Source organism: Zootoca vivipara, chromosome 3 (assembly GCF_963506605.1).
Source record: "Zootoca vivipara chromosome 3, rZooViv1.1, whole genome shotgun sequence".
Taxonomy (NCBI): domain Eukaryota; kingdom Metazoa; phylum Chordata; class Lepidosauria; order Squamata; family Lacertidae; genus Zootoca; species Zootoca vivipara.
This window is the reverse complement of record NC_083278.1, coordinates 96686104-96756400: the sequence shown is the minus strand read 5'-3', so window position 1 is coordinate 96756400 and position 70297 is coordinate 96686104. Positions and strand designations below refer to the sequence as shown.

Here is a 70297-nt window from a genome sequence, read left to right as displayed (position 1 = left end):
AGGTTGTCTATGCCTGCCCTAGTGGAAGGAATGAACCATGAGCCTTGGTTTCTGGTTTGGATTTAACGCTTAACATTGTGCTGTGTTTGGGAGTGAAACTAACCACGACCCTTGTCTCTGGTGTAACACTAAGCCAGGTATTGGGGTTTGTTGCCGGGCGAGGTGGAAAACAGAAGCCATCTACCTGTTCTTGGTAAAAACCGCTAAGCATGGCTTAGTGTGATATGTGAACGCTGTGAACTCTTTGTCTTGACATTTATTTTTTTAAACCAACAACAACTGCAGCTTCTCATGCTGCTTCAGAAACTACTTCTGGAAGGACCCCTGAGTTTCAAGAACAATTATATCTAGCGTGGTGCCCTGATCATGCACAAAGGGTGATCTCTGAAGTGGTACTTTTTGTGTAAAAGAACCCCCATGCAATGTTTTGGATACTTCAACCAATATACAGTGGTATCTTGGGTTACGGACTTAATTCATTCTGGAGGTCCATTCTTAACCCGAAACCTTTCTTAAACTGAGAGCTTTCGCTAATGGGGCCTCCTGCTGCCGCCGCCATGTGATTTCCGTTCTCATCCTGGGGCAAAGTTTGTGACCCGAGGTACTACTTCCGGGTTAGCGAAGTTTGTAACCCGAGGTGTTTGTAACCTGAGGTACCACAGTAAATAGCTCAATCAGAGGTGACGGGGAGGAGGTATCTTTAAGCACAAAATGAAGCATATGGAATTGACAATTTAAATACCCCAGAGGAATGTATTCTTTCCTATGTTCAGTGACCCTTGCACTTCCCATCCCTCCATGCAGCAAACTGATGTAGTCAAGGGCCCAGATTTCTCCTTGGTGGCTCCTAAAACCTTGCACTCATTGGGCACCATGTTTAAACTTTTCAAACCGTTAATAAAATTCCTGCCTCACTCAGCTTAACTATTAATGGAATGACATTCAGCTAAACTAAGCATACACAACCATTTTCAACTGGTTGCTTGGCAGATAGTAGCCAAGATGGGAATTCCTTTCCGCCTGATGTCACAATTGCAATTTTATTCATATTGTTTTTCATTACAATTACAGTCATACCTCGGGTTATGGCCGCTTCAGGTTGCATGCTTTTGGGTTGCGCACTGCGCCGAACCCAGAAGTCCTGGAACGGGTTACTTCTGGGTTTCGGCGCAGGCGCAGAAGCACTAAATCGCACTTTGTGCATGCGCAGAAGCACCGGATTGCGACCCGCGTGTGCGCAGATGCAGCGCTGCGGGTTGCGAACATGCCTCCCGCACGGATCACGTTCGCAACACGAGCGTCCACCGTATATCTGTTAAAAAAGTCCATATGGGGGCTGGAGAGTGAAGAACTGGAACAGCTCAGTTTTTAAAGCTTCCTTGTTTGCTAGCATTCGAATTGTCATACCTCACTCTTCTCTCAAGACAGAGTTGTGCCATTGACTTCCATGGCTTTTTAATCACCCAGTTCTACTGGGGAAAGGGCACCGTTTTAAATACTTAGGTTAATATGAATTTTTTTCATTTTGAGAGGTCCCTTGCTTTTCCTGACAGATTGTCCATTTTGCGCTATGTCTGGGCCTGTTATGTTTGTTTGTTTGTTTATTACTGTATTGGCCTGAATGTAAGCCGCCCCCAAATTTAGGCCACATTGCTAAAAACAGATTTCTTAAATCATGGTACTTTTAAGAGTGCAACAATAGACCCCACTCGGGTTTTATACAAGTCAGGTTGAGCAGGGCGGAGTGTATCCTGTTTTCAGACCAGTATGACATGGGCATATTCCATCTTTCCTCCAAGGAGCTCACAGTGACATACATGGATCTCCCTCCTCTTTATCCTCACAACAACCCTGTGAGGTAGGTTAGGTTGAGAGTTAGTGACCGGCCCAAGGTCACCCAGTGAGTTTCCTGGCTGAGTGAGGATTCGAACCCTGGTCTTCCAGGCCCTAGTCCAAAGCTTTAACCACAGTAGTTTGTCCACCAAACCTGAACACCAAATTTTGGTGAGTGGGTGAAATGGGGAGGAGATGAAATTTCTTTATATGCTTTCAGGCATATTAATATTGGATCGAGATTCCAAGCCAATATTCCTGAACTTGAAGACAGAGGATTGGTGGGGGAAGAGGATCACAAGGCAACTTTAGTTTGGAAACCAGGGCCAGAACTGGAAGATAAAGATATCCAGCAAAGAGGTACTGTGTTTTCTAACCCCCTTTGCAACTGATCTAAGCATCTCTGCCAAGTGTCTTGTCCCGGTTTATCGTTTCACCTCTGTGTCTTACGGCGTAAAAGTCATCGCTTCATTAAATGGGGTATTGACCTTCACATGACTTGCCATGAATCTCTGCAGAATAACATCTCTTGCTATCCTTTAGCCTGATCACCACTTTGACACTCTTATAATGTCAGCTCAAAACATGCCTTTTTCCTCAAGCCTTGGGAGTTTTTCACCTGGCTGCTGGACTGTTCATAATTTTTGTTGGGTATTATTTTAATGCTTCTGTTTTCCTTATGCCTGGTTTATATAGTTTTCATATTAATTTTAAAAATTAATTTTGTCGCGTATGACCCTGAGAACCTTGCAGGTTGAAGGGCAATATATAAATCTGATAAAAATTATTACTATTGCAGGCAGCGAGACCATTTTACATGTGTCCAAGCAACACGTGACCGCCATCATGGGGGGGGGGGCTCGGAACGGAACCCCCATGCGAAACGGTTGCCACCTGTTTTGTTTTTTATTTTATTTTATTAGCTGTTCTAAATAGCTTAATTAATATTTAAGAGTATCTAATGCAGGTGGCGCTGTGGTCTAAACCACAGAGCCTAGGGCTTGCCAATTGGAAGGTCGGCGGTTCGAATCCCCGCAACAGGGTGAGCTCCCGTTGCTCGGTCCCTGCTCCTGCCAACCTAGCAGTTTGAAAGCACATCAAGTGCAAGTAGATAAATAGGTACCGCTCCGGCAGGAAGGTAAACGGCGTTTCTGTACGCTGCTCTGGTTCGCCAGAAGTGGTTTGGTCATGCTGGCCACATGACCTAGAAGCTGTCTACGGACAAATGCCTGCTCCCTCGGCCTATAGAGTGAGATGAGTGCCGCAACCCCAGGAGTCGTCCGCGACTGGACCTAATGGTCAGGGGTACCTTTACCTTTACCTTTAAGTGGTGAACAAAATACAATGTAAAACCCGTAAAATAGGTAAAAGCAATATTATTCCCCCCCCAGTGTTTAAAATAATGCCGGTAGGTGCATTTCAACCTATATATGCATTTGGCCACCCCCTCTTAAAGACTTGTGTGGTACAGTCGTATCTTGGTGCTCAGACGCCTTGGTACTTGCTCGTTTCGTCTCCCAAACTCCGCAAATCCAGAAGTAAGTGTTCCTGTTTGTGAACATTTTTCGAAAGCCAAACATCCGACGTGGCTTCCGCTTGAGTACAGGAAGCCCCTGCAGCCAATTGGAAGCCGCGCCTTGGTTTTCGAACTGTTTTGGGAGTTGAACAGACTCCCGGAACGGATTAAGTTCGAGAATCAAGGTACCACTGGTTTTCTCTTCCAACCTTCTCAAAATGAGAATCAGAGCTTGTAAGAATTAGAAGATTTGTGCTGACTTTATGACCCTTTCCGATTTATGTGTTCGCTTACAGGCTGAATATTGGACAGGTTTGACAATACTGATTTGAATTGTTTTCTTACAGTGACCAGCCTTTTAAATCTGTGTTGTTCAAGTGTATTGACTGGTGGGGGAACCAACCTTGAATATGGCTTGCATTCTCTCTTTGAGGCTAAAGGAGACGTTATGGTAAGAGCAACTTGTTTATCCTCTCCCAAATATGTGTTAAAATATGTGTAAAAGGCTTCATGAGGAAATGGGGCACAAAGCAAGCTTTTTCCAGTGACTAATTGGGAGAATTTAGCCTCACTTTGGCACCCGCCACTTTTCTTTCTCAAAAGAAACCTTTTATTTTATTATTTCTAGTTTTTATTTGTTCATTAAAAAACACATACCTTGCCTTTCTTTAGAAAAACATTCAAGACCGCCAGTTTGCTTGTTTATTTCATAATGTTTATATACTGTTTGATAGTTAAAAAAAAACAAAAATAACCCTGAAGCATTGGGTGAAGCTTGTTTAAAATACAGTTAATTAAAATGGCAGAATTACAATAATACCCCAAATCAGAATAGAAAACATCAACAGTAGTTAAAATCATTCTTGTAGAATACAAAATGCAAAGCCAGCATAAACTAAAATCACACAGAACATCCTGGGTCTAAGGCCCATTTAAAAATGGTCAGAGAATGAGACAGGTGTATCTCATGCAAAAGGGCGTTCCATAGGGATCGGGTTGCGCAGCACCTTCCTCATCCTAAAACAGTCCAACAAGTTCATTAGTACCTTGAGAAACGATCCTGTTGCAGATAAGGATGAGCATTAGCAATGTATTACTATGAAGGTGGTTTGAATGCATGGGTATTCCTTGCTGAGTCAGAACTAATATTCCCCCCCCCAGCCGCTCATGTTTTTAAAACTCTCTCTCACGCATTCTTAATGTGGAGCTGCTGTAAAGGTAAAAAAGGTAAAGAACCCCTGGACGGTTAAGTCCCGTCGAAGGCGACTATGGGGTTGTGGCACTCATCTCGCTTTCAGGTTGAGGGAGCTGGCATTTGTCCACAGACAGCTTTCCGGGTCATGTGGCCAGCAGGACTAAACCGCTTCTGGCGCAAGCGAACACTTGCCAGAGCGCACGGAAATGCCGTTTACCTTCCTACAGATGAATTGTAAACGGATAAGAACATTGCCAGGATTATTGCAATAACCAGCAGTTTTAGAAGAGTATATATTTAAAGCAGATGAGTAAATGAGGGAATTAACTTAATTTGGCTATGCAGAAGATATTAAAAATAAATTTAAGGAACCTCAGAAAGAGGGGGAAGGAAGTCAAATTTTGAAATGTTAAAATGATTGTAAAATTAGTGAAATGTATAAATCTGAAAAGCATATATAAATGTTAAGAAAAAGGATTGCTGAGAGAATGTATAAGGAGCTCTTACTGCACATAGAACAAATGGTATGTAAATATTTTATTACATTATTAAAAGAAGCAAAAGAGTCATAATTATTAAGAGTCATGAGTCTTAAAAGAAGATAGAGTCATTATAATTAAGAACAGGTTGTATACAATTGTGCTTGCCTCTCTTTGTCCTGCAGGTCGCTCTGGAGATGCTGCTTTTGTTGAAGCCGGCAAGAGCAAAATCACATCCTCTGGCAAGTTACCACTATGCTGGTAAGTTCCTGAACGGATGAGTTAAAAGGATTACCTAATAAAGGCTAGTTCTGTGTGTGAGTCCTTTGCTTGTGGAAGGAATGCAGTTGCCTAGTGTCATTGATGAAGTTCAGAGAAAATAGTTATTCCATTGACAGTATACATACACACCTACTTACAGAAATCATAGAATCTTCGAACTGTAGAGTTGGAAGTGACTCCCAAGGGTCATCTAGTCCAACCCCCTGCAATGCAGGAGTCTCAACATGGGATTCCCCATCAAATCTGAAGCCATACCTGCTTAGCTTCACTGATAGCAGTTTTGTTTTTGTACCATGGTGCAGGCACCCACCCACCCTCGATTATTATCTGTTTGTTTCTTTCAGGTTCAGACCAGTGGACACCCATTGAAAGAAAGCTGTTCAGCAAAGCATTACACACATACAGCAAAGATTTTATTTTGGTACAGAAAATGGTAAGTGATAAGGCTTGTTTGTCGTTGTTCGTGCTTTGTTCTGACATTCCTGATCCTGTGGTTTTCAGCCGCTAAGTTAGTTTCATCATATGAAAGTAGAGCATTATCAACATCATCATCACCCCCTGTTGGTTTTCTTTGCCTAATAATAATAATAATAATAATAATAATAATAATAATAATATATTTAGTTATTTATACCCCGCTCATCTGGCTGGGTTTCCCCAGCCACTCTGGGCGGCTTCCAACAGAACATAAAAATACAATAATCTATTACACATTAAAACTTCCCTAAACATTTGCCGCAAAAGCCAGGCCCAAAGTGGCTCACGGTGTGGCAAATGAACAATAAATATAACGACTGGAAAATATGAATATCAATGAGTTTCAAAAGAAAAAGATACATCCACGCAACATTGTATGAAACAATACAGAAAAGTGAAACAGATTTAGTATTTCCATTTAAGCAATAACGTCAATGCACAAATAGAATAGTAGGATGCAAAAACATCACCCTGTTCTACGCAGTGCACCTGTATCTAATTGTTTGGTTCCGAAACTCAGTCTCTGTTCCAAGGACCCTAACCCCATCTCCCACGCAGACCCCATCTCCCTGGCTCTCACCCAGAGGGGCTTTATGCTCACCATTATCATGTGCTCTTACCCACATGGTGGACATTAACTTTCCTTCCACACTCTCCCACCAAACATTGCTCATTCATCCAGGTTGGGGGGGAGGGCATTCATATATTTTAGCTTATGAGAGACTCCTCTAAGCATTTGGTTTATTTTACTGTGTGATACCGAGCAAGAATTTGTTGCTGAAATTAGAGTGGGGGAGAGGGAATGTTGAAGGGTGGGTGGTTGGGGCAGAGAACATCTGCGCTGAAGTGGGGAGCCACCCAAGTTCATATTCCCTACTCGGTAAATGAATCTCATTGGGTGACATAGAGCCCAGCCCCTCTCCCAGTCTAAACAGGACAGTCACCCAGTGCTCCATAATGGACTGGCAGGATAAAAATGAGCTTAAAAATGGGTAAAAATGGGTAAAAATTCTTCCCTAAGATCCGTAGCCCAATTCATGCTTTCAAGCCTTCCTCCGCTCTTCATGATCAATACCTGAGTGATTGATGTTCTTGGTGTTGTGCTAAACGCTGCACAACCATAGATCAACGTTGCAACATCTGAATTATTGTTTGACTGTAGGTGAAGTCGAAGACGGTGGCCCAGTGTGTGGAATACTATTATACCTGGAAGAAAATCATGCATTTAGGACGAAAGCACAGAACACGCTTAGCAGAAGTGAAAAATGAGTGCCTGGTAAGAGCCACCCTCCTTTTTATTTTTCTAGTCTGTGCTCTCCAGATATTTATTTCTGACATTGTTCCAAGGTTCAGAAATACCCTGGCACCTCCAGTTTAAAGGATCAGATAGCAAGGAATAGGAAGGACCTCTTACCTGGGGAGCCACTGCTAGCCAGAGTGCTCCAGGTTGGTGAAAGCAGCTTTTACCAGCTGTTCAACTTTATTTTTTATGAGTTGGGACAAGGTCAGCCAGCTTAGTGAAAGACCCCTCCCTCCTTCAGAGCTGAGAGAAGAGCTTTCCAGTCTCCATTTATTTAAGGCATGCTTGCTTTCCACCCCACCTCCCCTAAAATCCCATTTGAATTTCAGACCAGCGGCGAAGACGATGAATTAGAGGAAGAGGAGCAGGCAGAGGCGGACAAGAAGTCAGTCAAAGAGGAAGCCGAAATTCAGAATTCTCCTGAGCCGCCTTCAATTATTGCTGCTGAACCTATTAACCTGCCTTCCTTGCAAAGCCCCACACTCCCAGCGACCTCATTTACATGTGAAATGCCGGACTGTGGAGCGGTAAGTGGACCTGGAAACATTTTAATTCTATGGTACAGCTGTGCTTGGAATCTTACATCCAGTTCGGGTTGCCCCACCTCAGAAAGGGATATTGTAGATCTGGAAAAGGGTCAGAAGAGGGCAACCTAAAACCATCAGGGAGATAGATCAACTCGCCTATGATGAAAGGGTAAAACATTTGGGGAGGGCTTGTTGAATTGGCTGACCACCATCATAGGAAGAAAAAGGTTGGAGATCTCCCAAGTACACGAGGAAAGGTTTATTAAGCCCAACACATTTTGGAGAAAACCCTCCTCCTTGAGCTCTCTAGGTACCAAGCTGCAGCTGTGCTTTACAGACTGGGTCACAAACTGTTAAGAGTGCCCTTCAATAAGGATTTATTCCAAAACACATGAGGCCTGAGCATAGCTGCCAAGTTTTCCCTTTTCTCGCGAGGAAGCCTATTCAGCATAAGGGAAAATCCCTGTAAAAAAGGGATAACTTGGCAGCTATGGGCCTGAGAAGTCTCTTCCTAGGTTCCTAGAGGTCTCTTCCCTTTTTCTTCCTTCTCCTTTCTGTTCAAGACGGTGTTCAAGAAAAACAAAAGTTGGACTAGATGGAAGTTTTTAACTGATCCAGCAGGATTCTCCTCATGTTTTTAAGCAAGCAAGCAGAATGAGAACAAAACAAGTTCCTGTTTAGAACTGCTTTGATATTACATAGGACGAGCCTGATGGATCAAGCCAGAGGACCACCTTAGTGCCTGTGGGAAACTCTTGATTGCACTTCACTTTTGTGACTTAGAACTGTAGAGTTGCAAGGGACCATGAGGGCCATCTTGGCCAAACCCCCCGCAATGCATGATTCTTTTGCCCAACATGGGCCTTGAACCCACGACCCTCCTGAGATTGAGAGTCTCAGGCTCTACCAACTGAGCTATCCTTTTGCCCCCCTAGATGTTCAACTCCAGACCAGCTCTGAATGGCCACGTTCGCATTCATGGCGGTACAAACCCTGTGACGAAAACCCGCGGTGGGAGCCACGGTGCGAAGCAGAAATCCAGCTCCCAGAATGATTACGGCCCCGCCAAAAACTCCCCAGCTCACAGTACGACAAGTGGCGAGACAGACCCAACTACACTTTTCCCTTGTAAAGAATGTGGCAAGTGAGTAGATGTGAAAAACACAGAGAGAACTTAGTTGTTTCATCAGGGGGAAATAAACTGAGATGGGGCTCCCTAGAATAGTATAAACTAGGGGTAAGGAACCTTTGGCCCAGGTTCAAAATGTGCCCCACCAGGCCTCCCTGTCCAGCCCTTGGGATGTGCCTGAGGCCACCACCCCCTTTCCCAGATCGCACCCCTAGCTGGCCCTGCTGTGATCCTTCCTTGGGTTACCTGCAGTGTTTTGACGCCTAAACAGAGGATGGGAAACTTCTTGATGTAGCCAATCCCTGGGTAGTTCGCTGCCAGCACCGATCAGCTGATAGGCACTGACAGCAGGACTCCTTGGCTGCACCAGGGAGTTCCATGTCTTCAGTGCAGCCCAGGGTGGGGAACTAGATCTGGCCACTGGACTGGATCCCCATCTCCCCAACTCGCTGTAGACCAAGTTTGAGAGGTGGATGGAGCCACCTGGGGCTTGAAATGTGCACAGAGCTATGCAAGCTTCATCAGTCGACCCGCTCTTTCAAAGTAATGCGTGGCATGCAGGCCTTCTTGCAGGAACTGACAAGCAGGTGATGGTTGTTGTTTGTGAAGTACTTCGTATGGTGTACCACTGGACTATGGTCTGCATCATAGCGGCAGAAAATTTGCTGTGCTTGCAGGACATCCCAGGTTCAAAGCCCAGCATCTCCAGGGAGGGCTGGAAACATTCCCTGCCTGAAATCCCAGAGAGCTGCTTCCAGTTAGTGTAGACAGTCCTGAGCTAGGTGCACCAGTGGTCTGAATCTGTATAGAGCAGCTGTGTTTTGCAGGTACTGCTGATCAGCTGGTAAGTTATGCCTTTGACCCAGCTGCATCTTTTACCCGTCCCACACCTGGCATCGTATATAATGTCAAGGGTTGGACAGGTGAGTGTGTGGTGTGGCCAAAAGAGCCTCACAGTCCAAAAGGGGAGGCCTGGCAGGTCTGATGAAGGCCAGATGGTTCCCTGCGAGGCTTTGCTGTCAGTGCCCATTGGGGCGTCTTGTAACAGCCACCCCTTTCAGCAGTGAGACCTGCTTGGCCCAAAGGATCCTGGAGAATGAGAGAATTGGTGTCTGAGGATGCATACCGTCCATGGCTCATTTTTTCAACCCAGAGTTCTTTTCCACAAAGGAACTTTTAGCAGCAAAAGGGCCTGGTCTGCCTCCATCCCTTGGTGACTGGAGGGGTGTTGGGAGAGCAGAGGGCACATACCAGAGGCCACCCATCCTTGGAGCCCAGTTCTCCCCTCACCTTCCAGTATTGGAAGGTGAGGGGTTACCATTGGTAACAAGGCAACCTCCCCCCCCCCCTGAAATGATCATTCAAGGGCTTAACTAAGACCTTAAGTTTATTCTGGTTCCCCTCTTGTGAATGCTTGGAAACAGTGCTGGATTTAGGGCAGTGCAGGCAGTTACCCCAAAACAGGCAGCTGAGCTGACAGGGTGCAAAATAATAGTAATAATAATATAATAATAATTTATTATTTATACCCCGCCCATCTGGCTGGGTTTCCCCAGCCACTCTGGGCAGCTTCCAACCGAATATTAAAACAGTACAGCATTAAACATTAAAAACTTCCCTAAACAGGGCCGCCTTCAGTTGTCTTCTAAAAGTAAAATAGTTACTTATTGCCTTGACATCTGCTGGGAGGGCGTTCCACAGGACGGGTGCCAATAGTAGTAATAGTACGGTAGTAATAGTAGTAATAATAATAATAGTAATACTAGCACTACTACTACTACTATTACTACTACTAGCCAGATAGGCAGGATATGAATAAAATATAACAACAACAATAACAACAACAACAACAACAATTTTATTATATTGCCAAAGTTTGCCTGCTTGAAAATGCATTTAACTGTATATTCAACTTACATCTATACTTTTTGGATGTTTGCAGTAGCACACAGGTCTCCATATACTCAAATTAATTGTTTCTGAAATCTGCTCTCTCTCTCTCTCCACATTCCTTTCTCTTCCTCCCCTCCCCCCCCCCCAAACTAGGATGTTTTTCAAAATCAAAAGCCGCAATGCTCACATGAAAACGCACCGGCAACAGGAGGAGCAGCAGCGGCAGAAAGCCCAGAAGGCTGCTGTTGCAGCTGAAATGGCAGCTACGATTGCAAGGACCTCAGGGCCCTCTGGGCATAGCTTGATACCCTTGGATCATTTGGACTTGATAAAGCAGGTTGAGGAAGCCGATGACCTCAGCAGCGATGTTGTTCAGGAATTGGGAGAGGTCATGGATGGTACTGAAGTGATAGACCCTGACCTCTTATTGGATGAAGAAGACACAGATTTGCTTCAGGATGATGTGGAGCTCTAGAGGAAAAAAAAGCCATTTTGTAAAAATTATGGATGCCTGTTGGAATTATTTTCCTTCAGCTGGGAGGGTTAAGTGTTTACTTCCCTTTTATTTTAAACTATCTGAATAGTTTGAATGTTGTTTTCTTTCTTTTTTGTATCTCTTGGGTGGAGGAGGGTGGGATAAACCTGGTTATTGCTGTTGGTCATTTTACTTTTTGCAACTATGATTCATTCCCCCCCCCCTCATTCGAAAGGTATTTTTGTCAAATACCTTGCAAACTAGTTGGTTCTGAGAAGTCTTATTTCCTTTCAGGCATTTACGTGATAAGTCCCCAAATTCATTTGCAACACCTCAGGGTTTTCCTTTTCCCTCCCACCATACTCCCTATATGAGTAGGTTTTGGTTTCTTTTTCTTTTCAAAATGTGTTTCATTTTGTGCCTTCAGCTCAGGCCTCAAAACATCTGCCACAACAAAGACTACTGTCTCTGCAATAAACAGAAGCCGAGACTTGGATTGTTGGCATATGAAAGTTTTGCTCTGACATGTCGCTGGGGCTGTTATAGGGCCTCTCTGCTGATGAGATACCTAAGGCAGACAAGTAGCTGTGGCAAGTTCTTTCCCACAACACAGAATGTTCTGTGGTGGATGGAGGCTTCCAAGGCGCCTTCAGATTTCCTTCTTAACAAGAAGACTGGCTTTGTACTTGGCCCTGTACAAATGGATGGGCTCGGCGGCCTATTCCGCTTTACTTTGACCCAGAAGAAATTTGAGCGGTCCTGAAATGAACAGCTAGATTAGCCGTCTGCGAATCTGCATTCACTTCCTTCTTTCCCTTTTATGAGGCAATCTGTTTCTTTGAGAAGGGCTCTACTCACGTTGTGCACTTCAGTCAGTGAAATCAGAAGTCTGGAGGCTTCGCCATGGGAGACGCTGCTGAGGCACATCTCAAAAGTCCTTTGACTGGAGACTACTGGCTTGGATACTTGGAAGTGCATTTGTGATAGGAATGCACTGAAATGCCTCCATTTGCAAAAGTTTTATCACTTTTTTTGTTTCAAAAAAGTTATCCTTGAGAGTATGCAGGGATTTATTATTATTATTAATTATTATTGTTATTTGCTGCCTAGAGGCAGTGGTACTTATCAAGCCCTTTCCTCACAGAAAGAAGAGGGGGGAGATTTCCGCTTTGAGGTAAATTGGTTCTTTTTTCTAAGCACATTAAGATTTTCATCGTGGCCAGAGGCCATTTATGTATGTATGTAAGAAATAAATAAAAATTACATAGCTTGGCTGATAACGTTAACATAAATATACACATAACAGTGAGGGGTTTTATGCCTGCCAGGACTCTCTTATGGAGCCGTAGGTTTGCTCTTGGAAGCGATAATGCCCAGCAAGCATTCAGCAGTCAGTGGGTGGCGGGTATGGAAATGCAATAAATAAGCACACACACCTCTTCTATATGAAATTTTTATCAGGCCACAGCTGCCTCATTCCTGTTCAAGTAAGTCAGCATGTTCAACTTTGGAATGACTTGGCTAGGCAGCTTGCTCCTTTTTCCTTTCCAGAGCTGGGACTGGGATTATTCCCCAGGCACGATCTTCTTTTGCATCACCTCTATTGCTTATAAAAGTTGCAAAAGTTGCGTCACCTCTATTGCTTATAAAAGTTGCAAAGTATGATGGGTATATAGACATGATGGGAATATAGACAGTTACTGCATATTACGTTTGCACCTAGGAGTCAGACCAGAGCCCTAGAATAAGTTAACAGTCAGAAACGTCTTTATTTCTTTCAATCAAAGCCAAACCATTCATGGCCATGCTCCCACTTGGGTTCAAAAGCATGCTGTCCAGTCATAGGTGACACTGGTGAGACGTGGCTTTTGGATGCCCCCAAATCAGATGGAGATTGACCCTCTTAAGCCAGGGCCACTTTAGACAACTGAAATTGTCTCCACTTGGCACATCCCCCAAGCATTTCAGAAAAAAGTAGCACCTGACCCCAGGGCTTTTCCAGTTTACATCCAATACTTCTCAGTGGTGATTCAGGGTTGAAAAGAAATGTGTTGCTTTGTTCACTTAAATTGCTACCAGAAAACTGTGGTCAGATACGAGTTTTCCAGGCAATTGCACCTCCAGTTGGAATCCCATCCTCTGTGAGCCGTGTCCCTGAGGATCTGCACGGAGACAATCTCAGAGAAGATGAACTGGCTTTCAATATGAGCGGACCAATTTAACAACCATTGAAAGCATTTTGATAAATGCAGAGGAACTATTTGGGTGCTCCTTGCAAGCTACTCCTCTCTTTCCCCCAAGCTTTCCCCCTAAGAATCTGTTCTTATCAGGGAATAGCTAGCGTCACCCAGGTTGTCTTTGGAGAATTGGATATGGTTCTTGAGTGTGTTTGACCATCTCAGTCAAGGGGTGTGATTTGCCTTCACCTGTTGCTGTTGCCCGACATAACTGATGGAGAGAACTGGCAATTTGCATGCTGTGTGAGATGCTGACCACTGACATCCTTGCATGGTTGACCCATTTCCAGGGGTTAGCTAATGTAGGGAGTTACATGACACCTATAAGCATCCTTGCTCTCATATGAAATGTCTGCTGGCAAATGGCATTTGCAGTGTTCTTAGTGAGACGCTGGTACCTGCATGCCTGAGCAGAATATTTTTCTCTCTTGGTATTTTCAAGGGGAATGTCCCTCCCAGTTTTCATTGACTGGCATCTACTGGGACAGACCCTTTGGAATTCTCACCAGTCAGAGATTGTGTATTTTCCATCTGTAATCTGTAATCGGATTCTGTTGTCAGAAGCTTGGCTGGGGAATAGCATAATGGAGTTGTGTAGGTCAGTATCTGATCAGCTCGCTATTTGTTTTAGCCATTGGCCATAACAGTTACATGTGGTTGCAGTTTTTTTTTAAAAAAATGCATCAAGAATTTTTTTATAGAGGAGCATCATAAAAGAAAATATATCCAGCCTATAGGCAACTAATTACTCAAGCATCCAGATTTTTTTGTCAAACGTTTCGTAGCAGCCAAAGCAAACATAGCCATGCATCCAGAGATCCCTATCCTGCTTGCAGTGGAAAAATTATTATTTCTGCTGATTTTACCAGTTGACACACTCCTTCAGTAGGCAATTGTACCTATAGGATAAAACAAGAACAAGCTAAATAGGTGTCACAGACTGTCTTTCACTGCTTCCTCATCGCAAACGCAATAATGCTGTGGTATTGCCTGACTAACACAGCAGAGGGCATCAGCTGAAATCTTACCAATGTACAGTATATGCTTTCCTGTAGTGCAAATCTATACCAATCAGTTTAACTAATTCTTTTGCCATTTGCCATTAAAGTACGATTACATGGACGAAGATTTCTTGCATTTCCAGTTTAGCAGGCTGACACAGAATCTAAGTGTAATACACAGGAAAGACCAGCTGAGCTATTCTTTGAAACCAATTGGACAGTCCTAGGCAATCGGGTTGCAAGTGTTTGGAAGCCTATTATGACATATGCATGATATCTAACCAATAAATAAAGAGAGGAGGCTAATGCGTATATAACAATAGTTCCTTCCAAATAGATTCATTGAGTTTATATTTGACTATATGATGCAGCACTACACCAGCAAGCCCATGTAAAAAACGTATGGTCTAGGTAAGGACCTTCCATGTTTATGGAAGGTTTGGGGTGATGCATGTTCTTGTCGGCGAGCAGTGACAAATGTGAAATTGCAGTGTATAAGGCCTTTCCTTCAGATTTATAACCACAAAGTTGTCCTTTAGTAGTAGTCTTACATCAAACTGGAAGGTGTTACAGGGAAAATTGCCATCTTGTAAAAGTATTGTGGAGCAAATGATGTGGCTTAAAATAACCAAAGAGAATCTCAAAATAATTCCTGGAAGAAATATTGGTCCTTGTTTAACTTCTATACATAGGTTCTGTATTTCTAAAACATTGCAGTGATAAATAACATCTAAATATGGTCAACATTTTGATGGAAAATTTGATCTTTTATTTCCCTTTTTGTTAATGTTTCATGTTTATTGTGGTATAGTTCCAGTAGAGAATTAGAGAAAAATTGTACATAACAAAAGAAAAAGGGGGGAAAAATCTATTTTATTGGGGGGGAATCTTATTTTCAGACATATTTAACTGCTGTTATATTGTTACAGAAAAGCTGTAAATAATTTCAGAGTTACAGTGTAGTGTAAAGAATGTTCTTTGGGGATAAAATAATAAACATTTTAATGTAGTTCTTTTTATTTTTGTAAAGAAAACTTTGCCTGTTACGGCTTAATTGCACCTGAACTGCATGTGGTTTAACTTCAGGGTGTAATTTTATTCAGGTTTGCACTAAAATGTTTAATTTCATATGATGATGTGCAATGGTGTTTTTTCTTTCCTTTTTATTCTTTCCTTTTTGTTTCTTTGGAGGGGGCATGAATCCCAGTTAGTTCATGAGAGCACTATGTACTATATAGAAATATTTCAGCTTTTTCTTAAATCGACAGAATATTGTATTTGTAAAATCAAAGGGATCCAACGTAACGCTGCCACAGAACAGTATTTTATACTTTTGATAAAATGTACTTTGCTGATTCCCCCCCCCCCCGTTCACATGACAAAAGAATTCTTTTAAATAAATTAATCTTCATTTGACATATGTAGCATTTTTTTAAAAGTTGGGATGTTTATCTCAGTTACTTGTACCAAAATGGGCCCCCAAACTTAGAGGTAGTGTCCTGTTCCGTCCCCCCACTACATATGTGAGAAAGAATAGGCGTGTGCACAACTGCCATGGTAGCATTTCAATCATTTCCAGAGGAGTATCCGTGTTTGTCTCATGTACCAAAAACAACAAGAGTCTTGTGACACTGTAAAGATTTCACATATTTATTGTGGCATGAAGTTTTGTGGGCTATAGCCCACTTCATCAGATGCCTGAAGTTCTCATTAAATTTGTTGACGGTTGCATCCAGCTAATGCTTGTCACAGTCCGGTCGGCAGGCGGTTGAAGCCCTGGCTGAGGACGTCAGGACCAGAGGCAAGATGGTGGTGTAGAAGCAGGAACAGGTGCAGGGTTGAGGGTCCAGAAGCAGGCAGTTGCAGGGTCAAGGAGCAAGGCAGAAGCGAAGGTCTGGGAGTCAAGGAGCAAGGCAGAGGCAAGGCAAAGGTCCAAGGGTCGAGGATCAAGGCGTCGGCAAAGGCGAGGGTCCAAGGAGCAAGGCGTCAGCAAGGCAAGGGTCCAAGGAGCAAGGCGTCGGCAAGGCAAGGGTGCAAGGAGCAAGAGGCCAGACACAACCAGGCAGGGATAGTGTTGCTGTGGCAAAGAGCTGAAGGGGAATGCTGAGCTTTTATCCCTCCCAGCTCCTGCCACCAGGTGCAGTGAGATATCAAGTGGTCTCACCTGAGTGGTCACTCCTTGCTTCTCCAGCACAAGCTGAGGCCTCACCTGAGTGGCCACTCCTTGCTTCTCCAGCACAAGCTGAGGCAGGCCCCAGTCCTGCAAAGCACTACAGGCCCCAGAGCCTGACTCCTGCCCATACTCCTGACAATGCTGTGTCCACATTTGGACATTATTTAGTTGTTGTTTGTCTTCCTCCCCCCCCCCCCCCAGCACACATTTGAATTGGAGCAGAATATTCCACACCCATGGTTTGGGTTTAAACCACTGTGCCACTTGGACTTGCCGATCAGAAGTTCAGCGGTACGAATCCCCGCGACGGGGTGAGCTCCCATTGTTCAGTCCCAGCTCCTGCCAACCTAGCAGTTCAAAAGCACGTCAAGTGCAAGTAGATAAATAGGTACCCCTCCAGCGGGAATATAAACGGCGTTTCTGTGCACTGCTCTGGCTTTGCCAGAAGCGGCTTAGTCATGCTGGCCACATGACCCGGAAAAACTGTGCTGCAGCGGACAAATGCCGGCTCCCTCGGCCTGTAAAGCAAGATGAGCAGAGCAACTTCAGTCTTTACTGGTCATACAAGTAGGTGTGGCTTTTTGTCTTTGACCTTGGGGGAAGGATCAAGATCAGTGTTGTTGCTTTAAAAATAATGATAAAATTGTGTTATTTGAGGGTAACACTGTGTTGACAACACAAATGCAAAGAGCTGCAAACCATAGTGTGGTTCTGTGCCAGTGATGGGGAACCTATGACACGTGTGTCAGCACTGACACGCATAGCCATTTTCGGTGACATGCGGCTGCATTCCGAGACCTCACGGCTGGCGGCGGAATGCCACAGGCGACGCATCTCTGGGGGCCTTGTGGACTTCCAGCGAGGCAAGATGGTGGTCGGCATGGAGCTGCGGAGCTCCTGAAAGTGACCAGCGCTTCAGGAGCTGCCGGATGGGCTCCCAAGCCACCGAATATTTTTTAAAAAACTTTAATAATTTTCCCCTCCCCTTTTTCCTTTTTTAAAAAAGGGGAAACAATTATACATTTTTGTTATCATAGAATCATAGAGTTGGAAGAGACCACAAGGGCCATCCAGTCCAACCCCCTGCCAAGCATATATAAATATCGATATATAAATATCGTGAAATTATGGTTTTTTTTCTCGAAGTGACACAACACCCAAGTTATGCTCGGGTTTTTGGCGAATTTTGACACACCAAGCTCAAAAGGTTGCCCATCACTGTTCTATGCAGATTAGACCTGCTGAAAGTAACTGGCCCCTGTCATGTCCATTTCAGTGGGTGTGACTAAAGCATACAACATTAATCTTTGAGGTGCTACAAAACTCCTGTCTTTAGCAGCATTTTAAAGTGCTATTTAACAATCCTGCTTGTTTGTACAAAAGGGTGGTGTGGGTTGGTGGTTGTTTTGTTTGGTAAAGAAAATGTTTCTTTATTAAAGCCTTTATCAAAGCGGCGTTAAGTAGCAACTGTTTTGAAAGATGGAGATCATAATAAGCCGTAATAAACTTAACTCCACCCTGATCTGCAACCAGACAGAAGTTACCGTAAATCCTGGAGTACATTACATAGCTGTACATATTCTCAGGCGCCAGGCAAAAACTTTCCTCTTCTCTCCCAGACCTTCGGCTAAATTTTAAAAAATCTGTGGCCTTTTAAACTGGCAAGAGGGGGAGTTATTGTTTTGTTTATTGTGTTATGTGTTGTTGTGTGTTTATACAGTAAGCAGTCCTGTGATCCACGGATGAAAGGTGGTATAGAAATTTAATGAATAATAGTAACAAATTCTATAGCATCCCCCTCCCCCCTCAGCCTTGTAGCTAGAACAACCCAGAGCTACAATGTAAGGTTGCTCTCCTAATGCCATTTACACTTCATTTATGAACCACTGACTATGACTATGCCGGCAGGGTTTTTGCGAGCAGGGATGACAACCTGCACATCTCCCATCTTCATAGCTGTCAAGTTTCCCCTTTTCTCGCGAGGAAACCTATTCAGCATAAGGGAATTTCCCTTTAAAAAAAGGGAGAACTTGACAGCTATGCCCATCTTCTGTTGGGCTACAACTCCCATCATCCTTGATGCTGAGGTTGATGGGAATCGTAGTTCCAAAATGCAATTCATCCTCAAGACTGGAATATGGGCCTTAACCATTCTTTCGCAATATTAAGGGAAATTTTAGACGGTTTTGTTTTTTTCTTCCTGCAGCAGGGAGAATTTGCAGGTCATTGAGATAATAACAACAACAATAAATGCGGCACTTCTTAAAATAAAATAGTAATAATCAAATTTTCCCCACACTGAAAGATCTGCTTGTACTTCCCTTTCCTAGCCCTGGTAGTTATTTGTTACATTGCTGCCAAAGGCACTGCAGCAATAAAGACCTCTCCTATGAGCAGCTGTAGATTTTGCCGCTCTAGCGAGAAAGTCACCTCTATGGTTTCTTTGGCTAGAGAACTCTATGATTGGCTGTATCCCAGGGCCATAGAGATCGACGCCGCCGCTCAGGCCCTACAGGAAGTTGAGCTCTATGATGTCATGGCCGTAGGAAGTTGCGGGGGGAAGGGCAGGATGGCGGCGCGGAGGGGAATGAGCTTCTTGTGCCGGCTGTGGAAGGTGATTGTGACATCCCTAGGGGCAGGTTTCGGCTGAGCGGCGAGGAGGCTCCCCGGGGCGGTATTAATTAATGTCTCAGACGCTAAATATAGGGTGGTAATCTTAAAATGCCGACATAGGAGCTGCCTTTAGATAATATATATCTGAGCGGGAGGGATGTCAGGAGAGGGAAGCTGGCGAAGATGATCACCTCAGAGCTGGGCTTTTATGTCTCGCCGCCACCTGTCCTGTGGGATGGACCCCCTCATCGACGGGTCTGCTCCCGCAGAATTTTATCCCTTCCCCACCATAGGGCGCCGTGAGAAAGTGTCATACGTTGATACCGTTTGCTGTGGTGTGATTTTTTTTTGTAAACTGCATTGGAAAGATTAGCATTCCCAGGTTACTGCAGCTGTAATAAATGGTAATGCATGCTGTAAATACGTATTTGCAAACTAGGAGACCCGGGTTCAAATGCGCACTGAGCCACAAAATTCACAGTGACCTTGGGCGAGACACTGCTAACCTAGCCTGCTTTGCAGGGTTGCATTCGAGTCTTTGCAATGGAAAATTATAACAGTACAAACTTCTACTGGCAATAGCTCTGTGTTATTGGAATTATTAAACACTAAAGCAACAGTCTGTTGCTTAAATGGTGATCTCTAAAACCCTTTGAGTAGCTTTGCCATTCATCTCAGTTGACATGGTCAACAAAAGAAAAATAGCCACTGTCCCTTTCCCCTTAGTAAGTCTCCAGTGCCTTTATCTCTTTTATTAGGCAACATTTGAAGAGGTTTTCCCAGTGACCACCTTCACACTGGAAAAAGATCTATTTGCTGTGGTTTTGCCTGGGTTTTCTCATAGCTTTTAGATGCAAAGCACTCCCAGAATCCCAGTGGCAAACTTTATTGGTGGCTGCTTATGGACTGATGTGCGTGTCATAGACCAGCATGGGACATAGATGCTTCCATGTCATTGCAGCCTGGCAAGGGCAGTAGCTATGGTATTGCCCTTTCCCCCTCCTGTTACATTGCTGCCCTTTACAGCTTTTACTACATCAGTGCTAAGAAATCTCAAAAGCAGCCAGGAGGCAATGAGTGGGAAATCCTGTGCCTATGAGGGGGCAGGTTTGGCCTCAGTGGAAGAGCAGCAGCCCATTTAAACATGAAGGCATTGAAGGGGAATTGGGATTGTGTGTAGGAGATCCAGTTATGATAGTGTTACAGAATACCTGAGGAATCAAGGAAGAACTGATGTGATACTTTGTAATTGTGGACTGCCTTTTGTATGAATGATGTTATATATAAAGTCTTTCTCATCAACTGCCCACTTTTCTCATGTATTTTAGATAGGGGTGGGCATCTAGGCATTTATTTCCTTATTTGACTAAATAAATCGAAAGCTGAAGTAGCTGACCGACAATGTAGCAACACTGCTATCTTAACATACCAACCCTATATTATGTTCTTAGGGACCAGAGGCTTGCCTTTTAACAAGAAGAGTTCCACTTAAGCAATGTAGCTTTCTTCAGTAAGTTTATCACTTCCAGCTAAATTCTTAAAACACTTATTTTCTTATATTGCACCTGTTGTGGTATTATCACACACACACACCTTTTTTCCTATTTCAGCACCAATCACTTGATGTGGTTTCAGTTTTCAGGCGTGCACACCAATATTCAGCAGCCCAAGGAAAAGTCCCTGGTAAGTCTTGTGTTTTGAACTTCTTGTATCTTGCCAGTAACTAATAAAGTGTTCTGAAAAATATTAACCTCGAGATTGGGAGTATAGGTACATTACAACTTATGCATATTGAACTTGTGCACATTCAGCTTTACGTGCTTAGCAAATTTAGAAAAAATAAAAAGGGGTGGAAAGGGGACGGGCACCCTGAAAAAAATACATTGGCTTTCCCACCTGTCATTTATTCCTATGTGTTTTGGCTATGTGCAATTTGGGCTTTATGCGCTATCCCTAGAATGTAACTTCCATGTAAGTTCAGAGTTGTCTTTATATAGTGGTACCTTGGTACTCAAACGGCTGGGCTCCCAAACAAATTGGCTCCCGAATGTCGCAAACCTGGAAGTGTTCCAGTTTGCGAACATTTTTCGGAAGCCGAACATCGGACGCGGCTTCCGCTTGAGTGTAGGAAGCTCCTGCAGCCAATCGGAAGCCACACCTTGGTTTTCGAATGGTTTTGGGAGTCGAATGGACTCCTGGAATGGATTAAGTTCAAGAACCATTGTATATTGATAAGGGTTTAAACAATGTTGGGGCACAAAAAATGTATATAACAAGACTTTAATGAACCCATGCATTAAGGCTGCCTAGCCTTAAAATATGAGTGCTTCTTTGCTTATTTCTCATTGCTTTCACACCCAGGTATCTGTTTCAGATGAACCAGACGTGCTATATAAGAGACTGGCTGTTTTGGTGAAGGGTCATGACAGAATGGTGTTGGACAGTTATGAGTATTTCATGGTGCTTGCAGCTAAAGAACTTGGTATCTCCATAGAAAAAGTGTAAGTACAATTATCCTTTGTAGTTACTCAGTAATTCTAGAATCTCATTTCCTAATTAGTCCAGCCACCCTATAGCTGGATAATTATAGATAAAAGACTTAGCAAAATTGCATCTTAGCTTAATGCTTTCAAATCTAATGGTTTTGTTGACATTTGAAAAACAAGAGAGAATGCATAAAGCACACTAAAACCGTTTTATAGATTACAGAAAATCTAGGATATCAAATTCCTACCCTTATATAATTTTGATGGCAAGTGTGGTACAGTGGTTAGAGACAAGGGTCTGCGAGATTAAAGTTCAAAATCCCTTTCAGCTACGAAGTTCACTGGCTGGCCTTTAGCCAATCATTTTTCTGTTTAAACTACATCACAGGTTGTTGTGAGGATAAAATATGGAGGGCTGAACCACATATGACAGTTTGAACTCATTGGAGTTAAGATGGGATATAACTGTAGTCATAAACAGACAGTTGGGCTCATTGATTCTAACTTTGGAATAGGGACTATTAGATAATTTGCTTAAGGACTAGTATAATTTACAGTCCAGAAGTTGTACTTCTTACAGTCCAGAAGTAAAACATCTTGTGGCTGCTGTTGCTATGAAATCTATCATACTGAACAATAGCTCAATGTTTCTGAAGATAGAAGTAACCTTGTGTTTTAGTCAATGCATATTTACTCAAAATTACGATTTCAACTAGCAGTATTACTGTTAAGATTTTTTTTTATAAAAAAATGTTTGTCATATTTAAATTGTAGACAAAAGTTCTTGAAGTCAGCAAGAGTTTTGCTACTGGCTTTAGTTTAATGAGGTTTTCCCTTTTCCATTTCCATGATTCCCCCCCCCCCCAAACCTTAGCTTATGTGCATCTCTTTGCATACAGCCACAAAGTCCAATCAGTTGAGTTGGAGGCTCAGTTGTTTATCTCCCTGCTCCCCACTTCTTGCCAGGCAGCTTCATTATTGAAAGCTGTCAGTGGAGTGGCTGTAATTTCAGAAATAAGTGAATATACCAAAATGATCGATGATTCTATGAAAACTACTCTATCTCTTAGAGAAGAGCCTCCAAGGAAGATAGAACGATTCACACTTCTAAAATCAGTGCACATATACAAGAAACACAGAGTTCAGTATGAAATGAGGACGCATTACCGCCACGTGGAGGTGAGTGAAGAGCTGTATGTTTAAATAAGAGACACGCTTAGCAAACAATTAACATTTTTATTATTATTCAGGAAATAACAGCTGTCTACCCTCTCTTTCATCATACATATGCACATACATACAGGAAAGGTCAGTTAGGTCCAATCGCGGACGACTCTGGGGTTGCGCACTCATCTCGCTCTATAGGCCGAGGGAGCTGGCGTTTGTCTGCAGACAGCTTCTGGGTCATGTGGCCAGCATACATACATACATACATACTTGCACATACATACTTCTGTGTAAAATATTCAACATAATAGGTGGTGAATAGCTTGAGAGCCATATTCAAGCCTCAAATGTAGGCATCCCCAAACTGCGGCCCTCCAGATGTTTTGGACTACAATTCCCATCATCCCTGACCACTGGTCCTGTTAGCTAGGGATCATGTGAGTTGTAGGCCAAAACATCTGGAGCGCCGCAGTTTGGGGATGCCTGCTCTAATGTTTTGTCCTAGAATGGTCATAACAGTGGCATCTATATTGGTCCAAGTAGGGCTGCAGAGGCTGGGAAAAAGCAAGCCAGATACAGCATACAGATCGGTTTCCTTTAGCATATGTCTTATTAATTGCTATGTGAAAACTACTGTTTCTGTTTCAGTTAAAGCATTTAACCGGCAGCACAGCCAATGTTTACTTGGAATACATTCAACGAAACCTACCTGAAGGGGTTGCTATGGAAGTAAAAAAGGTATTTATTAGTCAACTTTGTTCTTGCTTCTGTAGTATAAACGCTTAGTTTTATCATTTATCGGACAAAACAGGATTTTTGCCACTTGGTAGCCTATCTGCGTGTCATACATGTGTTGAATTTTAGGAATAGGATTCATATAAATATCACAGAAACACGCTAGGATTGTTCTAGCATAAAAATGGCTGTTGCACATGCATGATTTTTTAAACTTCATTTTTGATACTTTCTTTTTAGACAAGACTAGAAAGACTTCCTGAACATATCCAGAGACCTGTCTGGGACACACTGCCTCAAGTAGAAGAATCAACAAGTAAATCCTAAATGCCTGAAGATCCCCCCCCCCCCCGAGCTGAAGTTAAATGTAACAATGTTATTCTGTTAGAGAGAAATACACTATTTCTTAAATGGATCTGTAATGAACTAGCTTTTAATGAGCCTGCTTTTCGACCAGATTAATTCTCAAAAAAACATGCATGTTCCGGAAGAGATTGTGGACAACAAACACTTGATAGAAGTTGTGTTATCTGTTGTTTGTGTATCATGTCTTGCTGTACATGAAAGAAAGGTTTAAAATTATGCTGCTGACATTGTTGCTTATAATCAGAATATTTAAAAAAGGTAAAGGTAAAGGGACCCCTGACCATTAGGTCCAGTCGTGACCGACTCTGGGGTTGCGTGCTCATCTCGCATTATTGGCCGAGGGAGCCGGCGTATAGCTTCCAGGTCATGTGGCCAGCATGAGAAAGCCGCTTCTGGCAAACCAGAGCAGCACATGGAAACGCCGTTTACCTTCCCGCTGTAGCGGTTCCTATTTATCTACTTGCATTTTGACGTGCTTTCGAACTGCTAGGTTGGCAAGAGCTGGGACCAAGCAACAGGAGCTCACCCCGTCACAGGGATTCGAACCGCCAACCTTCTGATCAGCAAGCCCTAGGCTCAGTGGTTTAACCACAGCGCCACCTGGGTCCCAATTAATCAGAATATTTACTTCAATATAAAAAAAATCCTTCCAGTAGCACCTTAGAGACCAGCTAAGTTTGTTACTGGTATGAGCTTTCGTGTGCATGCACACTTCTAGTGTGCATGCACACGAAAGCTCATACCAAAATAAAAACTTAGTTGGTCTTTAAGGTGCTACTGAAGGATTTTTTTTATTTTACCTCGGAAGTCGAATCTGTTCCGGAAGTCAGTTCAACTTCCGAAATGTTCAGAAACCAAGCCGCAGCTTCTCATTGGCTGCAGGAAGCTCCTGCAGCCAGTAAGAAGCCGTGGCGGATGTTCAGGTTCCAAAGAACACCCACAAACCGGAACACTCACTTCCAGGTTTGCGGCGTTCAGGAGCCGAAACGTTCGACTCGCAAGGCATTTGGGATCCAAGGTACGGCATTTTGTTCACAGTAGGGATCTTATAAGATTCACTGTGAATCTTTTATGTGTACCACTGATAAGAAATGGAAGATGACATCAGCTAGTAAGAGGAGGTGTGTGGTGCCAGATATCAATAGTTCTTAGTGCTAAATACAGCTAAGGACCATGTTTGCCACAGCTTCCCCTCTACCCCCACTGATGTATGGATGTTTGCTGCTACATTTACAGCACACAAAATTAGCTGTCAACGTGTACTATGATTCATGAAAGAAGCCTGAAGCAGCCTTATGTTAGTGTTTAAACAATCACAGAAATACGTCCTGCTTCTCTGCAAAAAAACTGAAGATGTATAGTGAAACCCTGAGTCTACTCAGAAGTAAGACAGAGTTCAATGGGGCTTACTCTAAGATGATTAAATCAAGGTTGCAGTCCTATAGAGACATGGTTCAGTTGCTTCGACTGAAGGGGGAAAAAATCCCCTCAATTTCAGTGCAAAGGTGCTTCTTTTATCTTCATTCTCTTTACAGTATTACCAAATGGACATTAATTGTAATGGATAAAAAATTACCCTGTTACTTAATAGGCACCAAATTCCCAAGTACTTAATGTGTAATAACTACTTCTAAAAAGAAAAGTGACCGCTTTTTTGAGAACGAGATGCCTAATTGCTTGAGACAGAACTTCAATTTCACACAGCCAAGGATGATTTTGCAGGATTTATGACTTTCCTCAATTGCTGTTAGTTCTGATCCATAGTGTCAGCTATTCTTGGAGAATTGGGCATACTGCTGGAACAGTAATCTTAAGCTGTTTTTTCCTTCTTAGCTTTTTTGTTGTTGTTGCTAAAGAGGAAGTGTAAGACCAAGCTGTGCCAAAGAGCTTGTCTTAATTAGGCCAGCCCTGAGCAGATGCTAATCTCCTACATAGAGCTTACTAATAACCACAGGATGTTTAGGAAACAATCAAAAGCCTACATAAATATTTTTAATTGTGGCACAAGCCAATCTGTTTCTCCCATAAACACTCTTAATAATTTGATATGCTAATCTGCACCCCCACCCCAAATATCTCAATTGCCCAGCAACCATATTGTACAAATCAGTGAAATCACTGTTTGCTCAAGCATTTCAATCTCTTGGAACCAAACCCAGAATACTCTAACCCCATAGTAGTTATTGGCATTCCTGGAAAAGATATTCACCAACATATGAACTACTAACCTACCTATGAACAAGCTTCATTTAACATACCAATATCTATAAAGGATTGCATTGTTAATCTCACTCAGGGTTTTTTTTTAGAGGTACGTAGAAGTTTTTGGGTTTTTTTAATACGCAAAATGGATAATTTTGAGAACTGCATCTCTCTCCTTTTTCTATTTAGCCCAGGGAATCAGTTTTGTTCCCATTATTGCTTTGAGCAACATTTGAATAGTGTTCTTTGTTTACTGAAACAGTAATTCAATAAAGTTGTCTTCCTAAGAAAATCACAGCAAAATAAAAAAATTCCTTCAGTAGCACCTTAAAGACCAACTAAGTTTATATTTTGGTATGAGCTTTCGTGTGCATGCACATCATCAGCCATTAACAGCCATCTCCAGGTTTACCACTCCCATCAGCCCACCACCCATTCCCCCCCACCCCCCACCCTCTGTATATATATAGGGTCTGACACTTCTGTTTCTAGTGTATCTGAAGAAGTGTGCATGCACACGAAAGCTCATACCAAAATATAAACTTAGTTGGTCTTTAAGGTGCTACTGAAGGAATTTTTTTATTTTGCTTCGACTCAGACCAACACGGCTACCTACCTGTAACTAAGAAAATCACAAATAGCCAACACTTTCCTAGGTATAGGCTGTCTCTTAGCAACTAGACTCAAGGTAGCTAGGATACAGAAAATACAAAGGGAAAAAGGTTTCTACTCTGCCAGAGCACAAAAAGATGCCTAATAAAGGGATTGGTCAGTACATGATCCTACTGCTGTAAAGGCAGTGAGTGTCTAGCTAAGTAGCTATTTCTATTGAGAGCTCCCCATGTGGTTTGGCTCTCCAGAAACTACAGCAGGGAGACTGAATTAACAGTCATGTTTAGTTAATGGTGGGGTTACTGTTACTCTACCCCATGTTGATGACTTTAGCCAGAAAGTTAAAACTGCTACATATCTTCTCGGCAGCAATAATAGGGCAAGGGCAAAATAAGCCAGCTATGTATCTTGTGCCACTTTAATAGGAGCTCCATTGGACCTAAGCAAACCATAAGCAGCTTGAGTGCAAGAGAAGATGAATCGGGCCATAGACAAGAGCATAATGTTCTCTTGAGTAGCAGTTGTTCATTTAAAGGTAGGAATAGTGTGGTAGGAATAGATGCTGGATTTTATTCAAATACAACTAAGATTAATTGGATGAATGTGTCTACAGAATAATCTCAGGTCAGACAGGGAACTTCATATCCACTACTGTGAGTTGCAGCATGGAAGAAAGCATGCAGTAAATAATGTATATATTCATATGAGCCAGTTCCTTCCTCCCAAGGATGCTACACAGAAGAGTAGTGTTTTTGTACTGTATACACCTTGTAAATACTTCCATCACACAACAATCAAAGTGCTTAGATACTTTATTAGTTTCTCATTCATTGACCACAAAGTACATTTTCATCTTTAAAATGAGTTGATCTTGGGATGTAATTTATTGCAACAGACAAAACATTCCTAATATATTACACACATCCCTTGGCTCAAGCTTGAATCAAGATCAGGCTACTGTGAAAGATTTATCTACCATGTTTCTCTCAAGGTCTGTGAAATGGTCCCTATGGGGGAAAATGAGTTAAATGTACTTACAGAGTTACTGACAAGGAATAATTCAACAGGAATTTCCTCTGCAGAGACCCAATTGAAATTAATAGGATCAGTGCAAATATACCAAAGGTGAGAGATCTATCAATGACTATTCTTCCTGGTAACAGAAACAGTATCTCTGAACACTAGGTCCCTGGGGCAACCTACCACATTCATGCTCTGCTTATGGTTCTTAAAACATCCAGATTGTGGCTAAAGTAACAATACACTGCCTTTCTAGACTCTCAGAGCATCTTACAAAAGGTTCTCACAATACAATTCAAGTATCAGAAACATAAATACCATGGAATTGGAGCTGGACTAAGTCTGCAATCCTATATGAATAAACCTCTGCATAAACAAGTGTAAGATTAGTGTTAGTTTGCTTAATTTAGTAATGAGTAAGTGAATAATCTTATACATGCCTATTCAGGCTGATATTTTTTTTGAAAAGTGAGACAACAAATGGGGGGGTGATTATTAAACTGTGTGTTCAAACATCGAAATGTTGTCAATTGGCCTTACTCCCAGGTAAGTCTGGGTTCAACAAATGATACTAAGATTATTCAAGCAGTGTATTTTGCCCTCATCCTTGCTTTGTCTTTACTAGTGTCAGCCTTTGACCATCATGTACCAGACAACAATTCCCATTGGAAGTAGGAAGTAGAGCCAAGCAGGTTGAACTTGCTTGGCCAATGATGAAGGCATGTGTTGCTCATATTAGGACCATGTTTCCATCATTTCACTTTGCACCAGAGCATTATTACAGTTTATTTATACAGGCACTAGACACTAGCTCTTTCTGCACTCAGTTGCAATTCAGTGCAAGTGGAATTTTATCAAAAGGAGCAGGGAACCTCAACCTAATCTTCCTGAAAAGTTAAAATAGCTGCACTCTATGAAAACCGATACACACTGCTTTGCAGGCTGTTAACTTAAGTTCACATCTGCAATGTATGTTCCCCACAGAAATATTGAAGAAAGGTCAGAAAAACAGCTTCATTGTCAAAGCTTCATCGTCATCATTATTTTTAAAAGAGGGCGATAAGGAAAGCAAGTGTTACCTTAACAATAGACTTGAAATCTTCCTGCAGAGTAGTATGCTTATACACAATTCAGATGGCTGCAGCAACTTTAATACACTAGAAAGGACAATTAATTCTCAGTCTATACAAACATTTGTGCGATTGCAAGCTTCAAAACTGATTGCTTCTCCATGAACATTAAAAATCAGAAATACGTGTTAAGTAAGCCTGCTACTGTTTTTAAAAATTCTGAACGGTAATCTCATGCAGCATATAGTAAAAGAAAGGAAAAAGAAAAGAGGAATTCCAAGCCCCAGATCTTTAGTGCTGAATAGGATTAAGAGACAGCAGAGGTACACCACCTCTGAAATGGGGTGCCCCAGAGGGCAAAGCCAAGCTGACTATGTAACAGCATCAAAGCTGTTCCATTCCCCTTCCATCCCTCAGCTATGCCAGCCTGAACTGGTGTACCGACAGAGAAAACCCACACCACCTACCCTGGTTGGCATGAGCTAGCAGGCCTTGGGATGTAGTGGTAAATATGCCATACCATGCTACCTTATCATTTTGGATTGCTCTGCCCATCATATAGGTGAATTACCGTACTAGAGCACTAAAAGTGTTTACGTTCTCTCTTATGCTTGGGTTCATTTTCTCTCCATATGAACAGATTCAGCAATATATTCCTGCTACTAAATGTACAGGCTAGTACTGATTTACTGACTGTTGCCAAAGCAGCTTTGCTTTGCTTGCTCATTACTCTTTGTCATCAGTTGGTATAGAATAATATAGAAGATTGAACATACTAATCCTTTTCTCCTTGTGTTTTCAAACACATTGAATGGATAGCAGCAAATACTAGTTCAGTTTAAGGGGGAATCAAGGGCATGTGGTTCCTTTAACAAGATGGGCCATACTCAGTGGTATTTGCAAGCAGAAGGCCAGCTTCAATATCTGGAAGCACCAAGTTACAGCTATCTCAGAAAACAAGGCTGGGGAAAATCTTAGGAGTCCCATGGTCAATAAGAACAGACATTAATTACTAGGCTGGATCAGCAGGAAACCCATGACACCCTTTGTGCTAAGCCACACAACTTGCCCTATATGCAATCTCAAGTGTGGGTTAGGTAAAGACGCATCTGTGGCAAAAGTGGGTTTGCAAGCGCCTGCCAAGCCCAGTGCACAGCCAACCTTTTGCAAGCCCCAATAATAAGCATGGCACTTGAACCACACAGGCAAAAACAGGTCATCTGACATCATGATGTCAGGTGACTGAAAGATGGCCAACTCCACCCACCTCACAAAGTGAATTTATTATGTGTCTGTGTGTTGCAGAGATAAGGATATAGCCTGGTAGCTAGATCATTCCCCACCCATGGACTAGATCAGGCATCCCCAAACTGCGGCCCTCCAGATGTTTTGGCCTACAACTCCCATGATCCCTAGTTAAGAGGACCAGTGGTCAGGGATGATGGGAATTGTAGTCCAAAACATCTGGAGGGCCGAAGTTTGGGGATGCCTGGACTAGATAATGTTCCAATTCAGTGTAAACATGGTTTTATATGTTCAAATTCCAAGTAGCAGAATTTGTGTACTGCTTAGTAATTTCTGACAGTAACTTTTTCGGTAAAGATCTGCATAAAACCCAGCTTCATTGGACACACACCTGGCTGACCCACCACCATGTGCTCGGCAGCTCCAACTGAACCTGATGAATCCCTTTTGTATGACTGGGTTCCACTAGGAGGTAACTCTGTATATTGGCTGCTAATGTTCTGAGTGAAACAGAAACGAGGCTATGTGTGTTGTCCATGTGCCCCACTTCAGACATGAATCAAACTCAGATGAATGTGCACTTCACTCAAAGAAAAAGAAAGTGAGTGTGGAAAATGTTTAAATACTGTCTCACCTCAAGGCCTTGATGAAAGCTCTCCCAAAGGTCTGCATGCCATCTCCCACTGGCATCAAAGGGTGACTATGTTACCCTTCAGAAGATAACAACAGCATCATTCTTTCACCATTTGGCAACATTAGATTACTTTTTTAAAAGTTGCAGTCAATACTGTGTTTTTAAACCAACATAATGAACCAACACAAAGCCAAAACAAAGTATTGTTCCAGTATAATAATTTAACCAAATGAATAGCATAAAGTATTTTCTAATATGTTATACACAGCTGAATTTTTTCACTTTTAAAGAATAAGATATGAAGGCTAAATATTAGCTTTCGTGATTTATTGGGAATGTTGAGGTTCTGTTCAAATATCAATCTAAGTCGGGGTTTTGTTTTATCAAAGCTAAGGTTAATACATTTTGTTCAGATACCAATTAACTGGAAGCAATGTATTAAGAGTAGAATATAGACATCTATAAAGGCTTTCATACCTCAATTTATTGCTTTTCTTCATTTTTTTTTTTTACTTTGCTTGTAGACTTTGGACCCAGTGTAGGAACTGCTTAAGTTAAAAAGTCCCAAACTGCACCAGACTGGTAAAAAAAGTTTCTATTCAGCCCTCAGCACAGAAGAACACAGACTGTATTAATGAATGTAAATTTACTGACTGTGATCATCCTTGACATTAAACAGCACTGTTTCAGAATTTTACATTTTTATCTGTCATTTTAACAAGCAAAAGAATATTTACATGTTCCATTTTTGTTAAGTTTTTCTAGTGCACAACAAAATCAAATATAAAGTGATTATGTAATGTACAGAAATCTGTCATTTAAAACAATATGCACACTGCGGATTTTAATATAGCCTTTCATTTTATGTTTTTGATAACATCACCAGTTGTAATTATACAATAGGTCAAATGTTTAGCCATGTACTACACTTAGTTATTACATGCTAGTAATTTAAGGACCAGGGTCAAGCTGAGTAACAGAAACAGTAATTAAAAATTTAAACAAAGTCCATAAACTTCTGTTCATTTATAATTTTTCTCTTTTTCGTAAATTAACATCCACAGTTTGTTTTATGCATTACATTTTGTGCATTGCTTAAATTTCCCCACATGATACAGAATAATTGCCCCTTTGAAATAAGAAGCATCCTATTATTGTTACTACATGTAAGTGCATTTGAAACCAGAGTTCACAAGATTTAGAACAAACAAATACATGTTACTGAAACAGATCAAGATGTATTTCCAAAAAAAGAGCTGCACACAACTTAATTGAATATTAAGTTAAAAGCTTGACCTACTCTTAAGATACGTTTCTTTTAACTTTTAGTGTGCAGATGCCCATGTCCACAAACAACAGACTTCAAAAGGATATGCTTGAAAGTGTCCAAGGAGTCACAGGTCTTTAGGATATTTTTTAAAAATATATGGCTTTTACCAACTTGGTGCATAAGGGCTGCTGGAAAAATATGGGATATCAAGCACTCTATTAGTTTTCTTTGCCTTCTTTAATGCATTATAGGCAATTCTTAGTCCAGCCATTTCAAATGGTCTGAAGGTAAAAAGGATGCATCCCAGTTACTGAATTTAAAGAATAAGCCTCTTTAATAGTATCTGCCACCTGGCGGCCCAGGCCATCTCTGGCCCCGCCCAGGTGGCGGAAGGACTGGTGCACCGGGTCCCCTGGGAAAGCTGTATAAAAGGATAAAATCATAATTGTTGTTTTTTTCCTTCTCAAGAGAGTTACTTTTTTAAAAACAACACACTTAAAACCCTACATTACAATTTGGGAGTATGCTTCCAACATGCATATTTAGAAAGCTTCCAGTGTGGTTAAATATTATGCTAACAATAAGTTCTGATTTTTTAAGTCTACATGATAAGCCTCGTTCTGAATACTTAACCTTCCTTAAGTTTTAAACATTGTTACATAAAATTCTTTAAGTGTAAAGTAAAATGAGCGGAAAAGGGAGTGGGAAAGGTATCTTACCTGCTTGGAGGTGGGAAACGGCCTCGTGGCCATGGCGGCATCCCTCTGCCTCTGGGGAGAGGAGGTCTCCCTCTGAAGCCCATTGGTCCAGGTGGTGGGGGAGGTGGAGGTGGGGGAGGAAGCTCAAAACTGCAGAGACAAACCCAGCTGACCATCAACATACGACTACTAACCCAGTTATATATCCTATAACTATTCGTTTTGTTTTCCCTGCTTCAGACAGGCTTTTTTCTTTAAATAATAATAAAAATATTATTTTCATTAGAATTTGCTCATTCATTCAGTTTACATTCTGCCATTCCTCCCAAAGGAGCCCAGGACAGCATCATCATAATAAAACATTTTTTTTAAAAAAAATAATCTAAAAATTGTGCTCTCAGAGTTGCCAAGAATAGTTGCCTGTTTTACAAGATTTTCTCCAAATTTCAGATGAGTGTGTGTCCACAATGAATAAAAAATTGCTACATCTATATTTATAAAAACTGGAGGTAATTTCTTCTTGTATGTATAGGAGTGCTTGATCTAACTCAGTAGCTCTCAGCCCTAGACTTTCACTATCTGATCAGCATCAGCTTACTTGAGTTAAATTTTACAACCCCAAATCTTTCCAAATAAGCACTCCTGATACAGAGTCACATACAACGTTTCGGTTGCATAACTTAAGATTCCAAAAAACATCAATAGCAGTGTTATCTCCTCAGTGGAAAATCCCCAAAACAGATCTCCAGCTCTTAAAACTTTTTTTCTTTGTGGACCCTCACACAACCAATTCTATGGAATTTGACAAGAAAACAGGGTCTTGTGAATTTTGCTTGCAGAAAGCCCCAAATTCTGCAACTAATGCAAATTGCATAAATAAAACATATGACTGGCTGAATCAACCCCAAGCACAGCCCTAAGCCAAAACTATAGTCACTGTTTTTTAAATATACTTGCACTGGCAACCTCAAAAGCAATTTTTTTCAGCAGGGGGCCGGTACGCTGTCCCTCAGACCTTGTGGGGGGGGGCGGACTTTTGGGGGGGGTGAATGAATGAATTCCTATGCCCCATAAATAACCCAGAGATGCATTTTAAATAAAAGCACACATTCTACTCATGTAAAAACACGCTAATTCCCGGACCGTCTGTGGGCTGGATTTAGAAGGTGATTGGGCCAGATCCAGCCCCCGGGCCTTAATTTGCCTACCCATGCTCAATACTAACCATGGTGGGGGTGGCAGAAAAGGCACTCTCATCATTCCTCTCCTAGGCAGAGATGGCGAGAAGAGAGGTCCACCTCGTACTCCTCTTCGACCTCTTGCATCTGAATAGGGGCGCATTCTTCCCATTCCACGTCTACAAAAACAAGAACTTTTCAGCACCAATCTAAAAGCATGAGCAACTCAGTAAATCTTAATAAAGAGAAAAAAGTCCAGGTTTGCAAATGTGCAGACTCCTGGAAAAGAGCTTTCAGCCATTTTGGTCCTTTCCAGTCCCTTTTGCTCCTAAGCCATGCTGAGGTAAGTCAAGGTTTGGCTTAGCTTGTCTTCTGAACACAAGCTCATGATTAAGTTCTAACCATGTTCTTGGTTACAGCTCTACATATGAAGCTGCCTTATTCCACAACCAAGGGTCAGGAATAAGAGGGGCTACAGTCCAGTAGCATCTGGATGACCCCATTTTGGCTGCACCCTGAATGGCAGTCGCATTCCAGAGTTTCAGAACGAGTTTTCCCCAGTCCTACTTAGAAATGCTGGAGGTTGGACCTGTGACCATCAGCAAGCAAGTGCTCCATTCATTTCAGTAGGAGAAACACACCTGCGTGCACATCCCTTTAAGACTGCAAAACCATCACAATTTGAACTGCAACTGTGTATTAACGCTTTGCCAGTTAGGAAGTTTGCAACCTGAAGTCAAGGTATACAACATTAAATGCCTGCATTTTGTTATTTTCAATGCTGCCTAACAAAAAAGCTAATCTTGGATAAGTAAATAATGAAAGATTACCTTATAGGCCCAAAGCCATTCAGTGATCTGCCTCGCATTTTCCCTCTAGTATAGCCTCTGCCACCTCGGCCTCTTCCCCGACCTCTTAGGCCTCTGAGCATAACGAAGGAGAACATGTGAAATTCTGATCACTTTTTTTGTTGTTGTAAGAACCACGCACCAATTACTATGGGTAAGGGTGCCAACAGGATTTTGCAGGTCCACACTGTATGTAGATTAGCCCCTCTGCCCCACCCATAAAAGAAAACACAAATTTGCATCAAACTTGCAGATATTTTGTGTCATATGGAAAGCTGTATCCTCCTTTAGCAAGGGTCAAAAATAACCTGTGGGCCACACATAACTAACAAGACAGATGAAGTTCTTTGCAGAATTGCATTTCCATACTAGAAAAGTCTTAACCCACTGAATTTGTGATTTCCCCATAGCTGTGGCACATGAGCCTGCTCTCCCTCCCTAAATCATGCACAGAAGCAGAGTTTCATGGGCTGTCAACCTAGGGCTGCTATATGTCCGGAATTTCCCAGACATATATGGAAAACTGGCAGTGCAGTTTTTCTATAAAACTAGCTCAAAAATGGCTCAACAAATTTGCCCCCACCCTCCCCCAAAAGAAAAAAGTTCAACAACTTTTCTTTCCAGATTTTCACTGTTTGAAATATGGCAACCCTATGTCACTCAAAATCTTTCATCAACTGATCTTACCTGGTAATGCTGCATTGTGCCTAGTACCAGTCATGCTTAGAGTAGATCCATTGACAGTAATAGTCATAGTTAACTTCCGTGAATTAATTTCAATCTTTCTACTCAAAGTAAAATTTAGTTGGATACAACCTACTATGTTCAGTACATGACCTAGGGCACTCAGTTTCAGATTACATATACGGTATGTAAAAATATACACAAACCCAATGGAAGGGGTGGGGGGATGGCTGCTTACAATCCCCCAGTACATATGTACTTGCAACTCTGGATAGCACTTCGTGCAGCTGATGAACATGAACATATATGTTAAGGTGGTATTCAACCAAATTAATTCAGAGTAGACCTACTGAAATTAATGAACACGATCAAGTTATTTCCATGAATTTCATTAGATCTACTCTAAGAAAAACTTAATTGAATAATACCCTTCAAGATGCCACAAGACACTTCCTAGTTTTTATAAAGCACTTTTCATTGTTTAGATATGACATTTAACAACAGCAGCAACTTAGGAATTATGCCTCACCTTTTTTTTGTTTCAGTCACTTGTATGTTTTCTGGAGCAGATTCAGGCTGATCCATTAGGTCTTCAGCTCCTTCTTCCATCTATTAGAAATACTGGAAGGGAAAATAGAGTCATGTTTCAACATAGAAGTTTAAAAATCAAATTCCCCCTAACCTAATTTTGGAGGTTTCCAGCAATCTGTTAAAAAATAGTTACCAACAATTATACACCATCTTATTGATACAAAGAGAAATATCAAAACAAGTCTTCTAGATATTCTTACCCAACTCTGTGCCTTGTACCATACGATGCAACTATGCAATGCAGTTTCAAAACTAAGATGTCACAAATAGGCAAATGCAAGGCTGCTGGGCCAACATCAGGGGTGGGGAACTGGATCCAGCCACCCAGAGGGCTAGCCCTCCACAGGCCACTTTAATTGGTGGACAGCCCTGCCCACCTATCAGTCACAGGACATTGTATGCTGTCAGGTGATTCTATCTGTAGATTCAGTCAGAACTTCCCTTGCAGCCACAGCTTGAAATCAACTGCAGTGCAGACAGGTAAAAAGGCTCATTTTTCTTGTAAAAGAAGAATCAGGAACACAAACTTTGCAACATCTGCTACTTGAACTTTCCTAAATCTGACATCATATATGACATCAGGTGCAAGAAAGGTGGATGTGACTGACCTGGTCAACCCTGAGGCTTGGGAGATGTAATGAGACCCATGAGCCACTTTACATTGGCCAACAGGAAAATTCCACCACCACTCTCAGTGAACACATGGAAAAGTACTGTGTAGGCACTACTATCGTTAACACGGAATCAGAAAACAATACAGTAGTCCCCTGTCAGAGAAGAGGGGAACATGAACTACACATCTCTCTTTTAAGAAATTATTCTTTGCATTCTATTAAGTATTGCTCAAAGATGGCATGTCTCATGAAACTGACTAGCACAATAGTAGTACAAGAGGATAGGAAGGTGGAAAATGGAGTTTATTCATTATACATTAAAACAATAAAGCTATATGCTTTGTTCAAGACAATTTAAAGGTATTTTGTTGTTGTTTAGCAAAGTTTACAACAGATTACTTAGACTTCTTGTTGTTAATTAAAGGATATATCAGAAGAAATGGGCCTGCAGGATTCCTATCAGCTGAGGTCGGCACTTTTGGTTGCCCTAAAATTTTCCATTCCAGTGGTCACTACAAGAATTCTCTAACAAAGAACAAGTAGCTCAGTTTGTGGTATCCTCATCCCTCCCCATCCCTTTTTCTTTTTGTGCCATTTATTTTCAATTACGGGAGAGGAGGGGAAATACTCTCTCTTCTTGCACCATGCAGTAGTCAAATGATTTTCCATGCTCAGATAGTCTAACCCAGGCACCCCCAAACTCGCCCCTCCAGATGTTTTGGTACTTTGGTTTGTGGTACCTTGGTTTGTGACCGCAATCCATTCCGCGGAGGCGGTCCCTCGCCGAAGGCACGCTTCTGCGCATGCGTGAAGCACCAATAGAGCACTCATGCGCGAGCTGCGCAGATTGCGTCTGCGCATCCGACACCGCGGAACCCGGATGTAAACACTTCCGGGTCCACAGCGGTCGCTTGCCGAAGTGGTCGCTCGCCAAGGTAGGCGTAAACCGAGGTTTGACTGTACAATTCCCGTCATCCATGACCACTGGTCCTGTTAGCTAGGGATGATGGGAGTTGTAGTCCCAAAACATCTGGAGGGCCGAGTTTGGGGATGCCTCAACCAGACTCAACAGAATAACTAGGATAATCACACTCCTTATCTACCCAACTGATCACTGCCTTATGAAGAAGAGCGCCTCCTGCAGATACAGTCTCAGCAGGAGGTCTGTGGGTGGTGGCACCAGTGTTAGGTACTCAGATATATAAGTTAGGCACTAAATGGCACCTTAACTCTAGGCTATGGTCACCACAACAAAAATGTCTATTCGCCAGGGAGTTGGACTAGGTGATCCTTGGCCTTGGGGTTCTTTCCAATGCTACAATTCTATGATCTCAAGTACATTGCTTCACCGTAGTTTGCTCTTAAAACAATTCATTTGTCCCAGTATGCAAGAAAAAGAAACACGCACAGTGGAAATGGAAATTAACTATGAACTAAAACAGAGGTTTTTAAACTGTGGTCGCCAGCGTGGCGACCAGAGATCTCCATGTAGTTGCAACTAGACCCATACCAGTAGGAAAACATGCCTAGGGAATTTCAAACACTGGTGGGCACCTACCCTCTGGAACTCCCTCCCACTACAATTTAAACAGGATCCATTTCTACTACCTTTTCACCCTGGCTGAAGACCTTCCTTTGTTGTACAACAAGCTTTTAAAGCAGTTTTTTTTGTCTTTCTCTGCATCTGATGTGAAATTATTTTACATACATATATACATATTTCTACTGTTAAATCACTTTGGGATGTTTATGGGAAGTTAATTCACATGTGAAGTAAGTCACCATCATTAAGTTTGATCCATTTGCTTCAGCTCGACTAAAAACGATGGGCTCCTGTCCCACTGCAAGTATTCCTTTTATTCATTTAAAAAATGGCTATATGTCATGAGCCATAAAAAACAATATCCAAATGGTTTGCAACAAATACAGTACATACGGTATAAAAAAGCGATAATCAGCAATGAGCTATTATGGAAGGCTATATTCTTCATTGCCTGAAATTTACTTTGATTTTCTTGATGATGGCGCAAGGAATGCTGCAATTAAGCTGCCACACTGGCTTATTTTGCATACGTTTCTACTTTAAACGAATTGCCACAGAACTGCACTTTAAAAAATAAATAAAAATGAAAAAGCCTCGTCTCCCAACACTTGCTGTGCACATCTGCCTGCCAACTGACACCTGCCAAGCCACGCTCCGTGCACCTGGCCTCTTGGTCCGGGAAAGCTTATGCCATGACCAATTTGCTAAGCCTTTACAAAAGCTCTCCGTCTGCCACGCGCCTCCTCAAAGGTAAAAGCCCCCACTGGGTTCAATGGAGCAGAATCCCATCCTGGGGTTATGTGGGCAAAGAAGGGCTCCTGTATCCACTTCCCTGGGAGTCAAATCTTGTTGAAACCAACAGTCCTTATTCCTGAGTAGACCATGTACAGGTGAAACTCGGAAAGTTAGAATATCGTCGAAAAGTGCATTTATTTCGGTAATACAACTTTTTATTTTTTGTTTTTCTTTTAATTTCTACAAATGCTTTCTTTTGGAAATTCCACAGTAATAAAACAAATACAACAATACAAAAATAAATATCGCTATTACATTTCATTAATTACATTCCATTTATAACTGACCTGCCTAACGACAAATAATTACAATTGCAACAAATAAAGGCTTGACATATCTTGCTTTGCATGTCATGCATCTGTCTCATATATTGGTTTCACCTTTTAAGTTGGGTTAGTGAAATAAATGCACTTTTCGACGATATTCTAATTTTCCGAGTTTCACCTGTATAGGAGGATCGCGCTTGTTCAGAGGCAGCGCATCTCCAAACAACCGGGGATGGGTGTGTGCGCGAGCGGCGGCTTTCAAACAAAAATTGCGAGTATCAACTCCGGCCAGTTCCCCTGAGGGAAAAGAGGACGCAGCAGCAGGATCAGGCCTTTTATGCCTGTTACACTACAGTACAGTATATGCTCCAAGACGGAGCAGAAGCCCCGGAGCAAGGGAGAACTTACCCGGCTCGACGCTTTGCCAAACGGCTGACAGGAACAACGTCGCGACGGCGCCGCCGAAAGGGGTGGGAGAAGAAAGCCGCCTCTCTTCTTCCTCCTTTCGTCTCTCTCGGGTTCAGCCCACAAACAAAACGCTTTTCAAAATGGCGCCTCGGCAAAGTCTCAGGAGAGGGAGCCAGCCGGGTAGCCACGCCCCCAAAAGCAGGAGGAGCCAGGGAAGCAGGGCGGGGCTTAGCTTCGGCTTCTCTACGTCAAAATCGTGTCTGCGATTACCGCAAAGGATTCTGGACACTGTAGTCCGCCCCCTCACAGAGCTCCAATCTCCAGCAAGGCTCAAGGAACCCTAGAACTGTTTCAATAATACATGCATTAAAGACGAACGAACTGGGGGGCGGGGCGCAAATAACCGATATGGGCTACGATTTCTAAACACATTTACTTGCCAGCAAGCTCACTGCGACCCAATGAAACTTCTGCGTAAAGGTGCAACAACAACAACCCCCCCTTAACTATAACCCCTTATGCAAGGTACCAGCCACTCCCCCTACAGGAGGAGCCAAGGGACCCACAGCAGATCCAGCCCAGCCCACTGTCGTAAGTCGCGGGGAAGCGGCGGACTTGGGGGGCCGTAAAGCGACAGGGGAGGAAATCCACGTGGGAAACGGAGCAGGAAGTTCGACAACATGGGGAAGAGGAAAGCTGGCCGGCAGCAGCAGCTGATCAGCAGCTTGAGTAAGAAGCAGAAGAAGCACCTCAAGGATTTCGGGGAGGAGCACCCCTTCTATGATCGGTGAGCGGGGCTTGTTTGAATAGCGTCGAAGGTGAAAGCTGAAGGATCTGTTTGCTGAAGAGGCTTCTTGTCCGCAACGATTTCTCTACAGTAGCCTTCCTTGTGTTGTGTTGTCGGACTACGTACGACTCCCATCGTCCCTGGTAACTGGCTGTGCTGGCCAAGGGTGATGGGAGTTGGAGTCCAACAACGTCTGGAGAGCCACAATTTCCCCATCTCTCAACATAGATTGATTTGCTAAGGCTCCGAGGATTTTGGCTGTCCTAAATTCCCTTCTCCCCACTCCTGCAGCCTTTTCAGTGATCAATAGCTGACTATATTTCTTCATTTTCATTTTTCAATGGCCTTTGCCTCCTTTCTTCCTGTGTCTCCATCTCTGACAACTGACAGAGAACAGAACGTTTTTAGTTATTTGTCCCAGAATGCAGAGGATGTCGCCTCCCCAGTCAGAGGCAGTCCAGTCGGCATCCATCTGTATCTGGAGGCAGTGAAGGAATGCACCTATGGGACTGACAGCAAACTGTTGGAAGGTTACAGAGCCTGCTGTGGCTGTAGAGACGATACTGGAGAGAGAAGTTTTGTTGCAGTTGGGACAGATGAAGGTGTCCGGTTGTGCTGCTGCAGGTGCACCATTGCATTTCTTCTCTCTGGGAACCGCAGGAGGGGAGTGCTATTGTGAGCAGATACCACCACTTCCTGGCTTCCCATAGGCATCTGGTTGTGATCAAGGCCCTGTTGCTCATAGTGTGCACATTTATCCCACACTCAACCTCTGTTCACTGTTTTTGCATGGTTCCGTAGTGCTTCAAAACCCCGCAAACACCTCAGTTTGACAGGAGTGAGCACTGGGGCAAAAGAGTCTAACTCTTTTAGACTGCCGTTCTATGCACACTTACCAGGGAGGGGCTAAGCCCCATAGAGCCCAGTGGGGTTTCAGGTGCCTACCTGGCTAAACATGCTTATTAAAAGCTATTGCCTGTACCCAGTATAACTATCTCTGGGCTCTTCCTCTCCTTTCCAATTACTGTATTCAATGCCAAATTCTCCATAATGTATTAGGTGATACAGCAGCAATAATAATCTGGGACTGGTGATTTTTTTCCTTCAGCCATTTGGGGCACAGGAAGGACAGTTCACTTGGGGTGATCACAGCTTTCTGTAAAGATTTCTCTCTTTCTAAAGGTGCAGTTCAGCTTTGAGCCAGCAGTGATCTCTTTCCAGCTCCCAGGTGGTGTCCACACAGGTGTGCAAAGGCTGCACACAGTAGAGTGGGGCAAGCATTAAGGAACTCTTAAAACATTATTCTCTTTTGGAAATCTCTTGTTGTTCCGGTTCCAATCAGGACATTATAAGTTGTGATGAGCAACTATGCTCAGTAATGCTCACGTCTTCTTGTGCTAAACTCTCCAAATATTAAAAGCTACATGCCACGCTTCCGGGTTCAGCGCCAGCGACGATCGGCGGGGTCTCGTCTCGTCTCCGAGACGGCCCGTCCCTGCTAGGAGTGGGGAGGGCAGCGAGAGCGACGCTGCGCCCCTTAGAACCTCGGGAAGGGCGTCCCGGGGGCAATTTGCTCGGCACAGCCCAAATCCGGACTCCCCAACTCTTCGGCTAGCTCTAATAAGAGCTCCGGAGCGAGGAGGGTAGAAGTCGCGGGGGCCATTTTGAGCGGCAACGTTATTCTAGCAGGGAGAAGCTTCAAGCCGAAGGCGGAGAGCGCTGGATTCTTCCGAAAATAAAACGATTGGAAAAGATTGTAAGTAACCTCACGATTTGGATTATAAAACAATTTGGATCTGGGAGAGAGGGGAGAAAAGAGGAAGCCACCCCCCCCCACGGCAACAAAAGAGACAGTAAATAGAAACCCGAAGCCATAAACAGAAGATTTGCAATTCAAAGGATCCCTCAAAGGCATCAAAGAGAATCTCCCCTTTGATGCAGGGTGAGAAGGGGAGAGAGACTGTGGTTTATGACTGCCCTGCAACAAGAGGTAAAGACTGAGAAAAATCTTTCTTTTCCTCGGGAGCCGGCAGCCCAGGCAACCCAGTGAGTTGATCAGGATTTATGAGTCAATTTTTATTTCATTTTGTATTTCTGGACTTTGTGGAATTTCTTTTCTGGTTTAAATGTTTGTGAAATGTGAGTTCGAACTTTATTGTTAATAAGACTTGAAGAATGCAGCCAGCTTGTTAAAATGGAGTCGAGAAAATAAACTGTGATCATATTCCACCCCACGTGACAAGTTTTGACCTTGGCAGGATTGAATTATGTCAACAAAAAAGTGTTCCCCTGAGTTCCAGCGGTCTGTTTTGACCTTAATGTGGGAAACAAGAATAGAGCTATGTCAAGAGGAGACACGACGGCAAGAGTTACAGAAAAAATTTCAGATGGTGATGGCAGAATATGATTTTTTAGGAGATGAAGCTTTTGACACTGAAAAAGATGAATGTGAGAATGACAATGATGATGATTGTGATTTGGAAGGAAAAGATGAAGATGAGGACTGTGATGATTCAACACAAAATGAAGCACACCACGAAAAAAATGATGACTTTACTCTACAAAAAGTTGGATGGAGTGCCCCGCTTTTGAGGGGGGCACGATTGGTATTATTGGAACTCCAGAACGCCCACAGGGAAGAAGGAAAAAATATGCAGAGAAGAGAAGAAATTCAGGGGCCCTGTATGGTGGCCTGGATGGCAAAAGACTGTAAACAGGGGGTGGGGTGAAGGGAAAGTGATGTTGTGATTACATGGATGGATTAACAGGTTTATAACTGGTCTGCTGATTATGGAATTTGCTGGATTGGGGGGGTGGAGCCGGTAATCGGGAATGTAAGGTTAAATTGAGAATAGTTATAGTTTTAAAAGTGAATGGATTTTGGAAAATGTGAAAATATGGAGGCTTATAGAGGGAGAAAAAATTAGGCACGGGAAGATAAAATGGGAGTTTGATTTTTCAGTGATTTGAAGTTGTATAAGATACAAAGGTGTATTTCTATAAAGTAAGAAACTGTTGCAGATGATAAAAAAGGGATGAAAACCGGGGAAGGGGGGGGAGGGGAAGCCCACAAAATATGGTTTTACAATCATGAATGTAAGAAAAATTTTTCTGTTTTGTATTGTTTTTTTCTCTTTTTTTGCCCTTTCTTTTTTTTCTTTTTTCCTATTTCTATTTTTCTCTTTTTTTTTTGGTATGACAATAGATGGTTGGATGGATGGCCTCCTGCGTACTGCCCTGGTTTGCTGGAGCTCCCTGGTGGCAGGGGGGGGCTTTGGGGTCAGGGGAGGGGGAGGAGGACAGAAATCCAAGCATAAAATGGAACATCTCTGACTGTTCACATACATGGGATACTTCTGTGGCAGGGGAGGACCCATGTGGGTGGGTAGGAAGGAGGTGGAAAAGGTGTTTATGTATGTACCGTTTTTTTTGTTTTTTTTGTATTCTGTAAAATTAATAAAAAGTATGTTTCGAGTGCAAAAAAAAAAAAGCTACATGCCATTTTGGTTATTTTTAATTTGTTTCTTCAATCTATGTATCAGTCGCCAAAGATAAATTAAATTCAAATGGTTTCCTTTTAGGGTTTCTGGGAAAGAAAAACCAACTCAAATCTGTGAACTGGTAAGAGTGACCCTACCTTTTTAAAAACATGCCTCTTTTTATATGGATAAATTAATGGGAAATGCTAATGCATGAAAATTGGTTAAATGTATTAACACAGTTAGTTCAAATTCTATAGCACATCCATCCTAACTGCCTTTACTATTTCCATCCCTGGTTGCATTGTAACTCGTTAGCTCATTTGGTTAGAGTGTGGTGCTAATAATGCCAATGTTGCAGGTTCGATCTCTGTATAGGACAGCTGCATATTTCTGTATTGCAGGGGTTTGGGATAGATGATCCTCAGGGTCCCTTCCAGCTCCACAATTCTATAATTTTATGTGTCTGCTTTAGCACCTGGTATTTTACCCAGAATTTAGGCTTCAGCATATATTGTTGGACTCCACTCACATTATCCTCAGCCAATGCTCAGTGGCTGAGCATGGTAGGGATTGTAATCCAACAACATTTGAAAGGCCACAGGTTCCCCCATTCTTGTCCTAGCACTTCTGACTTCAGAGGAAAGCTTGCAAATCTGAGAATCTGAAAAAGCTGGGGAAGGTTTGTGGAAGCTTGCAGTAATAACAGAGTAGGACTTCAGCAGTCCCATCCTCTAACTCCAGCTCATTCTCTGTCCCTGCCCCAACCCATCCCGCTTGCACAACACATTTCTGCTGTTGCAAATGGGAATTCCTTTCCCTCCTTCCTGCAGCTCCCCACAAGCCCCAAACATCTGCTCCAATTAGTTGAGGGATACTCTAGAGCAGATGGGGGTGCAGGGGAAGAAGAGAAGTACCATCATGGCCCCTGGTGTGCCGCTGGATCTCACCCATAATTTGGATTTCTTAATACAAAACTTGAAATATTTATTAGCAGTTTTAGTTCCATGATGGGGCTTGAATCCCGATTGGAAGGGATGCAAGTGGTCCGCACCAGTCTTCTCCAACCTGTTACTTTCCAGATGTTTCAGGCTACAGCTGAACACAGCCAGGAGTTGCCCATCTTGAGGGCACCATGTTGTAGAAGGACAGTCTACATGCATGAGATCTTAGGTTCAATCACTGGCATTACCAGTTAAGAAGGAAACCCCTCAGCCTGTGAACTGTGGAGGGTTGCTGACATATAAAAGCTGGATTTGGATAGAATAATATAGAAGGTAATACTAGGCTCAGCATTCAGTGATCAGAATCTGTATCAGTATGTTTGTATTGTATGTCCTGGGTTATTTTTTTCCATTTCTAGACAGAAACCTCTGAGCAGTCAAGCTCAGAAAGTGACACAGAGAATGATTCTGAAGAAGCCTCAGTCTATCACAAGTTACTGGCCACCTTAAAAACTGCTCCGTATTCGGACAGTGAGGATGATGAAGATGAATCAGAAGGAGGAAGCAACAAAGGTGATGCAGAAGTGGGCAGTGATGAGGACGAAGAAGGTGAGGGAGAAATGGAGGACGAAGACAATGACAGCAATGCGGCTCACCCCCCAGAATCAGGTAATCCAGTGATCTCAAATTCTGTGGACCACAGCTCTCGTATGAATACAACCTACTGCACTACTCTTCTTCTTTTTGATCTGGCATAGATCAAGAAGCACCACTCCAGAAAAACAGCCAAGAGGAACCTGGAGATCCAGAGGCTTCTAGCGACCTAAAACATGAAGCTACCGAAGAATTCACAGATGTGCAGCACGAATCTGAGTTTAGTCTGGAAACCAATTTCATAGAAGAAGAGTGTGGTGATCCTTCTGCAGATGGGAAAGAAAACAGTGGTTCTGCAGATATTGCAAAAGGTAAAATGCATGGTCTTTATATTAAATGCTTGTTGGGCGAGGGAGAGTACCTACATACAAGCTTCTTGACATCTCAAAGGACTGCCTTCACCTCTTTGAACCAGTCTGAGTCCTATGGTTGAATTTCGAGGCCCTGTTCATTGGCATGCCACTAAGGCCAGTTAAACTGCCAGACACTAGAAACGGGTCCTTTTCAGTGGTGGCCCCTGCCTAATGGAACTCCCAAGGAATGTGTGATTAGCCTCATCTGCACCTGTTTCCAATGGCTTTTAATTACTGTAAGAGGATTTTTTATTATGCTTCTTACTGTTTTTTTAGAGTCTTGTTTCGATTGCTTATTGAAATTTTGTTCATTTTTATGCTTTTATGTTTTAAAAGGTTTATTAATCCTGGTTACTGTTGGCTGGATTCTTGATATTTTATATGTAATATATATTATTGTATTGTATTATATCATTGGAACTGTGATGGTCTTGGTCAGGCTTCCTCAACCTCGGCCCTCCATATGTTTTTGGCCTACAACTCCCAAGCTAGCAGGACCAGTGGTCAGGGATGATGGGAATTGTAGTCTCAAAACATTTGGAGGGCCGAGGTTGAGGAAGCCTGGTCTTGGTTATAGGTTCATTATGCTGCTGCCTAGGGGAGGACATCATTCCTTAAGGTAGCCTAAGAACCTTGAGAAATTGATTTAAAGCAGATCTGAGCAGCTGATGAGCCACAGAACCCGTTGCCTTCCACCTGAGGTCAGATGAACCTCTTCGTGTTGCCTGATTAAAACTACACAAAGGAGAGATTTTCATTGCATCCAGCAAACCAAACCTAGCAAGCTGCATTTAACTTAAGAGGTCATCAGTTGTGCAGATCAGACTTGAACACTAATAGCTAATTTGTTTTTTATTGTAAGTTCAGTTCTCTGGTGGTGGAAAAAATCTTTTGCTAAATGTGGGTCTTCCGTTCCTTCCAAAGCCTGCTTGGGTTTGCCAAACCTCTTGAGAATGGGTAATCCTTTTTTGGGGAATGACAAAGCTTATGTGTATGCTCATTGTAGAACAGAGGTGGACTGCACTGACTGAGGCATATGGGAACTGGAGTCCTACCACATTGGGGTGAGGCAGAAGTTCCCCTTTAGCCATGCTGTGGTTTTCTGTACTGTAGAATTGCCTTGTCATGCAAGATTCTTTTATGATTACCTCCTCCTCCTCTTTTACTGTTAGATGCAGCATTTGAGGTCTCTGACAGACCTCAAATTCATAATTCAGCGATAACAATTTCCTCCTTCTGATCAGTCTTCTTTTAAAAATGCGTAGAGCAGAGTCTAGTTTTCATAACATTGTTTTTATCTCTCCACACAGATCCATTTAAGTGTCATGTCGATGAAGAACTGGAAGAAAAACAAATAGAGAAAATTCTTGCATGCTCAAAATCTACCTACCAAGTCAAGGTAATAACGTGCATTTATTTCATAATTCACTGTGCCTGATTTCTATTCTTTATTTGGCTCAAAACTTGCTAACTCATCTCTGAATGGGTTGTGCTCATCCTCTGTAAAACAAGAGAAATAGGGTATTTTACAGTGTATCTGAGACTATTAGCAGGAGTTGTGTTTAACCTTATGTTGTGTTTGTTTCTACTTTCTAGTGGCCAGCACTGGGTCAGTTAGTTTTCTCTTCAAAATTGGAGAAGTTTGGAATGGTTAAGGCAGACAAAGAAGTTGATTTGAAACGGCTTCATCTTCGCAAGCCTTTAGGATCTGCTTGGCCTAAAGTCAACAGCCCATTCCTTTCCAAGCAGGTGAAATCAAAAGATCAACCATTTACTCCGCTGCAGAAAGAGCTTTTCTGCATCATGAATTCATACAAGGACTTGTTCTACCCAGAGAGGACTGCTTTAAGCAATGGGGAAGAAGTCCGTCAAGTCTACTGCCTGCATGCCCTGAACCACGTCTTGAAGGCAAATGCCCAAGTGCTTGGAAATAATGCCAAGCGAAGGGACCAAAAACCCGGGACTGACGATGATAGCTTCAGAGATCAAGGACTCACAAGACCAAAGGTGAAAGGATTTCCTTAATTTGTCAGCATTGCATGGAAAACAGGCCTTGGTGTATGTGATATTCCCTAAACAGAGCTGCCATTGTACAGTAAAGGTGTCCCTTCAAATCAGCCTATGAATCCCTGACCAGTGGGGGAATTATTAAATCTCTTACAACTTGGAAACTGTAAGGTGCCCATGCTTGGCCAACTGTCCATGAGTCCATAACCATCATGCAATCAGACTTCAATTGATTCCGCCCAACAAGGTTGCTTCCCCCAGTATTTGCTTCTCTTGTATATAAAACGATGGATCAATTTTCTTTTTGGATTTGAGTAGAAAATGTTATTGGAATCTCCAGGATCTATTCCTTAGGGGATGTTTAAATCTTATAACACTGGGTATGACTTTTTTGTTTTGTTTTGTTAGATCTTCATTTTAATGCTCAAATGCCAGGGACAGGGAGTTTGATAATGAATGACAAACATTGTTCAGTATATCCCATGGAGAATGCTCCTTATTTCAGTATACCAGAAGTTATCTAGAACTCTCTCATTCATATACAGTCGTACCTCAGGTTATGAACACCTTGGGTTACGAACTTCGCAATCCCGGAAGTATTTTCGCTGCCGCGCACATGGTTTGCACATGCACAAAGCGTGAAAATTGCGGAAATTGTGCTTTGTGCATGTGCAAAATGGCGCTTCGGGTTACGACCATTTCGGGTTACGAACTGCATCCCGGAACGGATCGTGTTCGTAACCCGAGGTACCACTGTATATGGACCCAGGTATTTACTGAACTGCCTTCTCCAGCAGCAGTCTGCCTGCTCACTGAGATTATAATCTGAGACCATTATCCAATCCAACACACCACTGGCCTGGGTGTCAAATGAGGAGAAAACGCCAACCTTTGGAATGCCATCCACAGGGAGACCCATCTAATGCCCTTATTACTGTGATTTAGGCACCAGGTATTTTTTCCCTACTGTTTTCCCAGCCTTCTTAGAACAGTATGTTTTAACACTTATAACTTTGAGCAGCTCCGATTTTCACTGGCCTGTGTGAACAGACAATTGCTGTTTTAGTTTGTTGTACTGGTTATTCTTATTACAGTATTTTTTCCCTATCTTTTTACTTTGTTAGCTGCCCTGGGTACAAAAATAAATTTATGTTGTAAGTTTGGTAGGATATAAATTCTGCAAATCAATACATATTTTAAAGAGTGTTCAGTCAGCTAAAGCTAGATGAGGGGCACATAATTTTTTTAATGGATAGCCCCAAATACCTACAATATAGCATCTCACTCTCTGTGTGTCTTCTTATGAAAAAAAACATTTCTTGCTCAAAATAGATTTGCTTCTGCATTTCCCTGCATAGGTGTTGATAGTGGTGCCCTTCCGGGAATCTGCTTTACGTGTGGTGCAGATTTTCATCAGCCTCCTTGAATCAACAAGTCAAAAGAAAATTGATGTTAGTAACAAAAAGCGGTTCAAGGGGGAGTTTGGCTCAGATCCAGAAGAGAAACCGCCCAATCTGAAACGGCCAGAAGATTATGAAGCTGTCTTTGCAGGGAACATTGATGACCACTTCAGGCTAGGTACTGACATTTTAAGATCAGTCCTTTTTTGTTCTGAAAAACAGTTCAAAGCATTAAGCATGTTTTACAAGTTTCATGTTGTTGTTTTTGAATGCCCAGTGGAAGCCCACCAAATACACAAAATAGTATTTGATTTTTTGCGTTGATTTTTTTTCTTGGTAAAGCCAACACTGTCTTGTTTTCAAATATAATTCTCCCTCTTACCATTTAGACTCATTAGGGCTGCTTCATTTATAGGAAAACAATGAAGAGTCACTTGGCACCAAATTTATTATGACATTTTGTGGAGCACAGTCCATTTCATCAGATGCAGGAATTGCAGGCATGGTTTGGTGTCTGGTGCTGCAAACAGTGATTTCAGAAGAAAAAGATAGCACAAAGTGCTAACCCCACTACGTTGTGCATCTTATTTGCTTTAGAGCTCTCTGTTTTCAATCTTCCACAAACCATACACACTCACACACACCTGCAATATTTTTACCAGTTACCAGTGATGTGGGTTTGCTGGGAAAACAATTCCAGTGCCCAAAAATTATTTAAATGTGGTTTAGCATGTTTGCTTTCTGATTAGTTAGTATGCAGTAATAATATTTTACAAAGCATGAAGTGTCAATTTTATACACTGAATAACTCTCTCTAATTTTTCCGCAGTTGTCAAAATTATTTGGATGGAACAATTTCCTTAGTGGGGGGGGGGATAGTCAAGTGCAATTCGTGCAGCTTAGATGTTTCATTCCAAGCCTTACAGATACTATTGAAATACTTGAAAATATTTAAGACATAATGACGGCACCAAAAACTGTTAGCATGCTAATTTCAGCATGCCAAGAGAGCTGTACAATTATATTGTATGTGCGTGCATGCATCTATGCTTTTTTAGGAATGGTACTCTGAAAAACGTACATTGCAACCTTTAAACTTTCCCAGTTTCACTAATAGCGTATTTGTTCATCTTGTTACTACGTAATTTTGAGAAACAATGCATTTTCAGAAATGGACACTCTTTTTCCATGGAAAATTCCATTGCGTTGCAAACAGTTTGCATGGAAAATTTGATTGCGGAACCATTTTTTTAAAACAACAACAAAGGGCACAAGCTTGGCCCTGCTTGTAACAATGAGACAAATGTGCAAGCTGGACCACATTGTGCGCGTTGGATGTGATTCAAAACAATTGGTGCTTCAAAATTATGGATGAAGCGGCTGCTACTTAATTGTCTTTCATGCTCTCCTTCCTCTGCTTGAGACATTGCTGCCAAGCAGAGGAGACAGTACTGGCTGAGATGGGCCAGTGGTCTCATTTGGCTATAACTCAGCTTAGTGGATGACCTTATATCCTGCTCCTTTTTGTTTCTTTTCAACTGCTCTGATCTCCCCTGTCTCTCTATGGCAAGATTGACTTAAGGTAACAAAAGATGGTAGGGAGATGGAGGCTAATTTGCAGTCTCACTGAGCATCAACACTGGGAGCTGCACTGGATATATAACTCCAGCAGCTACGGGCCCAACCATATTGTGCAGGGTTGAAAAGTAGATGCCCTAGGGTATTTCCTCGCCACCACCTAGTGCTGCCTAGTGACTGCATCACTTGTCCTTCCTCCTCAAAAGTGAGGAAGAGGTAGACGTGGACTAATTTGGAGTGCGCACAAAAATCCTTTGCACAGTTATGGGAAGACATGCTCACTCTGGGGCAGAAGCAGTATGCGGCTGTGTCTTGTACTGCTTTTGGTCCAGTTGTGCCCTGGACCAAAGTTGGACTGTGCTCCTGTGTTTCAGGAGTCAAAATCTTAGACACAGAGAGTGTGTCCCCCTCTTCTCAATCAGCTGGTTGTTGCTCTGTGCAAAACAGGAAATATGTCCTGGTTTTCTGTGGCAGTGCTGTGTTCTTTGGAATACCCTTGAGATCATCTTCTGAGGTCCTCCTTTGTGTGTCTCCTCCGTGAGAGGTGTGGAGGATGGCAACAGGAGAGCAGGGCCTTCTCTGCAGTGGCTCCCTGTCTGTGGAGTGCTCTCCCCAAGGAAGTTTGCCTGGCGCCATCATTATACACCTTTAGGCACCAGACAAAAACATTCCTTTTTAACCAATAATAATAATAATAATAATAATAATAATAATAAATAATTTATTATTTATACCCTACCCATCTGGCTGGGTTTCCCCAGCCACTCTGGGCGGCTTCCAACAGAAATATTAAAATACACTAATTTCTTAAAGCTTCCCTAAACAGGGCCGCCTTCAGATGTCCTCTAAAAGTCTGGTGGTTATTTTTCTTTTTGACATCTGGTGGGAGGGCGTTCCACAGAGCGGGTGCCACTACTGAGAAGGCCCTCTGTCTGGTTCCCTGTAACTTGGTTTCTCGCAGCAAGGGAACTGCCAGAAGGCCCTCGGCACTGGACCTCAGTGTCCGGGCAGAGCGATGGAGGTGGAGACGCTCCTTCAGGTATACTGGACCAAGCCTTGGGTTGATCTGATTGACATCCTATGCCCTTTTAAAATGAGACCCCTGGGTATTGGGAGGTATATAAATTCTATAAATAAATAAATAATTATTAATAATTAGTGCCATGCCTTCTCCTTACAAACTGCAAAGTGTCGGAGAAGCTTCCAGATGATAAAAGAGCTATCTGAGGATGGAACAGACTGCCTTGTGTGGATGTGGTGGACTTTTATTTTGCTGGAGGTGTTTAAACAGAAGCTGGGCAGCCATTTATGAGGCGTGCACCCGGCATTGCAGATTCTGCATCACTGAGCAACACATTGGACTAGGTTAATTCCCAGGTCCCTTCTAACTTCTATATGCTTTTGTATGGAGCATGCAGCCTGCTAATCTGCCACCAACATATGCACACCCCAGCTGCAATGGTGTGCAATAAACATTGTGGATGCCAAAGTGTGGAAGCTGCTATAATCATTGTGGAGGCATAGGTGGAGGCAGCCCTAATTCTGGAGTTGTTGAACCCTTAACGAGCCCTGGACCGTGATGAAACTAGAGAACCGAGATCGAATCTGATTGCAGTTTTGTAACCTGCTTTGTTGCCCTTGAGGGGACTGGAGAAAGCAGAAATCCAGTAAATAATCTAGACGATGTGTTCGTCTGCAAAATGGTGGTTGTGTAGCTAGAATGCCTGTGGCTTCCAGCTGAGCTCTGCTGCGCACTCCCCAGGTGAAGCGAGCCCAAATGTTGGTTAAACAGAAAACGTCAAGACTCTTCCAGAAATTGCAATTTCATGCTGGTTTATCGGTGCATTATGCAGAGTCTTTGTGCGGTGGCTTGATGTCTAGGATTCTTGCTTTGAGAAGGCTGCTTTAAAACTTAATGTTACTTGAAGGTATTGTCTCATGAAAGATATTGGTTAATAATGCAGCCAAGAGATGCAAGTAGTGCCTCCTTACTGCCGCTGATGGTGTTCGTTTTGATTAAGTCCGGTTGCCAAATGGTTCCCTTCAGGATTTCCCTCCCCTGTACAAATTACTGTACCTACTTACTAGGCATGCTGAAAGAAGCTGAGAAGTTCTCTTCACCATAGTGGCAAGCATGGCTTGCGTTGATTTTTGCGATACTGGTTGCTGCATTAAGTGTCGCTTATTGTTGACCCTGTAGGTGCGTTTGGAAGCAGCTGATCCCATTCAAACAAGGGAATCGGAGGAAGGTCTACTATTCAGTTCATGTCGTTGGTTCCATGTATTTGGACCCACCAGTGGGCTTTACAATATGGTGGTGGTTGCATGGAGATGGGTTGTGCCTCCATTTAGGATGGGGAACATTTTTGACTCCATGGCCAGGTCTTTATCAGGATCTGCCTCACAGACTTAATTTGACGAGTGGGCAGGGTTGCCAACCTGTCAAAATGCCTTTCACTCTGATCTTAAAAGCGAAATGGGAGAGGAGCCTTTGTGAGTTACCCTCATCCTTTCCTTTCGAGTCTCTAGTCTCGGGCTGATCTCGTTCTGCTGCCTAGGCTGTGCATTTCTTGCTGGGTACAAGATCATGCAACCAGTGCAGGATTAAACCCTGCCCTACTGCCTGCCTGTCAGCTGGTGTCACCGGTGATGTCAGCTGATGGGTGGATGGTCGTAGGTTTGGGGAAGTCGGCCTGGCAGGCCAAGATATGCTCATGGCCTGGATGTTCCCCATCTCTGACTTAGGGCCTATCCCAAGGGCAGCATTCCTTCATGGGTAACCCTAGCTAGCAATGCATAGGACCAGAGATAAAATTGGGCAGTGACACATGTAATGTGAGCTGCATCCACTTGGAGGTTTCTGTGCACACTTGCATGCTCACACAACTCACCCGTACATACACAGCCATTATGATCAGGTGCAATGGTTGTGATGGTTCAGAGCGAAAGGAACAGTTATACACAACCGTTCTGGGATTCTGTGAAAGAATGACGGTTGAAATAATGACTGACTGGTGACTGGCTTGATTGTCTGTGTTTTTTTGGCAGGTGTTTCTGTTCTTCAAAAGAGCATACGACTCTATGCGCCTTTTTACTCCTCCGATATTATCATTGCATCTCCCCTTGGCCTGAGGACTGTTATTGGAGCTGAGGGGGAGAACAAGAGAGACTATGATTTCCTCTCGTCCATAGAAATTCTTATCATCGATGAGGCCGACATCTACCTAATGCAGAACTGGGAGCATGTTTTGGTAATGCATCTCCTTTACCCCTTCTTACTCTTTTCCCTCGCGTATCATGCCTCACGAACAGGGTTGACAAGATAGGTAATGCAGTAAACAGCCAGCGGATTTTAACACTGAGAAACGTGGGTGTTTAATTTGAACTCATGGGATGGAGACATGTGTTCTGGGTTTCTGAGTGCGGATGCATTCTTAAAATTTAGCAAATCCAATTCTCCTTCTGGACTGCCTTCAACAGGCAAGGCTTCCCTCTAGAAGTAGCACATGGCTTAGAAATTCTCCTGGCAAGGCTTCCACAAGTAGCGATGGCCACCAACTTTAAAAATAGGATTAGTCATATCTGTGGAGGATAAGGCTATTCTCTGCTTCCACTGCCAGAGGCATTAGGCCCTGAGTACCAGTTTCTGGGAATTTCAGGTTGGTAGAGTTCAGCTGTACTGATGTCTGTGAGAAGCCTGCCAGCAGGGCATCTAGTTGACCACTGTGATAACAGGATGCTGGACTCAATGGACCACTGGCCTGATCCAGCAGGATCTTCTGATATCATGCTAGAAAACAGTGGGAAGTTCTTTCTAAGGGCACATCAATTGCAAAGACATGGGAACTATGAAAAGCAGCCTAAGCAGCTCCTGTGATCTCTTCTTGTACCATATTATTTCCTGCGGGCCAGTTGAGAACATTAGAGCCAACTAAAAGATTTCGTTTCGTATGGTTTCTAACACTGGATGGTTCAAACAACACTTAGAGCAAACCAGGTGTCGAATGACCCTCGTTTCACATGCTGCGTGATCCTTGACAGTCTCTTGGATGCTGCAGAACGATTTTCCAGAAATGAGTTTTGAGAGGCAACAAAAGCCTCCTAGCAACAACAGCCAAAGAGCTGTTAGGAACATAAGGAAGCTGCCAAATACTGAGTCGGACCTTTGGTCTGTCTAGCTCAGTATTGTCTAGGCGCCAGACGAGAATGTTTCTCTATAACCAGGCCTTTGGCTGATTAAACAATCTATGGCCTTTAAAATGTGCTCATGGGAGGGGGGGGGTATTGATTTGTTTGTGTTGTTACGTATTTTGTCTTCTCATGTTGTATTTTTATGTTGTGAACTGCCCTGTGGTCTTTGGATTAAGGGCAGTATACAAACAATTCTGTACTGGCTGACAGCGACTCTCCCACGTTTTCAGACAGGTGACTTTCCTCTCCCTGGAGATGCCAGGGATTGAACCTACGGCCTTCCATATTCCAACTGGTGCTCTACCAGTGAGCCAAATCCCTTGCTCAGATTCAGCCAAGAAAGGAGTTTAATAGTTCAGATTTCCATTCACGTGGCTCACTTTAGTATAATGCATGAACTTTTTAGGGTTCTCTTTCCTTGATTTTCCTCTTCCTGCAAATTGATCCAGATTGACGGACATACTTCTTTTCTTTTTAAAAATCTGCTCACAGCACCTGATGAACCACATTAACCTGTTGCCTTTGGAGTCTCATGGGGTGGATTTCTCACGGGTGCGAATGTTCAGTCTGAACAACTGGTCCAAGTATTATCGGCAGACGCTGCTGTTCAGCTCCCTCCAGGATCCACAGATCAACTCCATCTTCAATAAGCACTGCTTCAATTACAGGGGGCAGGTTAGTGTTCACATGTGTCTATAGCCCTTGTATAGAAGTGAAGAAGGCTTATTGGCCTTCCAACATGACCTTGCAGCAAAATGGCGATGGTGTGTGGGTGTGGGTGTGCTTATGGACTTGCAGATAATAAATCTTCCCATTCCTATTGTGTTTTAATGTCTCCAGCCAAGCTGATCTCAAGTTATTGCTGCCTCCAGTTATTACATTTGTCTCCTGCTACCAAGCTGATATTGAAGCATGTTTGTTAAAATATCCCCACCCCCATTGTCCCGTTAAAGATATAAACCCTGACAGGCATCCTCCTCAACAGTAATGTCCTATTTCTAACTTCCTTGCATCAACCCGAATCTTCTTTGTTCATGTAAAATAGGGGTTGACAACTAGTATCCCTGGGGCCAAGCGCAACCCTATAATGAGTACCGTCTGTCTCTCTTCCTCCCTTAAATGGTAATTTAGAGGTACAAAGGTACAAAGATAAAGCATATTGTGCAAGAGACTTCCCTCTAAAAGGAAGTGTTTCTTTGGCACTGGATTCATGACAGGAAGAAGGAAGTGTCTCCTTTCCCCACAATTCTTGATTTACTTGTCAAATTCACCACTCTCCTTGACGAGTTGATGACCACTAGTTTAGAGGGTTTTTGAAAAAAAAGGATTAAGCAAGTTTGTGGAGGATAGACAAATGGCTTTATTAAGTACCGCTAACCTTGGCAGCTGAATGAAGACTCCTTATTCGCAGACAATTTACCAGTTGCTAAAGCTAAATAATGAAGGTAGCTGTCATCGCCCATTCCCTACTTGTTTCTAAGAGCATCCAGCTGTCCGTTGCTGTTGAGAACAGGATTCTAAAGTAGACAAGGGGGATGTATAACAAAGCAGTTCCAGTTTGTCCCCCTCCTTGATAGGATGTTCCATTCTGTGTCCCCCCCCCCCCGGTGTAGTTTTCCATTTTTCCACCCCAAGAGCCAGCCAGTCTTCTGGGTCCGTGAAGCACGCTCAGTCCTCATTAGGCTGTCTCTTACTCCCCTTAGCAAGGAAAATCTTGTTTATACACTTGCAAACCTTGGGCAGAGGGAGCGTTTGGGTTACATAAGCCATTGGCACTCATGCCTGAGTACTGGAAATAGAGGGAATGAAGAACTGAACTGTTCCAAGCCGGCAAGCCAGCTCTTACCCTTTCCATGAGAGTTGATCTCAGGTGTAACCTGTCTGGTCTAACATTGCCTTCATTTGCCTGTTGTGTTTGCTTCTCGCAGGTAGCGGTAAGGAACGTACCTCTGAAGGGCTCTATCAGCCACGTTGTAGTACAGCTTCCTCATGTTTTTCGCAAGCTGGAAGCTGAAAATTCCGTTTCTGTAATAGATGCCAGGTAATGTGGTTGTTTCAGCTGTGCACTTCTGGCATCAGGTTCAGATTTGGTGCTCAGTAGAGTGTAGCATTGTGGAGAGAGAGAGAGAGAGAGAGAGAGAGAGAGAGAGAGAGAGAGAGAGAGAGAGAGAGAGAGAGAGAGAGAGAGAGAGAGAGAGAGAGAGAGAGAGAGTGCAAGCAGGCAGGCAGTGGGCGGGGGAATAAATTTTAAAAAACCAAGGAAACCAACACAGCCTGCTGAATGGCAACATTATGCACACCAGATTCTTCTGCTCTACCTCCTGCGGTGCTATAGAAACCTCAATCCTATATACTAATAGCAAACTCCTTCTCCAAGCACTGATCTTTATGCAGGCAAAACGGCACCATCTGCAGACAAGGGGGGGGTGTCAGCAGGGAACCCCAAGCCTTGTCAAAGCGCAGTGAATCTTTAGCCAGGGGGCAGGAGGGAAGCCTAGTGGGCAGGCCCCAGAAACAGCACAATGAGGACTTGGCACACTCCGTAGGCAAAGATTGCTACCTACCAGGGCTGTGGGGAGGGAATAGAGAACCAGAGGATGGAACCCTGGGAGATGGCAACCCTGAACAAGTCCACTCTGCCCTGAAGCACTCTGTTGCCGGTCCCAATTATTTCCATGGGGATTAGACACTTGCCTTGTGGAGGACTCCTTGTGGTTAAGTGCTCTGCTTTGCAGCGGCAACGGCCCTCCCCAGTCTGATGCCCTCCAAGTGTTTTGGACTGAATCTCCCATCACTTGAGCAACGTAATCACTGCCATCGTGGAAATTCTCCATGCTCCCACCAAAGCTCACCAATAAAGATTGAGAGCCAAGTGCCCACTCAGTCTCCAAAATATCGTGGGATGACCTTTGGCCCATCACCATCTCTCAGCCTAACCAACCTCACAGAGATGTTGTGTAGATATAATAATAATAATAATAATAATAACAACAACAACAAATTTATTAATTATACCCCGCCCATCTAGCCGGGTTCCCCCAGCCACTCTGGGTGGCTTCCAACAAAATATTAAAATACAGAAATCCATCAAATGTTAAAAGCTTCCCTAAACAGGGCTGCCTTGAGATGCCTTCTAAAGGTCTGGTAATTATTCTCTTTGACCTCTGGTGGGTGGGCGTTCCACAGGGTGGGTGCCACTACCGAGAAGGCCCTCTGCCTGGTTCCCTGTAACTTGGCTTCTCGTAGCGAGGGAACCGCCAGAAGGCCCTCGGCGCTGGACCTCAGTGTCCGGGCAGAACGATGGGGGTGGAGACGCTCCTTCAGGTATACTGGACCGAGGCCGTTTAGGGCTTTAAAGGTCAGCACCAACACTTTGAATTGTGCTCGGAAACATACTGGGAGCCAATGTAGGTCTTTCAGGACCGGTGTTATGTGGTCTCGGCGGCCACTCCCAGTCACCAGTCTAGCTGCCACATTCTGGATTAGTTGTAGTTTCCGGGTCACCTTCAAAGGTAGCCCCACGTAGAGCGCATTACAGTAGTCCAAGCGAGAGATAACTAGAGCATGCACCACTCTGGCGAGACAGTCCGCAGGCAGGTAGGGTCTCAGCCTGCGTACCAGATGGCACAGAGTTGACCTGTGCCTCCATGGACAGCTGTGAGTCCAAAATGACTCCCAGGCTGCGCACCTGGTCCTTCAGGGGCACAGCTACCCCATTCAGGACCAGGGAGTCCTCCACACCTGCCCGCCTCCTGTCCCCCACAAACAGTAATTCTGTCTTGTCAGCATTCAATCTCAATCTGTTAGCCGCCATCCATCCTCCAACCGCCTCCAGGCACTCACATAGGGCCTTCACCGCCTTCACTGGTTCTGATAAATGGTACAGGGAAAACCATATATGTCACCTTGCAGTCCTTGAAGGAAAAGTGGGATATGAGTAATTGTAAAAATACAGAGACTCCACACAATGTGAGATACAGATATTGCTCTGCCTGCAGTGTTTTTCTATGAAGACACTAGTGATCTGTGTATAAATCATTTTATATGCATTTACGATGTTTATAATAAGAATTTTTATTGTTTTCGCTAGAGAATACAATCAAGAATAAGATAGCCTGTGGTGCATGTAAAAATAGTCATAAAGACACATTTGTGCATATCAGTTAAGGGGGAGACAATCCTTTTGTATTAAGCAGCATTAATAAAACCTCTCCCAGGTGAGAGGGGGGTGACATCTTTTCCTTATTCTGCTTATGTAGGAAATAAATTGGAACTAGGCTCCCTCAAAATGGTCCCTTTTGCAGTGTGTTGATTAAGACGTGTATTTACAACGTTAAGAGAGTGTTTGTATGTGATATATATTCTACATTTGCATTAAGTGAGATGCTGGGATTTTTTTTTATTTTTGGAGCAGAATAACGTGCTTATGTTTTCTTAATCAGGTTTCATTTTTTCATTGAGAGAGTGTTGCCCGAGTATCGCGATGCCGTCATGTCACATACACTCATCTACGTCCCGTCATATTTTGATTATGTGCGCCTACGGAACTACTTCAAGAAGGAGGAGTTGAGTTTTGTGCACATGTGTGAATATACCAGTAAATCTGGCATTTCCAGAGCGAGGCAATTCTTCCTAAAGGGAGCGAAGCAATTTCTGATTTTCACGGAGCGTTTCCACTTTTATAAAAGGTAGGCTGGGGTGGTTGCTAAATTCCAAGTCCTTAATAGAAGAGGGTGTATGAGGTTGTACTTGCTCCCCCCAAAAATGAATAATGTGTCATAATTAGCCTAAAAATGTGGAATTTTTCACACCGCACTAGAAGATTTCTTAAATGTGTATTATTTTCATCACCTATGCAGCACCATCAATGCAGATCCTGCTCTACAGATCATAAATATAGGCTAAAAGATTATACACTTCTGGTTTGATTTCTGAATGTGCTAATAACTGATGTTTCTTGGGCTCATATTTCTCCTATAGAAAGGTAAAGTGTCTCTCGAAAATCATTGCCAGCTGATCTTAATGTGATGCTGTGTATACTTCCTTTTGAACCAGAGCTGTATAACAAGGAAGGGCCATAGCTCACTGGTATAAAATGTGCTTTGAGTGCAAGTCTCAGGTTTAAACCCTGACAGCTCCAGATTTGGCTGGTAGGGACCTATGTCTGAAATCCCTGAGAGCTGCTGTTAGACTAGGGGTAGTCAACCTTTTTATACCAACCGCCCACTAATGCATCTTTATTGATGGTAAAATTTCCCTACCGCCCACCGGTGCTCGATGGAAGGAAGATTCAGCTTGTGCCATAGAACGCCCCTACCGCCCACCTAGAATCCTGAAACGCCCACTAGTGGGCGGTAGGGACCAGGTTGGCAACCCCTTGTGTAGACAGTGCTGTGCTAGATGGACCAAAGGTCTGACTTGGTATGAGGAAGTTTCCCTTGTTCCAGAAGTCTGAATTAAGTGGTAAGAACAAAGGTGGATAGAGACAAGAAGAGAAGGGACCTAGGGGGTGTTACTTTACTGGTCCACTAGAGGAGTGATTTTTGAATAGGAATCCGCAGGGCTTCCTTATAAAAATGATGCCACCTTTGTGATCTTTGGGGCACCAACTGAAGCCCTTTTGATTCACTCAGACCTTTTAAATTTTGAAGGCTGGGCCTCTCAGCATTTATATCTGTCTTTTAATTGGGGGGGGGTACAGTGAGGTTTGCTTTTGTTTGCATTTATGTAGATATCAGTTTGATAGTTTGTTTTGCGTTGCATTGTTTTTTTACTTATTCACTGAAAGTCGACCAGATAACTTTATGATACAGGGCGTCCAACAAATGCCAAACATAAAGAAATAAGGTGGGGAGGGAGGAGGTTCAACAAATAGCTGCAGGAAGGTTTCAGGCATTAGAGACCCTGTTTTTTGCTGGCTAGCAGTCTACAGAATATTCTACCTCTCTGCATTGTAACTTTTAATTCTGCTTCACTGCAGGGGGGTGGAGGAGTTCAGGAAGTCCCATTTCCCTTGTTGAAATCCCAGGGGTCCGTTAAATTAAAAAGGGGCTGTATTCTGTTTCATCTATAAATGGTTAAAGTTTCAAAAAGGAATTGCCCGGTTGCATATTAATCATTTTGTGCCCCCCTGTTTGTTTGCTTTATTCAGGTACTCAATTAGAGGCATCCAGAACCTTATTTTTTACGAACTGCCCACCTACCCCCATTTCTATAGTGAGGTCTGCAATATGATGAAGCTGGCAGGCAGTGAGGAAGAAGCCACCTTGACCTGCACAGTGCTTTACTCAAAATACGATGCTCAGAAGGTGGCTGCGGTGGTGGGTGTCGACCGGGCGGCCCAAATGCTCCAGTCTTCCAAAAATGTGCACCTTTTTGTCACTGGAGAAACAGAGTGAAATAAGTGGTGGACTGAGATTTCGAATGGACTCCTTGACCTGCTCAGCCTATTATTTGGGGCTTGTGCTTCTTCCAGAACAAATGTTAGAAAAAGAAAGGCCGCATCCACCCCATGTATTTAAAATGTGGTTATATTCTTTCTTTGGCACATAAGCAGTCATGGCTCCCCCCACCTCCATATAACCTGGGAACTGTAGTTAAGGGTGCTGAGAGTTGTTCCCCCCACATTTGCTTTTAACTGGTTTGAATACACTGGTCTAATACAATACAGCTACAATAGGGATCGGCAGCTAGCAGGCCCTGGCTCCAGTCCATCCCTCTAGGAAGCACCCTTTAGCCCTACAATTGCCAGAGGGTACCAGCTGTTCTTAGGGTCTGGTCCATCATTCTCCACCTGTTTCTTGAAGTAACCTTCAGTAAAGCCAGATGCTGACCAGAACAATACAGTGTCTAGAAAAACACAGCCAGCCAGTCACTCACCCTTTGGATAACTATAAACATCAAACATGTGAGAGATGTCTTGTTAAAAAAAAATTATGGTCTGTTTGTGTTTTGTCATTGCATTTATTAAAAAAAGTTGTCAAACTTTTTAAAAATCTTTGTATAGTGATTGTGTCCTTTAAATGTCAAAATAGGCCTGCAGAGCTGTGGTTCACTAGTCTCTGCCATTGCATTGCTGTCTATTTTAGTTTTAAGCTGATTAACTGTGTCTAATTCCTCTAGTGCAGGAACTAAACACCAATAAAGAGGCAATTCCATTTCAATCCCGGAATTAGCCAGCATTGATATAGGAATGTTCCTTTAAAAAGAGAGAGAGAGAGAGAGAGAGAGTTTATTTTTGCATTGTCAGGTTTACAAACAACGAAGGAAACAATTAAAATATAATCAGTAAATCCCCTTTGACTTCCCTTCTCCCCTTTTATGGATCCTTATGCCAACAGTTTTCTCCTGCATCTCTTCTATTACTCCAATTTTATCAAATCTTTAAACAGACCATAATTCAACTTTCAACTACAAGTATTTATTCTTCCTGGTTCCTAATTCTTCCGGTCAGTTTTGCCATTTCAGCATAGTCCATCAGTTTTATCTGCCGTTCTTCCTTGGCAGCGGCTGTATTTTCTTTCCCACCTCTGAGCTAACAAAGTCCAGGCAGCTGTAGTCACATACATAAATAGTCTCTTCTTGTCATTTGGAATCTCTGCACCTAAGACTCCTAAAAGAAAAGCTTCTGGTTTCTTAGAAAAGGTTATCTTTAACAGGAATGTTCCTGTTAAAGGCTACTGAAAGGCTAACTTACTTTAAATTCTACATGCTTCCCAGGCTGACTCATGGTTAGAGACAGAAAAGCAAGCTGCTAAATAAAGATTAAAGGTCTCCTGTCCCTCTCTTCAGGATGTATTTATTAGAGATGAGTGTCTGAGCAACCTAAAGCAGGATAACAAAGTTAGGGAGCAATGGAAAGATAAAGCATGTTGCTTTGTAGTTTCTTGGCAACAAAAGGGATGTCATTGAAGTCACCCTGTTCATGAAGGCTGATTTTTAATTTACTTTTTTGAAAGATAATAGCTTTTGGTTTTAAAATGAAAACTTGAGAAATGGTAGCTATGTTGCCACTACATCACCCAAGTGATGGGCCCAGGTCAGAGGCATGGGCGGCCTTTGAGCTGGGTTCTGGAATTGTGCCTGTGATACTGTTTGACTGACATCTTGTGTGAGCAGAGCCAATTCATTTGACTTGCTCACACACTGTCATTTGTATTGTGTTGGGAACCAGCGCTGCTTAGGTCTGGATCCCCACCACACAAAATGCATTACTGTCGGCTGTAAATTGGCGGCACCCCAAACAGGTCTCAGATACCATTTTATAGTTGCAGAGGAGTGGAACTGGCCTAGAGCCATTTTACTCTCAGAGATATTCCTGCATATAAAATGTCAAAAGGCTAATCCCTCTTCCCTGTATCTTCTCATGCCACTGTTCTGCTTCAGCTGGAATGGGACTGCCCCTTTGACTTAGCAGATTTGACCTTACTCTGTTTCCTGAGAGCCTATTAAGCTAAGTAATACCATATTAACTGTCTCCTCTTAGAGCGTTGATGATGCCCTGTGTAAAAAGCTTTCCGCGTTAAGGGCTGTGTGCTAATTTCTTGGTTGTTGAAAGCCAGATAAATTGTGGTCCAAAACACTTAATGGGAAACCACCAAGAAATTATCCCTGATCCCTAGAATGAAAGCACACATTATTGGAATTAAATGTTTGTGAAGCATTAAGCAATGACAATATCAGAGGAAGGAGCATAATTTGTGCCAGCATTGGGGAACCTGTGACTCTCCAGGTATTGCTGGACCACAGCTGTCATCAGCCCTAGCCAGGATAGCCAGTGATCAGGGATGATGGGAGATGAAGTCCCGCTACATCTGGAGGGCCACAGGCTCCCCATCCCTGGCCTATATTAATGCTCCTTTCTCTGAATAGCCAACTCTACAGCAAAGGAGACAAATTAGAGAGTGTCTGCCCAGTTGGCACCCAAAGGAATATATATGGCATTCAGATTTGAGCAAGGATATTCCTCAGCTGTGTGATAGGTGAAATGCTTCTCAGATAATAAGACAACAAATTTGAAATGGTAAAAACACACACAAGTATTTAAGGTTCCCAGGGTGTCTGAATAGTCATTTGCACCCAAATTGCCCATGAGAACACTGTTACACTGCCATGCTGTCTATTTCCATGGGCTATCTCTTATCCACTGGGAATTTCCCCACTGTGGCAGTTAGTCAGGAACCTCATCTCATTATCCCCCCCACCCACGCACCCCCAAGAAGTTTGGGGTCTGTTAGGCTTGAGAACAATTAGGCACTACAAGTACAGTTTGGAAAGGCTGATGTAATCACTTCTTTTTTGCACACACAGTCTTGGTAGATCAGGCATGGGGGGGGGGCTCAGGGCCAGGGGCCACTCCTTTTGGCCCTGGGCTGGCACACTTCCTGTGACACACACACCTCCCCATGGTAATGTCTCTTGCTTGCCTGGATAAGTAAGAGACATATCTCTCGATTTCTGTTCTCCAGCTTTCTATTTTATTTTTTAATCTTAAATTCACTTCTCAACATTTCCACAATTTGTGGTTATTATTTTTGTGATACCCATGAAAATCCATCAGCCTTTTAGCGCACATTTTACTAATAAACACATTTTTATATACATTTTTGCCAAACAGCATTTTTGCAAGCAGTTTTCCCTAATGTGCATTTTTGTAAGATAGTTTCACAAGCAGAGACATCACCTTGTCGACAAAGGTCCGTATAGTTCAAGCTATGGTTTTCCCAGTAGTGATGTATGGAAGTGAGAGCTGGACCATAAAGAAGGCTGATCACCAAAGAACTGATGCTTTTGAATTATGGTGCTGGAGGACACTCTTGAGAGTCCCGTGGACTGCAAGAAGATCAAACCTATCCATTCTGAAGGAAATCAGCCCTGAGTGCTCACTGGAAGGACAGATCCTGAAACTGAGGCTCCAGTACTTTGGCCACCTCATGAGAAGAGAAGACTCCCTGGAAAAGACCCTGATATTGGGAAAGACTGAGGGCACAAGGAGAAGGGGATGGCAGAGGACGAGATGGCTGGACAGTGTTCTTGAGGCTACCAACATGAGTCTGACCAAACTGTGGGAGGCAGTGGAAGACAGGAGTGCCTGGCGTGCTCTGGTCCATGGGGTCACGAAAAGTCGGACACGACTAAACGCCTAAACAACAGCAATATATAATGTGGCTGAAGAAATGCATTGCAAAACTTGAAGAAATATGAATTCGAAAGGGTGGCGTTGCACATTGTTTCAGAAAGTGTAGTTTTGGGTCATCTTTAAAAGTGAACTGAATCAACTTTCTCCCCACCCTTGTCTATGTCTGTCTGTCTGTCTGTCTGTCTGTCTGTCTGTCTGTCTGTCTGCCTGCCTGCCTGCCTGCCTGCCTGCCTGCCTGCCTGCCTGCCTGCCTGCCTGCCTGCCTGCCTGCCTGCCTGCCTGCCTGCCTGCCTAGAAACCTGACTTTATTGCATTGCTAGAAGAGTCACATCCATTGCAGCTCCCATAGGGCTGCCCACAAAGGAATGTGGCACTTAGTCTTTAAAAGAATTCCCACCCCTGTGGTAGATAATATTTCTGTGATGCCCTGGTGATCATAGGTATGTGTTTGTTTAAAACAGCTTTGAATTAATGGCAGGGAATCTCTGATTCCCACCTACAGTGTGCCGTTCACAGAATATTTGGCTCTTTATTCTCAAACTGTGAGGGAATTAATGCAATTTGTGCTGGTTGACTGACTGAACAGTTTGAAATGAACCATAAAGCCCATCTGTTCACCCAGCTGATATCAAGCATGCTGGGGACAGTGAGGGAATGTAGCGAAGAGGAATTTACAAGTGGTCGTCTTTTCTAAAGTGTGGAGCAAAGTCTTGGTAATTGGGACAGATCTTTATTATATGTATCTGTGACAAATAACGCTTGCTTGACGATACCACTGGCCTGATCCAGAGAACAAGGAAGTTATCCCAACCAGGCACCACCTGTTCCACGTGACAATTGGTTTTGAAGCAGTTGGACAGAGGGATAGGCTATGATAACTGAATCAAGATCTGGGGTAGTACTTGCCCGTTTCCCAGAGTTCTTACTGATTCTCTCTGGGACAAAAGGCTTTGACTAAAGCCTGAAGCTGAAGGGACACGGGTGGCGCTGTGGGTTAAACCACAGAGCCTAGGGCTTGCCGATCAGAAGGTCGGCGGTTCGAATCCCCGCGGCGGGGTGAGCTCCCGTTGCTCGGTCCCAGCTCCTGCCAACCTAGCAGTTTGAAAGCACGTCAAAGTGCAAGTAGATAAACAGGGACTGCTCCAGCGGGAAGGTAAACGGCGTTTCCGTGTGCTGCTCTGCTTCGCCAGAAGCGGCTTTGTCATGCTGGCCACATGACCTGGAAGCTGTACGCCGGCTCCTTCAGTCAATAAAGTGAGATGAGCGCTGCAACCCCAGAGTCGGTCACGACTGGACCTAACGGACAGGGGTCCCTTTATCTTTAAAGCTTGAAGTTGCTGCTGCTTCAGTTATTTTTGTAATGGTACTTACATGGAGTACATAATCTCTGTCCTCCCTCCCTCTCTTGTTGTGCATGGCTTTTACCAGGCTCTTCCCCCCCCTTTCCATCAGCCCAATGTTTGGTGCTTTGGGAAGCACATATTTCTCTCCCCATCACTTGATGGGGCAGGAGAAGGAAGTGCTTTTCCCAGTGCTATTTTTCTAGAAGAAGAGGTGCCAGAACTCACCCCGAACACCTCCATGGTTCTTTTATAATGGCAATGGCACCCACCTGAGAGGTGCTAGAATGGAGCTCCGGTAAGTTCCCACTGAAAAAAAAAAGCCCTGGCTTTGACAGCCCTAGATGTGTGGAACTTCCCAAAGAGTCACCTAACTGCCCCATTGCCATGAACCAGGGACACACAGGTTTGCTGAAAATAAAAATAGTTTCTAAAAACACAACCAAGACCCTTTAGCCTGCTAGGCATAATCTTTGCGTGCTTTGAGAATGGATGGTGTCTCTGGAGCCTCTTTGATGAGCAAAGCCCAAAGCACATCCACTGTGAAGAGACGGTGTTGGAAATCATGAGTGGGAAGAGCGGTGTCATGCTCAGGTTCTGTTTGTCCACTGTGAGATCAGGATGCTAGATTAGATGTGCCTTTGGCCTGATCCAACATGGCTCTTCTTATGTCATGTGGCTCCATTTGCCAGTAAGTGGCAACAGCTTGTCAATAGACGAGGGCTAAGGATAAATCTGTATCATTCCTCAGACAAATTTCACTTAATATTTTAAAGCAAAGAAGCATTGCTAGTTGTCTCTCCACCCGCTTTTGACTTGGCATAGGAAAGAAATTGGATGGTGACTCTTGAGATTATTAATGAGCATGCCAGGTTTATGCACTGCAGTAACTTAATGTTTTGCCAAATGGATCTCTCAGTTCTGGTGCTTGACAGCCATTTTTTAGTAAGTGGGTAGATAAATTACCGGTTTGTCACTTTTTATATACTTTACGGAAACTTTTACATTTATTTACAGCACTTTGGAGAAGAAATGATAAGAGCTTTGAATACAATTTAAACTCACATATCATAAATAATCAAATTATCAATTTTACCATTTTACCGAAGAATGCAGATTCATCTTTCTTAACTTTTTCATGTTTTCTTCCAGGAAATTGACAAAACTGGAAGAGTTATAATGTGAATCCTTTCATTCTCTTTTCTTTGTCTTATCTTGCATCCCAGAGCTGTTGAGGAGGGAGAAAAGATATATAGGGCCAGGGCAATCCATTCCATCCAACATGCTGAAGAGTGCTGTTTGAAGGAACAAAACCCATTGCTCTAGAGCTCACTAGAGTTAGGATTGCCGGCCAGCCAAGATCTTGCTTGGTCTTAATAGCAGTCTTGATTGGTCTTATAACAGCAGTAACTGTCAGTATTTTCATCCCTCCCATTGCAAGGATCACCAGATCATGTTTGTTTTACTTTCTGTCTGCGAACAAAACCTCCACCGCTTTGCATCCGTTACTCTGCTGCATTTGAGGTGCTCACATGAGCAAATGTGAGTCCGCTGCACCAGGACCTATTCCTCGGTAATGCCGTGTTGCTGTTTCTGCGTTCCTGTGATCGGAAGGTCGGAGAAGGTGCTCCCAGCCTATGCAGGCACTGAAGACGTGGGGTGAATTATGGGTGTATTGGAAGTAACTGCCATGGCACTCATGGGCACCACAGTGGGTCCTCCTTGTACTTTCAGTGGCATTGCAAAATGTCTCCGTAAATATCCCTTCAGAACTCCACGGTGCCTGAGAGACTCTTAGCTCTTCCTGCTCAGTTCCTGTTTGCATTGTTTTGGTCTCTCCTCTGAACGACATGACCAGTCCAACAAAGTTGATGTTGAAGAATCATTGCTTTCACGCTGTTGATCTTTGCTTCTTCCAGTAGCAAACATATTTGGTACACTTTGACCTGTGAATCTTTGCTAACAAAGAATAGTCGAAACAGGGCCTTGTCCTGATTTTTACTGGAATTTACCTTTATTCGCCTTCAACATTGGGATTGATTCCCATTTAAACTCCGCATCACATCAATAAAACCTTGTGAAGATTTATTTGAAATCCATCTTCTTTTGGCCTGAGTTCTTGCAATTTATCGTTTATTTCTGGACTTTCCCAAGAACTCCAATTTCTACTGTCTTCCAGTACACTGACATGTGTTCGCATAATCACTTACGGACACACAGTTAAGACCAGTGCTTTTCTGGGGGTACGCATAGCCCTAAACATTTTGTGAATCTAACGCAGGCATCCCCAAACTTCGGCCCTCCAGATGTTTTGGACTACAATCCCCATCTTCCCCGACCACTGGTCCTGTTATCTAGGGATCATGGGAGTTGTAGGCCAAAACATCTGGAGGGCCGCAGTTTGGGGATGCCTGATCTAACGGGATGAATAATCAGTTCCATTGCTACCCCTGATAGCGGCCTCATTTCCTGTCACGGTGTTTCCTGAGACAGATGGAAGTGAGTGTTTTAACGTATGAAGCAGTGTGGAATGTGGATAGGGTTGCCAGACTCAATAGAGGACAGGACTTCCGTGCCTTTAATTGCCCCTGCTCTATTTTGAGTCTGGAAACCTTAAAGAGAAACCAGCAGACCCTTTGCTTGGAAATTCAACAAAGGGTCTGCTGGTTTCTCTTTAAGGTTTCCAGACTCAAAAGAGAGCAGGGCAATTAAAGGCACAGAAGTCCTGTCCTCTATTGAGTCTGGCAACCCTAAATGTGGATGTGTTGTGTTTTACTGATGAGGTAATGCATGTGCTTTGTACTTTTGTCCATTTGCTGTATTTATTTCCCCCAATTTGAACTATAAAATGGTGATTTTCTTGAGTCAAAATGAGATTACCCCTAAACATTTTTAAAGGAAAAAAGTACTGGTTAAGACCATATTCACGGAAGACATATTCCTACACTGAACACCTCCCCCTTATACTTACTGTGATTGCGCCCGAAAAAGGGAAATATATTTGCAAAAATGTGTTGGGTTTCAATAAACTTTGGCATTCTTAATAATCTGTGTCTCCCTTGCTTTCCTGCCCTGCTACTTTTAAAGCTGAAAAAGCTTCATGATCTTAAGATCTCATGCTATTAAGATCAGCTGGGGTGGCTCTTCTCTGTTTCTCATCAAGTGGTACACCTGGCCAGGACTCAAAGGAGTTCCCCCTCCCCCACTGTAGTTGGACAGACTGTGAAACTCCTTCTCTAGGAACAGCTGCCTATCCCTTTCCTGCATAGTATTTCACTACCTCAGAAAAAACCTTTTTATTTCAACAGGTATTTAACCTTTCAGTTTGCAGGTGTTTTATTATGATTTGATGGTTTTGTAAAGTTTATTTAAAACCTGCTGTTCTCTCTGCCCCTCCCCAAACCCCGACATTTCAATGGTTTCATCGTTCTGGATTGTTTTACAGTATTTCAACTAATGATAACTGCCGTGTCTCTTAAGAGACTGAAACTTACACAAGCTATAATGAAACATTAATGGCATTGGATGACATCCAACACTATGCAAATAGACACTGGCTCATGTACTTCCTCATCCTCTCTTCCCCACGCACCCCCCCCCCCCCGGAGGATCTAGAGAGTCCCCAACATAACTGTCAACCCTCCCCTTTTTTTGCTGGAAATTCCCTTATCCCAGTGCCGTTTCCTGCTGTTGGATTGTTAGATATAGACTGTCCCCGGGACAGGTGAGGCTGCTGCTGATCCCTTATTTTCAAATCCAAAAGTTGACAGCTATGGTCCCCAACCTTCTGGAGCAGATTTGGTGTATGCACAGGAGGTTGCATTGGGAAGAGAAATCTGTTCCGCTGCTCCTGTGTCCTTTCCA

General features: G+C 43.1%; 4 protein-coding genes across 17 annotated transcripts in view; 3 read left to right on the top strand and 1 right to left on the bottom strand.

Moving 5' to 3' along the window:
- TRERF1 (transcriptional regulating factor 1) overlaps nt 1-15202 on the top strand; it is a 77302-nt gene extending 62100 nt beyond the window's left edge. For all 11 annotated transcript variants that reach the window (XM_035111246.2, XM_035111248.2, XM_035111241.2 and 8 more), the window contains 8 exons: nt 2054-2193; nt 3697-3800; nt 5209-5284; nt 5650-5738; nt 6945-7058; nt 7412-7609; nt 8545-8753; nt 10785-15202. In XM_035111246.2, coding sequence (XP_034967137.2) covers nt 2054-2193; nt 3697-3800; nt 5209-5284; nt 5650-5738; nt 6945-7058; nt 7412-7609; nt 8545-8753; nt 10785-11106 — 1252 coding nt within the window. In that variant the 3' untranslated portion in view covers nt 11107-15202. The remainder of the gene's footprint in view (nt 1-2053; nt 2194-3696; nt 3801-5208; nt 5285-5649; nt 5739-6944; nt 7059-7411; nt 7610-8544; nt 8754-10784) is intronic.
- Nucleotides 15203-19053: 3851 nt separating this feature from the next.
- On the top strand, nt 19054-23933 carry MRPS10 (mitochondrial ribosomal protein S10). The gene is made up of 7 exons (XM_035111250.2): nt 19054-19131; nt 20582-20640; nt 20741-20813; nt 21492-21631; nt 22687-22795; nt 23432-23521; nt 23759-23933. The coding sequence occupies exons 1-7, from the start codon at nt 19054-19056 to the stop codon at nt 23843-23845; spliced, it is 636 nt and encodes a 211-aa protein (XP_034967141.1). The 3' UTR covers nt 23846-23933.
- A 2614-nt stretch (nt 23934-26547) lies between these two features.
- On the bottom strand, nt 26548-39819 carry LOC118083139 (actin nucleation-promoting factor WAS-like). Of its 4 annotated transcripts, none has more exons than XR_009557386.1 (7): nt 39563-39819; nt 35875-35966; nt 34644-34736; nt 33861-33992; nt 32657-32785; nt 30668-32358; nt 26548-28875 (listed from the first exon to the last, which is right to left on the bottom strand). XR_009557386.1 is itself a non-coding variant. In XM_035111251.2 (6 exons), the coding sequence occupies exons 2-6, from the start codon at nt 35952-35954 to the stop codon at nt 32271-32273; spliced, it is 522 nt and encodes a 173-aa protein (XP_034967142.2). In that variant the 5' UTR covers nt 35955-35966; nt 39563-39819; the 3' UTR covers nt 26548-32270. The 4 variants fall into 4 exon arrangements, 2 of the variants coding, with proteins under 2 accessions (XP_034967142.2, XP_034967144.2); XR_009557387.1 differs by having other exon boundaries at nt 30668-30743; nt 39563-39817; XM_035111251.2 differs by having other exon boundaries at nt 26548-32358.
- A 369-nt stretch (nt 39820-40188) lies between these two features.
- UTP25 (UTP25 small subunit processome component) lies at nt 40189-64744 on the top strand. The gene is made up of 12 exons (XM_060273032.1): nt 40189-40349; nt 43931-43970; nt 45192-45441; nt 45531-45737; nt 47090-47178; nt 47376-47786; nt 49145-49364; nt 53813-54015; nt 55448-55630; nt 56884-56996; nt 59398-59643; nt 61107-64744. Exons 1-12 carry the CDS (start codon nt 40243-40245, stop codon nt 61351-61353), a joined length of 2316 nt encoding a protein of 771 aa, XP_060129015.1. The 5' UTR covers nt 40189-40242; the 3' UTR covers nt 61354-64744.
- The last annotated feature ends 5553 nt before the right edge of the window (nt 64745-70297 follow it).

What these genes read in the sequence shown, in the direction of transcription:
- MRPS10 (XM_035111250.2), top strand. Translation starts at nt 19,054, where the DNA reads ATGGCCGTAGGAAGTTGCGGGGGGAAGGGCAGGATGGCGGCGCGGAGG. An exon ending in TCTTGTGCCGGCTGTGGAAG is followed by an intron (nt 19,132 to 20,581) that starts GTGATTGTGACA and finishes TTATGTTCTTAG; the next exon opens with GGACCAGAGGCTTGCCTTTT. An exon ending in AAGCAATGTAGCTTTCTTCA is followed by an intron (nt 20,641 to 20,740) that starts GTAAGTTTATCA and finishes TTCCTATTTCAG; the next exon opens with CACCAATCACTTGATGTGGT.
- LOC118083139 (XM_035111251.2), bottom strand. Translation starts at nt 35,954, where the DNA reads ATGGAAGAAGGAGCTGAAGACCTAATGGATCAGCCTGAATCTGCTCCA. An exon ending in AATGGCTTTGGGCCTATAAG is followed by an intron (nt 33,993 to 34,643) that starts GTAATCTTTCAT and finishes TTGTTTTTGTAG; the next exon opens with ACGTGGAATGGGAAGAATGC. An exon ending in CGTTTCCCACCTCCAAGCAG is followed by an intron (nt 32,359 to 32,656) that starts GTAAGATACCTT and finishes CCTTTTATACAG; the next exon opens with CTTTCCCAGGGGACCCGGTG.
- UTP25 (XM_060273032.1), top strand. Translation starts at nt 40,243, where the DNA reads ATGGGGAAGAGGAAAGCTGGCCGGCAGCAGCAGCTGATCAGCAGCTTG. An exon ending in AATCTACCTACCAAGTCAAG is followed by an intron (nt 47,179 to 47,375) that starts GTAATAACGTGC and finishes TCTACTTTCTAG; the next exon opens with TGGCCAGCACTGGGTCAGTT. An exon ending in TGATGACCACTTCAGGCTAG is followed by an intron (nt 49,365 to 53,812) that starts GTACTGACATTT and finishes TTTTTTTGGCAG; the next exon opens with GTGTTTCTGTTCTTCAAAAG.